This window comes from Hemiscyllium ocellatum, chromosome 43 (assembly GCF_020745735.1).
Source record: "Hemiscyllium ocellatum isolate sHemOce1 chromosome 43, sHemOce1.pat.X.cur, whole genome shotgun sequence".
Taxonomy (NCBI): Eukaryota; Metazoa; Chordata; class Chondrichthyes; order Orectolobiformes; family Hemiscylliidae; genus Hemiscyllium; species Hemiscyllium ocellatum.
The window spans coordinates 17,911,890-17,983,978 of record NC_083443.1 but is presented as its reverse complement, the minus strand read 5'-3'; the positions used below and the strand labels follow the sequence as shown (position 1 = coordinate 17,983,978).

The 72,089-nt window shown below is 41.7% G+C and overlaps 1 protein-coding gene across 1 annotated transcript; it reads left to right on the top strand.

Annotated features, from left to right (window-relative positions):
* The first annotated feature begins 42,483 nt into the window (after positions 1–42,483).
* Positions 42,484–50,546, top strand: LOC132834992 (stromal cell-derived factor 1-like). The gene is made up of 4 exons (XM_060854174.1): positions 42,484–42,594; positions 44,657–44,774; positions 45,936–46,010; positions 48,597–50,546. Exons 1-4 carry the CDS (start codon positions 42,528–42,530, stop codon positions 48,610–48,612), a joined length of 276 nt encoding a protein of 91 aa, XP_060710157.1. The 5' UTR covers positions 42,484–42,527; the 3' UTR covers positions 48,613–50,546.
* The last annotated feature ends 21,543 nt before the right edge of the window (positions 50,547–72,089 follow it).

The window sequence follows — 72,089 nt, the reverse complement described above, 5'->3', positions numbered from 1 at the left end:
GATATTTAGTAATTTTTCTTTCCTTTGTATAATAAACTTTTCTCTTTGTGTTAAAAGAACACAGGCAGCCTGATGTGAATATGTTGATGACTAACTACCACTGTAATCAACTGTAAAAATAAAAAAAAGTGATGATCTGGGAAGCTCTTTGTTAAGTATTACCACCTGACGGTGGTTCTTTCCATAATCCATCTGCAATATACAGTTTATTGTATTACAGCAAAGCATGAACTTCACCTATACTGTACCTTTAATATAGATAATGAGTGGAGAGTGTGGTGCTGGAAAAGCACAGGAGGTCAGGCAGCATCTGAGGAGCAGGAGAATTGATGTTTCAGGCACAAGCCCTTCATCCTGATGAAGGGCTTACGCCCAAAATGTTGACTCTCCTGCTCTTCAGATGCTGCCTGACCTGCTGTGCTTTTCCAGCACCACACTCCCGACTCTGATCTCCAGCATCTGCAGACCTAACTTTCTCCTATATAGTGTAATGAACCTTGAATTTTATAAGATCGCTGTAATTCAAGATAAAACAAAATATTTGGAGAGAGGGATCTGTCATCCGATAAATCCTCCTTGGAGTCAAGCCGAGGTAATCTGATAGTCATTGGGTCAGGAAGCCATTTAAAATTTAATGAATACTGGGACAAGTTCCACACAAAGGATGAGGCATCTGGTACTGCTCTGAGCTGGCTCACAGATTGAGAATCAGTTAGAAAGAGGGAGACTTGATAACTAAAAACCAGTCTGTGAATGCAAACAGAAGAAAGGGACGATTTTGTTGATAGACATCAAGTAGAATGTTGGTGAAGATGGTAGTCATGATTTGGAGATGCCAGTGTTGGACTGGGGTGTACAAAGCTAAAACTCACACAACACCAGGTTATAGTCCAACAGGTTTAATTGGAAGCACTAGCTTTTGGAGTGCTGCTCCTTCATCAGGTGGTTGTGAAAATGGATTCTTTGAAGAGGTGAAGCTTATGGAGTGCTAAAGACAAATGTGTTGCCAAAAGCCGATTTGTGACTGGAAATCCACATGATTATGCTCAAAAGAATTGAGTAAATGGACTTCCTTTCAAAGGACCCTGGAAGAAACTCTTGTGGGACAGGGAGAAGAGATTAAAACAGGAGGAACTTGGGACTTCAAATGCCAGCTTATGTTTCTGATGAAAGCTTTCCACAAAGCTTTTCACTGTGCCTCGGTACACGTGATAAGAAATTCAATTCAATTTAATTCAAAGTGCTGTGCATGTAATGAAGTTAAAGGCTAATACCTCTTCTGTGTGTTGGTGCTCAGCTATCTATTAAGAAATATATATGTAATAAAAGCAAGATACTGCAGACGATGAACATTTGAAATAAAAGCAGAAAGTCCTATAAATGTTCAACAGGAGTTGTGGAACATTTAATTTATGTTAGAGTGCATTTTTATTCTCCTATGGGATGTGAGCATTGATGGAAAATCCCACATTTGCTGTTAATTCCCAATTTCTCTTGATCTATTTGGCTCCAGAGGACATTCCAGAGGATAGTTAGGAATCAACTAACTTTCTGAATCACATGTAAGTCAGGTCAGGTAAGGATGGTAGATTTCATTCCATAAAATAAACCAGATGAGCTTTTGTGACAGTTAACTATGGTTAGGTGGTCACCATTGTACATGCATATTTTTGTAACTTCAAATTTAAAGAAGAAAATAAATCCACTTGTTGCCACATACAAATTTGTGTTTATATGTTTATACTGAGATCATTTTAAATGGTCCTATATAGATAGAAACAATGTTGATTTTTTTTCTTTTGTATTATAACTTTTCTTCTTGTGTTAAAAGAACACCAGCAGCCTCATGCTAATATCTTTAAAAAATGTTGGTGTCAAATGTCTACGCCTTTTTTATGTTTATATTGTCCTAAATACAGTAATATTGTTCCCGAAACATCAGCCGGGACTTGGGATTACCACCACTGCCCTCTCAGTTAATGTCCTAAAACATGAAACTTGTGGTGTTAATCCTTACATTGGTCACTGGGAAATCTGTATCTCTTTTTAAAAGGTTATTGGCCTTAATGAGGATGGTAATAATATTATAGAACTGTAGAATGCAACAGTGTGGAAACAGGCCACCAAGCCCAAAAGGACACTCCGAAGAGTAACTCACCCAGTCCTATTATCCTACATTTACCCCAGACTAATGCACATAACCTACACATTTCTGAACACTGTGGGCAATTTAGCATGACAATCCACCCTAACCTGCCCATCTTTGGATTGGGGAAGGAAACCCACGCAGACACAGGGAGAATGTATAAACTCTACACAGACAGATGCCAAAGGCTGGAATCGAACCTAGTCCCTGGTGCTCTGAGGCAGCAGTGCTAACCACTGAACCATCATGCCGCACATGTCTCAAGATATTTGACAGGTGCATTACCAAACAGATTTTGATACTAAATCACAAAGGAAAATTCGGAATAGAGGAGGAAAAGCTGGATAAAGAATTTCCTTGAAGAACTTCCTTCGGCTGGATAGAGAGAAATTTGAGGGAAGTCCAGAGCTTTGAATCTATGCAACTGAAGTAACAGTCACCAACTGATGTCAAGAATATAAGTTCTTCCTTATTGGACAATTTCAGAAGTTTTGGAAAGCTGTAAGTGGTTGTGGAAGTGGAGGATGGGATGAGATTATTAATGGTCTTTGTAACAACGTAAGAAACCTGTCTGGAAAGGAACAATATTTATTGTTGAACAGCAAAGTAGAGCCACTACTCGTGGTATACATAGGTTGGGCCCAGCCTGAGACAGCCAGTTCTGCAGCCCAATCCCTGGTTCTGCTTTATGAAGGGTTCAGGTCATGAGTTCCAGCTAGGCAAGGCATTGCCTGTTATCAAGGGAACTCATAGACAACAAATTCTACAAGGAGAGTAGTAGTGATTCCCCACGGACCTTGTAGGAGTTATCACAGTCTTGAAAACAAGGACAGTGAGGTCTTGCCAGACCAGGTGCTAATATAAGACAATAAGAATGGGGGACTACAAAGGAACATAGAGTCATACAGCACGAAGACTAACCCTTTGGTCTAACCAGTCCATGCCGACTATAATCCTAAACTAGTCCCAGCTGCCTCAATGTGGCCCATATCACTCCAAACATTTCCTATTCACATTCTTATTCAAATGTCTTTTAACTGTTCCCAGATCCACCAGTTTCTCTGGAACTTGTGTGTTCAGAGACAGACAGCAGAATTTTGAATGCGTTCATGTCAATGGAAGGTAGACCGACAGGGGACCTGCCAGAAAAGCATTGGTTGATGCATTCAATGGGAAATAATGCTTAAGCAGGGCAAATATGTGTAGGATTACAGATGTGGAAGTATGTGTGTACTTGGGACAGATAGGTAGTGGGAAACTCACCTTAGGGTCAAACCCAATATCAAAGTTTTAATTGCTTAGCTCAGCCTCAGATGGTTGGTGGGAAAATACCTTCAGGCCTATGCTGATCAATGGACATCAGAACTTGAGACCTGGATAAATTCCAATGTGAAGCCAAACATGACTCTTTCAGGGAGTTTCGAAATTCTTTGTTCCTGTGTCAGGCTCTGATTTTGCAATGAGATTTCCTTTGAAGATAGCATCACGGAAAAGCAACATTATTAAACACTGACAAAATAATAAGCATTCATTACCATACTTTCATTTAATATACAATCTCAAGGGCAACAAGAGATTGGCAATAATTGCTGATCCAGCCATCAATGTCCACATCCCACACGTGAATTAAAAAAAAAGAATAATTAACATTACAATTTCGCCATTACAAATTTGGCTGGAATGGGGCAGGCTTGAATTCGAAGTCAGCTTAACACCAAACCTAATTTTAGAACAGAGAACGTAGAACATAGAAAAATACAGTGCAGTACAGGCCCTTTGGCCCTCGATGTTGCACTGATCTAAGCCCACCTAACCTACACTAGCCCACTATCCTCCATATGCCTATCCAATGCCCGTTTAAATGCCCATAAAGAGGGAGAGTCCACCACTGTTACTGGCAGGGCATTCCATGAACTCACGATTCGCTGAATAAAGAATCTACCCCTAACATCTGTCCTATACCTACCACCCCTTAATTTAAAGCTATGCCCCTCGTAATATCTGACTCCATACATGGAAAAAGGTTCTCATGGTCAACCCTATCTAAACCTCTAATCATCTTGTACACCTCTATCAAGTCACCCCTAAACCTTCTTTTCTTCAATGAAAATAGCCCCAAGTGCCTCAGCCTTTCCTCATACGATCTTCCTACTATACTAGGCAACATCCTGGTAAACCTCTTCTGCACCCGTTCCAGTGCCTACACATCCTTCCTATAGAATGGCGACCAAAACTGCACACAATACTCCAGATGCGGCCGCACCAGAGTCTTGTACAACTGCAACATGACCTCAGGACTCCGGAACTCAATTCCTCTACTAATAAAAGCCAGTACACCATATGCCTTCTTCACAGCACTATTTACCTGGGTGGCAACTTTCAGCAATCTGTGTACATGGTCACCAAGATCCCTCTGCTCATCCACACTACCAAGTATCCGACCATTAGCCCAGTACCCCATCTTCTTGTTACTCTTATTATGAGCCATTGACATCAATAGAGTTAGTGTGTAAACATATGCCCTATTGGAGCTATCACACTCCCTGTGACTCTGTTGGGTTTACATTGGGGCTACGGTGTGAATACATCTTGAAAGTCTTAAAAATAGCCCATCTCGACTCTTCCATCAAATCACCTACAAACTATGACTGTCTCATTTCTGTAATATTTTCCTGGCTTGCTGACAACGAGATTAATTCTGGACTTAACAGCTTCTCCCTCTGCCACAGACCCTGTCCTGTTGTCACACATTCTAATTGTTAATATTCTCACAGCTGTGCAGGTCATAGAGTCAGAGTCCAAATGCACGGAGACAGGCTCTTTGGCCCAAACTGATCCATGCCGACCAAAATGTCCATCCACGCTAACCCCATTTCCCTGCACTTGGCCCATATCCTTCTAAACCTTCCCTATCCATGTACTTGTACAAATGCCTTTCAAATATTGTGAATGTACCTACCTCAACCACTTCCGCTGGCATCTCATTCCATATGCATACCACCCTTTGTGTAAAAACATTGACCTTCAGGTTCCCTTTTATTCTTTCTCCACTAACCTGAAACTCATGCCCTCTAGTCCTCAATTTCCTCTGGGAAAAAGACTGAGTGCAGTTTGGACTACTATCAGGCCCAGACATTGTGCTTATCAATACTTATCTCACAGCAAAGTGATCTCATCTAATTTGTTTTTCCCAAATTTCAGTATATAGCTAAGTGTACTATCACTCAAATCTTTTAATGCTCTGAACCGTTAGCTTTCATCTTCAATTTTTAATCTTTCTTGCTTTCTCTTCATTAAACTTTCCTCAGAGTCAGAATTTAGTAATTTTCTTGTGTCCACACCATTTGCTTTATCGTTTATAAAATGACTTGACAGAGGGCTGTTTGTTATTTTGGACCATGTTTAACTTATTAGCCACACAGCTGGATTCTGTGTTTCTCTTAACTTGAAGGCATACATGTTCCTGTAACCTTTCACTCAAAAATATCTCCAAAGCCACCTCTGTGCTTTTCTTCTCTGGCAAAGATTCCGAAGTGTTTCTTGTTTAATTGACCACTTCCCATTTTGCCACTTTTGCTCCAAAATGTGATTGATTATTTCATGAGTAATGGGCTAAGGCCACTTGACCGTAAGTGTCCATTTCTGCCTTGGCTAACCGCTACATTTTCTGGCCTCCAAGTTACCATCATACAAGGTTTGGAAGTCTATCCAAAGCCCAATAACATTAGGAAAGCTGATACAGGTTTCAAAACAACTCCGAAAATATTAAGTCCTAGGGCAAGAAACGAGCCTGGAAAAGGGATGTGTGTAATCCATTTAAAGCAAACAGTTTAATGCCTCCATTCACATAATGGTGAGGGGATGTAATATGAACATATTAGGAAATTGTCTATTTCTACTCTGTATTGCTCTTTTGACCCTGTCAAGAACAGTTTATTTTGTTAGCTGGGAAATAAAGCTGCAGACTTTGAAGAAAACAACTAAAATGAATGAAATCAGTGACTGTAAAACAGGTGTGGTGTCGGATATTTTGCTTTCTGGTGGATCTGACCGCCCATTCTTTGACATGTATTACCCTCTTATCAACCATTATTGATATATCTGACATCTCCCTGTGGATGTTCATCACTCCAGTTGAGCTATCTTAAACTATTGCCCATTCCTTTAGTGACATCAAAGAGACCTCCACCTCAAGTGTGCAAGGAAACTCAAAACAGCTCAGTCAAAAGTATATTGCACGCATCAAATCACGCACAAATAGATAATGGTTCACAACATAATAGAACATTAAGTTAAACATCAAAATATGGGAAGAATAATTAGTAAAATAAAATCCAGCCACCATTATTATAGCCCTATTTTCTATTTATATTTGGTAGGATAGAATCCCTACAGTGTGGAAACAGGCCATTAGGCCCAACAAGTCTACACTGGCCCTCTGAAGACCCATTCTCCCTACCCTATATTTACTCCTGACTAATGCACGTAACTTACACATCCCAGGAGACTATAGGCAATTTAGCATGACCAATTCACCTAATCTCCACAACTTTGGAAAGAAAACAGAGCACCTGGAGGAAACCCACGCAGACATGGGAAGAATGTGCAAACTCCACACAGTCGCCAGAGGCTGGAATTGAACACAGGCCCTGGTGCTGTGAGGCAGCAGCACTAACTGCTGAGCCGCCATAGAACTGGACTGTTGCTGAAAACAGAAGCAATTGTTGAATCTTTCTCGCAGCGAAGAGGATAAATCACAAGAATACCAATTAAAGGGAACATCTACATTTATCGTGCTTGAGGAGAGGGAATGCCGATAGGTAGAACACAGTGGTTTTCTGCTGTTTGACAGTTAACTGCCAGGCCTTGTTTAAATTTTAAACCAGGCAGATTGACCCTGATTAACAGAGCATTGATTGCAAAATGAACCAGCAAATAACTTTCACCTTTATTGCCGAGTTGAAACAGGTACACTTGGTACTTCAGCCTGCAAAGACACTGTCTATTCGTGTAAGAACAGAGAAAATAAATGTTGAGTATAAATGAGCAGGTAATATCAAAATTGACAGGAACAATATCTTTAAATACTCTTTGAGAACAAGGTTGGAGAAATAAAAATGGGGAACCAGCAAATAGCAGAGAGATTGATTAAGTACTTTGCATCAGTCTTCATTTGGAAGACACTTATCACATTCCAAAAATGTTGAATAAGCAAGATGCATAAGAGGGAGAAGAAGTGAATATAATGACTATACTAGAGAAAGTATACTGGGAAACTCATGGGGCAAAAGACCAAAATATCCCCTAGACCTGACAAGATGCATCCCAGCATAGTAAAAGTAGGAGTCAGGAGTGTGATGGAGTATACTCCACTTGCCTGAATGAGTGCAGCTCCAAAAACACTCAAGAAGCTGGACACCATCCAGGACAAAGCAGCCTGCTTGATTGGCACCACATCCACTAATATCTACTTCCTCCACATCCGATACTCAGTAATAGCAGTGTGCACCACCTATAAGATGCACTGCAGAAATTCACCAAAAATCCTAAGACAGCACCTTCCAAACCCACAACCACTTCCATCTAGAAGGACAAGGGCAGTAGATATATAGAAACATCACTACCTTCAATTTTCTCTCCAAGCCATTCGCCATCTTAACTTGGAAATATACTGCTGTTCCCTCATTGTTGCTTGGTAAAAATCCTGGAATTTCCTCCTGAATGGAATTGTGGTCAACCCACAGCAGGTGGACTGCGGCAGTTCAAGAAGGCAGCTCACCATCACCTTCTCAAGGGCAGCTGGGGATGGGCAGTAAATGCTGGCCCAGTGAGTGACTCCCACAAACCATAAATGAATTAATAAAAATTAAAATAAAAGCTACAGGGACTATGGATGCACTCATAGTAATTTTCCAAGAATTCTTAGATTCTGGAAAAGGTATAGTGGATTGGAAAACTGCCGATGCAAGATCTTTATTTGTAAAGGGGAGGAAGCAGAAAACAGGTAACTATGGGCCAGTTAGCTTAATATCTGCTGTTGGAAATATGTTACAGTCTCTGACAAAAGCAAAATATTTAGATGTACATAATATGATTAAACAGATTGCAAAGGAGAAATTGTGCCTAAAAATGTGTTAGAATTTTTTGAGGAGGTAACAAGCAAAATGGACAGAGGAGAATCAGTGGGTGTAATGATCTTTGATTTCCAGAAGGCATTTGACGAGGGACCACTTGTTAGGCTACTTTGTAAGGTAACAGCCCATGAAGGTAGTGTATTAGCAAGGCTACTGCATTGGCTAGCTAATAGAAGACAGGGAGTTGTGGTCAGGTGACATTTTTGGATTGGCAATCTGTAACTAGTGGTGTCCCACAGGGATCAGTCCTGGGAGTACAATTATTTGCAATGCATATTAATGAACTTGGATGAGGAAAGTGAATGTATTTTGGCCAAGTTTGCTGATGACGCAAAAATAAATGAGAAGACAGGGGCTGAGGATGACAAAAAGTGTCTGCAGAGGGATGCATACAGGCACAGCAAGTGGTCTACAACTCAGCAGATGGAAAATAAATGTGAGATTATACAATATTGCAGGAAGAATAAAGAAGGTGAAGGTCATGGCCAAAATATGGTCAAGTTCAATACGGGTTACATGGTGGTGGCTCAGAGGTTAAAGCTGCTGCCTCACAGCACCAGGGACCTAGCTTCGAATCCAACCTTGGGTGACTGTCTGTGTGGAGTTTGCACATTCTCCCTGTGTCTGTGCGTGTTTCCTCCAGGTGCTCCGGTTTCCTCCCACAATCCAAAGATGTGCAGGTTAGGTGGATTGGCCACACTAAGTTGCCTATAGTATCTCAGGATGTGCACACTAGGTGGGCTAGCCACGGGAAATGCAGGGGTAGGGGGCTGAGTATGGGTGGGATGCTCCCCTGAGGTCAGTATAGACTCGATAGGCCAAATGGTCTGTTTCCACACTGTAGGAATTTTATAATTCTTACCTTTTAAAATCTATTATGTACTGCACAAAAGCATTTTCAAAACAAGTTTGACATGTGAATATTTGACATATTCTGACATGTGGCCAAAATCTTGTCAAAGAGATGAGTTTAATGTCTTCAAGGAAGAAAGAGGGTGGCAAGATATAGAGTAAAAAATGAGGTCTGCAGATGCTGGAGATCACAGCTGCAAATGTGTTGCTGGTCAAAGCACAGCAGGTTAGAGATGCTGCCTAACCTGCTGTGCTTTGACCAGCAACACATTTGCAGGCAAGATATAGAGGACTAGAAACAAAATGTTCGGGACCTTAGAAACCAATCACAACCAATATAGTACAACGTTGAAAATACTGATTGTAACAGAGGCCAGAATAGCAGAAGTGCAAAGATATTTGAGGGTAGGGGATAGCAAAGGGAAACATCCATGGAGAGTTTTGGAGTCCTTGTTTAACACCTCTTTAAAAGACGGCAGCTCTGACAGAGCATGGATGGAGAGATAAGGAAGGGCTGAGGCTAGAAGGACAAATTCTAATTTTAACCGAATATGATGTAAGGCAAACATTAATTTTGCTTTCAAGCTTCTTATATCAAAACGATCATACTGACAACATGAATAAATAGTCCGTAGGGAAATTAAGGTCCAGTTAGAAAGCCAACTGGAAACAGTGCATCAGTGACATGGCTTCAGATTAATGAAGTAGAGGCAAACTAAGTATTCAACCAAGTACCAATTTGGGTAATTTAATACCTGAAGTCATAGACTGGGAAATGTGAATCTAAAAATATTTCAGCTTTGAGCAATGGTCTGGGGCCCCGGCTTCAATGGAGCTAAAACATTTGCTATAATGTTTTTGAAACAGTCCATTGGCGGCCTTGTAAAAAGATATGTGCACCAAGAGACGAATATGAAGGGAGGTCAGTGACAGGGATTGTATGTATTAGATTGGCAGTGGTAGAGTGCCTGTGAAATCTGAGGTACAGAAATAATAACCATAAACAGGAGGAGTAAATTTAACAAGGGAAGGAAAGGAACAGGGGGAGGAAAGATTCAGGAGTGTGAGCAGACTCGTTGCAAGGGGGCAAGGCATTTTCTGAAGGATTCAGCCAAAGAAGCTGAAATGTTGAGAAAGGAAAGGGGATTGTATGCATTTCCCCTGCACATTTTATGATCCGGCTTCAATTATATCTCTTTAGTGCTTCTGGTGCAATCGTAAACTTCAGAATGCATTTTAACGTTGGTGAGAAACAGCTTTCAGAAGTTACCTTTATTAAAATATGTAAGATATTACCTGTAGCCGCCTGATTTTTTTTTAAAGCAGTGTATTTTAAAATATAGGATGCATTATTCTTTGCAGTGCTCTTGATACAGCAATTTGTTTCCTGAGAAATGTGTCAGGAATTTGAGAGTGTACCCCTTTCTGATTAACGTTGGTTGAAATCGATAGAATGAAATTGACATCAGAATGTCCCAGAGCATGTTATTGGCATCACCGCTGTTCTTCACAGAAGCACCATTGCATGTTTTGAACTCACCAGAGAGGATAGAAGGGGCTTCAGTTTAGCACATCCTGTGAAAGGTGGCACTTCTAACAAAGTCACACTCCATCAGCAGTGCACTGAACTGTCAGCCTAGATTATATACTGATGTCTCAGGAGTGAAACCATGACTTTCTGACTCAGAGGCAAGAGTGTTAACAACCAAGTTATGCTGACACCTTTGGTGAAGGGGAATGTCACATTTCCAAACATCCAGTGTTGGTTTTCACCGAAGCCTGTAGACCAGTGAGATTTATCTCATAGGATTACAATGTTATTGTAAGGAGAATCTCAATTTGCGAGCATAATGTTGCACAGAATTGACTGAATAACTAATGGCGACCAAAGATGATTTAATAATTCATACCAGTTTTTATTGGAACACATCTGGGCCAGTATTGACAGTTAAGAAGAACTCTACAATAATACAATATAAAAAAATGCTTGGAGGCTTTTGCGTTTTCTTAACAGAACATGAAAGCAAATAAATAGTCACAACAACAATGTTAGTTTAAGACTTGGCTTGATGTAAAGGGCATGGTATATGCATGCTTCAAACGGGTTTTTGTTTAAATCTGATATTGCAACACTTATGCTCTCTCCTGTAACAAAAGACACTATATGTAGATGTCAGAGTATTGAATAAGCCAATATTGTTTATTTGTTTGATTTATTGTTGTCACATGTACTGAGATACAGTGAAAAGTATTGTTTTGTGTGCCATACAGGCATAGCGTACCACATTACAATAACTATTCTGTACAAATGATTTGGAGATGCCAGTGTTGGACTGGGGTGTCACTGCAAATTTTTGCTATAAGTTCTGTGTTACGATCGAGCCCTCCACAATCACCTGATGAAGGAGCGTCACTCCGAAAGCTAGTGTGCTTCCAATTAAACCTGTTGGACTATCACCTGGTGTTGTGTGATTTTTAATTCTGTACAAACAATACTTTCCTCAGGCAAATAAGTGTCTGGGCTTATATTAAGCTACTATGTTAGAATAGAAGAGCATGTTTCCAACAGAATGTCATGCTTCAGGTGACCTGAGTAAATTGGAGTACGAGACCTTCATGCCATCAGGTTACAATGTCACAATGCAATGATGATACAATGAGTGTATCTCTTAAAGTCATACTGACTGAGACACGATACATCCTTTGTTTTAAAGATAAAAATGATTATCTTTAAGTGAGTGGACCAAGGTCTGGCAGATGGAATACAATGTTAGTAAATGTGATGTCATCCATTTTGTTAGGATTAACAGTAAAAAGGATTATTACTTAAATGATAAAAAGTTGCAGCATGCTGCTATGCAGAGGGACCTGGGTGTTCTTGTGCATGAATCACCGCGAGTTGGTCTGCAGATACAACAGGTAATTAGGAAGGCAAATGGAATTTTGTCCTTCATTGTTGAAGGGATCGAGCTTAAAAGCAGGGAGGTTATGTTGCAGCTGTACAAGGTGCTGGTGAGGCCACACCTGGAGTCCTGTGTGCAACTTTGGCTCCTTACTTGTGAAAGGATGTACTGGCACTGGAGGAGGTGCTGAAGAGGTTAACTAGGTTGATTACAGAGTTGAGAGGTTTGGCTTAAGGACAGACAGAGTAGGCTGGGATTATATTCATTGGAATTTAAAAGAATGAGGGGGATCTTACAGAAACATATAAAGTTATGAAGGGAATAGATAAGATAGAAGTAGAGAGGAGGTTTCCCCTTGCAGGTGAAACCAGGGCTAGAGGGCATAGCCTCAAAATTAGGGGGAGCAGGTTCAGGAATGAGTTGAGAAGGAGCTTCTTCACCCAGAGGGTTGTGAATCTATGGAATTCCTTGCCCAATTAAGTAGTTGATGCTACTTCAGTAACAGTTTTTAAGCCAAGATAGATTTTGTTTTGAAAAATAAAGGAATTAAAGGAGATGGTGAGGGTAAGTGGATCTGAAAGCATGTAAAGATCAGCCATGACCTCATTGAATGGTGGAGCAGGCTCAGAGAGCCAGACGGCCTATTCCTGCTCCTAGCCCTTATGTTCTTATTATCCCAATGACATAAATAGGCACATATTGTTGATTCACTAATTGTACAGTAAGTAAAACAGAGTTTACAAGACCAGCATCTTAAACTTCAACATAATGTTTCAGAGGTTGGCAACTTATCCTGATCGAGTGATCATCGACCTTTCTGGAGAGTTATGCATTGTTCTTTATTGCATTTGTTTGACAACTTGATTGTCTTGTTGCTAATTGCTATCACTCAACATCCCCACACAATTTGATTGGGCCATTCTTCTTCACTCTCTTTGTGCATGACTAGCATGCTGTACATTGGTCTGAGTTACCTTCTGTTCCTTCATAATGTAGTGCATCTGGAATGAATCTGTCTGATCAGAATTGACTGCACACTTTGGAAGCATTTGCTGGTATTCAAATATATGCATTTATATTTCTAGCTCAGTCTCTGGCCATGCACAGTTTTGGTAGCTCTCTATATGCTTGCTTATTCTGTTTGCCTTCCATTCCCTGCTCTCTCTGAAAAATAACACCATGTCTCAGAATGGTTAGACAGTTGGTTGCTGGGTAAAGTTGTTCACACTTGCTTTCTGAACGTGAATGTAATGGGGATGGCGATCATCTCTCCATTGGTCTAGCATGGGAATACAGCAATGCAATGTGAAAATTTTGCTTTGTTACTTCAAGACAGTTGAATTAATAACATATATTCTGCTAGTCAACATTTTGGGCATTAGCCCTTCATCATCAGGATGGTGTGGTATGGATCATCCTCCACTTAGTAGTTTGCCAGTGCACTGCAGTCTGTTTTCAGATGCTGCCTAATCTGGGACATCAAATAATCGGAAAAGAATTCAAGTTGTCAGCAGTGGTGTACTCATTGTGTTGCTTAGATGTCTAACAATGGAAATTTTATAGATGCAACCCATCACAAGAATATAAACTGAATACTGTGGATTGCTCTGTTTATACTTCCATCCGAACAGTGAAAGGAACATTGTCTGAACGTAGAGACTCCCTCTGATGCGAAGGTTGACATTTTGACATGCCTCACATGTATTCCCCAGCCAGTAAATGTGCTAACCATGTGTTCAATACTCATAGAAACCTAATGTAAGATGTACACGATGACTTGGCAAAATATTTTTGGCTTGTAACTTGTTTGCCGTTGAAAATGACTCATCACAATTGTAATGTCAGACCATTCCTGAATCACCATCTTCTGCCCATCTCATAAAGCTTATTTTTGCAAGGTTTGTGAAGGTTTATAGCTCAGTTTGAGGTGTAGGGTGTAGGTTTGCTCGCTGAGCTGTAGGTTTGATATCCAGACATTTCATTACCTAACATCGTCAGTGGTAACCTCCAAGTGAAGCAAAGCTGTTGTCTCCTGCTTTCTATTTATATATTTGTCCTGGATGGTGTTCCTGGGGTTTGTGGTGATATTATTTCCTGTTCGTTTTCTGAGGGGTTGATAGATGGTATCTAGATCTATGTGTTTGTTTATGGCATTGTGGTTGGAGTGCCAGGCCTCTAGGAATTCTCTGGCATGTCTTTGCTTAGCCTGTCCAGGATAGATGTATTGTCCCAGTCGAAATGGGGGTTTTTTTTTCATCCGTGTGTAGGGCTACGAGGGAGAGAGGGTTGTGTCTTTTTGTGGCTAGCTGGTGTTCGTGTATCCTGGTGGCTAACTTTCTTCCTGTTTGTCCTACATAGTGTTTGTCGCAGTCCTTGCATGGAATTTTGTAGATGACATTGGTTTTGTCCATGGATTGTACTGGGTCTTTTAAGTTTGTTAGTTTTTGTTTGAGAGTGTTGGTGGGTTTTGTGTGCTACTAGGATTCCGAGGGGTCTCAGTAGTCTGGCTGTGTCATTTCTGAAACTTCTTTAATGTATGGTAAGGTGGTTAGGGTTTCTGGCTGTGTTTGCTTATTTTCAGCAGTTATTGACTGTAATCGTTCACACGTCCTTATTCAGGATCTTAACTGATGTAGAGGAGACAACTAACTCAATGAATCTCTGTGACAGCTCCTTTCTGGAAAATTCACATGTTGCTGCAGCAAATTCCATCAAATTGGTCAATAGATGCTGGAGGTTGCTGTCTATCTGATATGAGTTGGAGTCTGTTACCCTGCAGTCAATCCTGAAGTTAATTCTTACTTTGAGCTGTCCTTCAATAAATTTCCAGATTTTTTTTCCTGAGTGTGTCTGATTGTCAACATGCAGGTTGAGTGCATTAATTCTGAGAGGTACCTCCTTGTGATAGCACGCAAGATTTTGAAAGCTTTTTTCTTGCAATCATCTGAAGTAAAGAGACTTGGGAGTTCTAGACCAGGATTCTCTCAAGGTAAGCTTGCAGGTTAGGAAGGTAAATACAATGATGGCACTTGTTTTGAGAGGACTTGAATATAAAACCATGGATGTACTCCTGAGGCTCTATAAAGCCCTGGTCAGATCACATTTGAAGTATGGCGCACAGTTTTGGACTCTATATCGTAGGAAGGATGTACTGGCCCTGGAATATGTTCAGAGGAGATTCATTAGAATTGTCCCGGGAATGAAAAGCTTAACATATAAGGAATGTTTGAGGGGTTAGAAGGATAAGAAGGGATCTAAATGAAACTTATAGACTACTGAATGGCCTGGACAGAAGTGGATGCTGGAAAGATGTTTCCATTGGTAGGAGAGACTAGGTCCTGAGGGCATAACCTTTTAGAGTGGAGATAAGAAAAAACCTCTTCAACCAGAGAGTGGTGAATCGATGGAATTCATTGCCATGGAAGGCTGTGGAGGCCAGATCATTGAGTATATTGAAGACTGAGATAGATAGTTTCTTGATTGTAAAGGATTATGGGGAGAAGGCAGGAGAACAGGGATGAGAAACTTACCAACCATGATTGAATGACGGAGCTGAGTGGCCTAATTCCTGCTCCTAAGTCTTATGGTCTTTTCTGTCACTTGACCAGAAAATAGAATGGTGTGTGTTACTCAAGCAAACATAGCTCAGTATGGGTGGGAACGTACAGCTATTCCCAAGCTTCTGCTGCATTTACCCTTCTCAGTTATTGAGCTCACATATTTGGAAGATGCTGTTGAAGGAGTCTTGGTGATTGCTGAAGTGCAACTGATAAATTATGTCAACATTTACCACTGTCTGTTGGTGGAGGAGTTGGGGTGTTTGTCACCACGACCAGTATGTGGTACTGGGAGAGGGTGGTTGAGATAGTTTATTGCCTCAAATCCTCTTTTGCCTGCCCAGTGTTCAGGGCCTATCGATATAATTTCTTTGAAGTTTGCATCACAGGTAGACAGGTCAGTCTACTTGCTTCCATTGTTTAGACCTTTGAGTCTAGGAGTTGGAATGTCATGTTCAGGTTGTACAGAACATTGGTGAGGCTTCTTCTGGAATCCAGCTCTGGTCATAGGAAGGATATTAATAAGCTTGAGAAGATTCAGAAAAGATTGACCAGGATGTTGCCAGGAATAGAATGTGAGAGGTTTCAGGAGAGGGTGGATAGAGTGGGACTTTTTACAACTGTGTAGAGGAGGATGAGGGGGTAACTAATATAGGTTTTTAAAATCATGATGAGTATAGATAAGATGAATGGCAGGTGTCTTTTCCCTTGGGTTGAGGATTTCAAGGGTTGGGAGAATATTTTTAAGGTGAGAGGAGAAAGCTTTAAAGGGGCAACTTTTATTTTTACACAGAGTGGTTCTTGTGTATATGAATGAACTACCAGAGGAAGTGGTGGATGTAGGGGCAGTTACAATGTTTAAAAGACACTTGGATAAGTATATGAATAAGAAATGTTTGGAGGAATATGGGCCAAGAGCAGGCAGGTGGGATTGTGATCAGATGAAAGGGTCTGTTTCTGTGTTGTATGATTCAGACTAGAGATTAGATTACCTATAGTGTGGAAACAGGCCCTTCAGCCCAACCAGTCCACACCAACCCTCCGAAGAGTAACCCACACAGACCCATTTCCCCTCTGACTAATGCACCTAACAATATGGGCAATTTAGCATGGTCAGTTCACCTGGCCTGCACATCTTTGGACTGTGGGAGGAAACCCATACCGACACCGACACAGGGAGAATGTGCAAACTCCACATAGACAGTCACCCAAGGCTGGAATTGAACCCAGATGCTGTGAGGCAGCAGTGCTAACCACTGAGCCACCGTGCTGCCCTAATCAAGGATAGACCACTGGTAAGTCTAATCAGAAGAGACACTTGCCTTAGTTTACCAGGTGGTTTACTGCAGTCCACATGACGACTCAGGCATAATTACTAAGGACTCTCAACAATCAGAATGTATCTGATTCCGATGAAGACAAGTGCCAAGTCTGGGAGTTGGTAAGCTCAGTTGGTGGAGTACCTTGTAACGTAGAGCTAACCCCAACAGCACTGGTTCAATTCCTGCACTGGTAAGGTCACCAAGAAGGACTCTCCATTATTGAAGATGGGATGGCCCTGTGATTGACATTAACTGTTGCAGAACTACTACTTTATTCACCAGGAATGAATGTTTAACGTGGTGATCCGGTGTGCCGTATTGCTTTGGATGGTGCAAAGCTTGTGGAATGATGTTAGAGCTTCACCCATTATTCCAATATTCCATTACTTCTGTCTTATGCCTTATAAATGGCACATGAGCTTTGATATCAGAAAGTGAGAACCACCCTACAGATGGGCTTTGGTATGAAGCATTTGTTCAGTGGTTAGCACAGCTGCCTCATGGTGCTAGGGACCTGGCTTCAATTCCAGCCTTTGGTGACTGTGTGGAGTTTGTCTGTGTGGGTTCCCTTTGAGTGTTCTGGTTTTATCCCACAGTCCAAAGATGTGCAAGTTAGGTAAATTGGCCATGCTAAATTGCTCAGTGTTCAAGGTGCATTAGTCAGGGGTAAAATGTAGTGAATGGACCTGGGTGGGTTACTCTTTAGAGGGTCAGTGTGGACTTGTTGGGCCTAAGGGCTTGTTTCCACACTGTAGGGAATCTATGATTCTATATGTCTCACAGTCACAGAACATAATCATTGCCTGCACTGAAAAAGCTTACATTTCTTTGCAAATGGGTACAGAAACCTCAAATGCTTGGAAGAGTTTTTGTTTATTCTTGCACAATACACAAAACTCACTGGATGATTTTTGGACAAAGCGGGGGGTCATGCTAAAAACGGTTTGATTCCTGTTTTGCCATTTTTTTGTCTCCTTATGTTTTCCGACTCAATATTAATTCTTCATTGAATAGTTGCCATAAAGCAGTTCTCTTACATTGCTTCCTGCCCATTTTGAAGTAATTGAAGAACTCAATTCCCAGGTTAAATTTATCGTTTTCAGCTGTTTAATACATAACTGGTAACTGATGGAAAAACCTAGCTGCCAGAAAAGTAGCTGGCACTTGAGGCAGAGAGACAAAGGTCCTTGGAGTATTTTTCAGATGTGAAACAAAATGAGAGGCATTCCTCCCTCATGAATACAAGCAAATTGACAGATGGGGAGAAGAGCAACTGGGCTCCTTCTTGTACTGTCATAGTGCAGGCTCTGGGAGAAGGCAGAGACACCCAGAAAAATACCCAAGGCAGATTTAAGAAATAAAGTCAGGGTAATTCCTCTCTGATCTCCTGCAAAGCTTTTATATGAGTCAGGATGTAGAAGGTCCTTCACTAAACTTATCTGGCAACCCCATGGCTTATTTGTCTTAAGTGCAATTTTAAATGCTGACATTTGCTAACTAACAGCACAAAAATAGCACAAACATGATGGATAAAGTCACCTAAAAACTCCATTGGCCTCTCAGATGGCAGAGCTGGCAAGGTAGCTAGCGTCTGGGTTCCTCAGCACATCTGCTCCAGGCCAGTCTCATCTTTCTTTCTCTTTTCTTTTCATCCTCTTTCTTTATCATCTTCCTGTTGACGGCAGAGAATGTGTCATCGCAGAGAAGACCAGAGCGGGACTCTGAGTGAATCAGAGGCTGCAGCTTTGTTTGCGTGGTTGGTCCGGATTGGGGACTCCTAACGACATCGGACTCGGATCGGGGACTCCTAGCGATATCGGGCCTGGATCGGAGATTCCTAGTGATGTCGGGCCTGGATCAGGGATTCCTAGTGATGTCGGGCCAGGATCGGGGATTCCGAGTGAAGTTGGACCCGGATCGGGGATTCTTAGTTAAGTCAGGCCTGGATTGGGTATTCCTATCAATGTTGGGCCCAGGTCGGTAACTCCTAGTAACTTTGGGCCTGGACTGGGGATTCCTAGTGACGTCGGGCCTGGATCGGGGATTCCTAGTGATGTCGGGCCTGGATCGGGGATTTCTAATGATGTTGGACCGGGATTGAGGCTCCAAGTCATGTCTGGTCTGGATCGGGGACTCCTCGTGATGTCGGGCCCGGATCGGGGATTCCTAATGACGTTGAGCCTGGATCGGGAATTCCTAGTCATGTCAGGCCTGGATCAGGGATTCCTGGCAATGTTGGCGAGGTGACGGTAGTGGTGACTGAGGCTCCTGGGGCATCATAACTGGGTCTCATTGTGGCCCAGAGCACCTTACAGAAACCGTGGAGACCTTGAGAAAACCCGGAGCTGTGCTTGACAAGAACGAATGTGACATTGAACATTGTTTTTTATTTTTTTGCCTTCATATTTTTCTGTCATTTAAAAAAAAATGAGGAAGCTCTCTAAGTAAATTCTCTTTATTCATCGTAATTCAAACTGACACCAGATTGTGGCAACAACACACTTTCCACTGTATTTCCCCAAACACATGCGACAATAAAATCATTAATTAATTAATTCAATTATATCAAACTGACATTCCTCTTTCAAACTGCGCAGTTTTGTAGCAAAACTTGCTAATCACCAGATTTTATTTTGCTCTGTTGTCCTCAGTTTTGGTGCCTGATGTGTGGTACCTTGGTCTTTCACCTCGACCTCCCAATGTAGTGTCACTGATTCTAGACTCAAGTTGTCATTTGCACAACACAAGTTTGGAAAGAACAGCTATTGGCAGTGAGAGCTATGCAGGAATTTTTTAGAAGACTGGAAATACCATTTCTCCTTTTAAGCCTTTATACTTGGGTGTAGTCCCAGTCTCAACTACGCTCACCAAATCCTACAACCCTCTTTTCGGCAGCAACAAGTTGCCTTCTGAACCTGTTCCTCCTAATTTAGTTCTGCTACCTTCTGTTCTGCACAATGTGCCTGAGCAAAATAGTAGGAGAAAGTGAGGACTGCAGATGCTGGAGATCAGAGCTGAAAAATGTGTTGCTGGAAAAGCGCAGCAGGTCAGGCAGCATCCAAAGAGCAGGAGAATCAACGTTTTGGGCATGAGCCCTTCTTCAGGAATGAGGAGGGTGTGCCAAGCAGGTTAAGATAAAAGGTAGGGAGGAGGGACTTGGGAGAGGGGCGTTGGGAATGCGATAGGTGGAAGGAGGTTAAGGTGAGGGTGATAGGCCTGAGAGGGGGTGGGGGCGGAGAGGTCGAGAAGAAGATTGCAGGTCAAGAATGTGGTTGATGATGCTCTCCACCACATCTCCTCCACTTCCTGCTCCTCCGCCCTTGAACCCTGCCCCTCCAATCACCAACAGGACAGAGCCCCACTGGTTCTCACCTACCACCCCACCAACCTCCAGATACATCGTATCATCCTTCGTCATTTCCGCCACCTCTAAACAGACCCCACCACCAAAGATATATTTCCCTCCCCTCCTCTATCAGCATTCCGGAAAGACCACTCCCTCCACGACTCCCTCGTCAGGTCCATACCCCCCACCAACCCAACCTCCACTCCTGGCACCTTCCTCTGCAACAGCAAGAAATGCAAAACTTGCGCCCACACCTCCCCCCTCACTTCCCTCCAAGGCCCCAAGGGATCCTTCCATATCAGTCACAAATTCACCTGCACCTCCACACACATCATTTACTGCATCCGCTACACCTGATGTGGCCTCCTCTACATTGGGGATACAGGCCACCTACTTGCAGAACGTTTCAGAGAACACCTCTGGGACACCCGCACCAACCAACCCAACCGCCCTGTGGCTGAACACTTTAACTTCCCCTCCCACTCCGCCAAGGACATGCAGGTCCTTGGCCTCCTCCATCGCCAGACCATGGCAACACAACGCCTGGAGGAAGAGCGCCTCATCTTCCGCCTAGGAACCCTCCAACCACAAGGGATGAATGCAGATTTCTCCAGCTTCCTCATTTCCCCTCCCTCCACCTTATCTCAGTCCCAAGCCTTGGACTCAGCACTGACTTCTTGAGCTGCAAGCTTCTTCCCGACCTCTCCGCCCCCACCCCCTCTCCAGCCTATCACCCTCACCTTAACCTCCTTCCACCTACCTCATTCCCAACACCCCTCCCCCAACTCCCTCCTCCCTACCTTTTATCTTAGCCTGCTCGGCACACCTTCCTCATTCCTGAAGAAGGACTTATGTCCGAAACGTCGATTCTCCTGCTCCTTGGATGCCGCCTGACCTGCTGCGCTTTTCCAGCAACACATTTTTCAGCTCTGAGGAAAACAGTAGCATGGTGGCTAGATTCAGGCCCTTCGGGCCAACCAGTCCGCACCGACCCTCTGAAGAGTAACCCACCCAGACCCATTTCTCTCTGACTAACGCACCTAACACTACGGGCAATTTAGCATGGCCAATTCACCTGACCTGCACATCTTTGGACTGTGGGAAGAAACCCACGCAGACACAAGGAGAATGTGTAAACTCCACTCAAACAGTCACCCGAGGCTGGAATTGAACCTGGGATTCTGGTGCTGTGAGGCAGCAGTGCTAACCACTGAGCCACTGTGCCACCCCACTGCTGCCTCATAGTGCCAGGGACCTGTGTTCAATCCCAACCTCATGTGACTGTGTGGTGTTCTTACATTCTCTGTAGATTTCCTTCCACAATCCAAGGATATGCAGTTTAAGTGAATTGTCCTTAGTTTCCAGGGATGTGTAGGTTAGGTGTATTAGTCAAGGGTAAATGTAAAGTAATAGAGTAGGTGAATGGGACTGGGTGGGATACTCTTTGGAGGGTTGGTGAGGACTTGTTGGGCCTAATGGCCTGCTTTCATGCTGATGGGATTCTATGAAAAACCACAGATGATGTTTCTTATTGGGATTGTGCTTTGTTTAACAGTTTAGCCCTTGTTATCATAAGGAATAATGATTTCTTGAAAGAAACCTACAGATTTAATAATGTGAGAATAAGCAGTGAATATGTAAAGGAAATGTTTTTATAATTGATTCTGAGCAGTCAATGAACCAGAGGTTTAACTTAAATGCTAAATAAAAACTGAAAGAACAGCGGATACTGTAAATCAGAAACAAAACCAGGAGTTGCTGGATAAGCAGCTCTGGCAGTGTATGTGAAGAGAAATCTGAGTTAACGCTTCAGGTCTGCTGCTGAGGAAGGGTTACTGGACCCGAAATGTTAACTTTGATTTCTCTTCACATAGACTGCCAGACCTGCTGAGCTGATCCAGCAACTTCTGTTTTTGTTTCAAAAGATTTAACTTCTTTGATGTCTGATTTTAACAAAAATTCACAGTAAATTCCTGAGCGCATTAATTTAGTTAAATCCTTCACAAAGTTAAGAAGTTAGCGTTATTAAAATAGTTCACAACGGAGTTTGTTTTTAAAATCTCAGCTGTTTCAAGCTAAAACTTCCCCAGAAAATCAAAAAAGCCAATAATACACTTATTTCATGACTAGCAAACACAGTGCATAAATATTTGAAGCTTGTATAGATCATAGTAATCTGACGTGTCAGAATAGAGTTGTCTCAATGCTCCACTATGTGACAATTGTTTAGATTTTAACTCACTCAGAATTTAAAGAATAAAATTAATGTCTGGATATATCAATCTCTTGTTTTTATAAGAACCTATAGTTAACAATGCCCGATGTCCATCTTGTACTGTATTAAATTTAATGATGTTTCAAAGCATTGATATGCTTCCTACAATTTCTTTGCGTCATGCCAGATCTGAAAATTTTTGCAGTTATAAATGCTGAAATGCCACACATCAAACATTTCAATGTCACTCTAAGCCGTTGTTACTTCTCTAAATCAGTAACTCATGACCATGAGTAGTATAACTGTACCTTTTACTTTGATCACTGTCTACTTCCCTTTACTCTCTAAAGCACTGCAAGGCAGGCTTATTTATAGAGGCAACTGGTTTGCTTCCACTTTTTAGAATGGTGAATTGGAATTATTTCAACCAATTTCCTCTTACTCATGCTAAGATATCCCTGGTGGTGAGCAAAGCAGCAATGGATGCAAGTATTGTCCATGAACAGTGTAGAATTGACCATTAATACAGGGAGAGGTCCACATGCATTTTTCTGCTCACAAATCAAATCTCGGATGCTTTGAAATCACAGTGTGTGCTGTTCCATTACCTGACTAAGAACAATACACCTCAGCTAGTCAGCCCTTCACTGAAGTGTTAAAGATCATAACCCGGGGGGAGGGGGGAGGGGGTCATCTGAACAGCTATGGTACACATTGATTACAGAAGCAAGGGCTCTGCACAAGACTGTCATTGATTTGGCCTCAGTTGGGAAGAGGTGTCTAATTCTGGGCAACGTGCTTTACAATAAAACAACAAACTGTTGAGGCTAGAAATCAGAAACAAAATCAGCAATTGCTGGAGAAACTCTGCAGGTCTGGTAGCTTCTGTGGAGAGAAAGCAGAGCTAACGTTTCAGGTCCAGTGACCCTTCACCATACACGATAGCAGCTGGGAAGAGGTGGTGTTTATGTTGGAGACAGGGGTGGGGTGGTGGGAGGGGCGGGTGGGGTTGGTGCTGAGAGTAAAGGAGTGTGAAGGTAAGTGGAGATGGTGCCCAGAGGGAGAGAAATATGGTTAGGCAAACAAAGAGATGGATAATGGTAAGCTGGGGAAGGAAAAAAAGCTGATAATGGGAGGTATTAGTAGGTGAAAACGGATTGGCTATATTGAAAGCGGCCCATGTGAAAACGGCCTGAGGTGTGGAGGTGGTAAAGGACATGGAAGGTGTTCAGGATGTCAAGCTATTGAACTCGATATTGAGTCCTGAAGGTTGCAGGACCCCCAAGTGGAAAACGAGGTGCTGTTCTTCCAGAGTGCACTGTCACTGGAACACTGCAGCAAGCCTGAGACACAGATGTTGGCCAGGGAACAGGGCAGTGTGCTGAAGTGGCAGGCAACTGGAAGCTCAGGGTCACTTTTACAGACAGATGTAAGAGTTCCACACAGCAGTCGGCCAGTCTGCGTTTTGTCTCCTCAGTGTAGAGACCACTTTGTGAGCAGTGAATACAGTAGACTAGATTGAGTGAAGATCAGGTAAAGTGCTGCTTCACCTGGAAGGTGTGTCTGGGGCCTTGGATGGTGAGGAAGGAGGAAGTAAACAGGCAGGTATTACATCTTCTGCGATTACAGGGGAAGATGCCCGTGGAGGGGTGGGGAGGTGTTGGGAATGGAGGAGAAGTGAACCAGGATAGAAACCCTACAATATGGGAGCAGGCCATTCAGTCCATTGAATCCACACTGACCCTCCAAAGAACATCCCACCAGACCCATTTCGTCTCCCTATCCCTGCATTTCCCATAGCTAATCTACCTAGCCTGCATATGACTGGACACTATGGACAATTTAGCATGGTCAACCCATCTAACCTGCACATCTTTGGACTGTGGGAGGAAACCGGAGCACCCAGAGGAAACCCACGCAGACACGGGGAGAACAAATTCCGCACAGATAACGTTTGCCCGAAGGTGGAATTGGCACTGTGAGGCAGCACTGCTAACTGCTGAGCCACTGTGCCATCCCTCCAGACATCCTGAAGGAAACAGTCCCTGTGGAATGCTGACAAGGGAGGGGAAGGGAATATGTGTCTAGTGATGGCAGCCCTCTGTAGGTGGTAGAAATAGCAGCTTCTGACCCTTTCGATGCAGATGCTGATGGGGGACCCTATTGCTGGCTCAGGAAAAACATTGGACTTTTCAGACATCCGTATGCAGAAGGTGGCATCATCAGAACAGACGGAGACAGAGAAACTGGGAGAAAACTTCGGGGACTGGGGCTATGTTTGTAGTTTTACAGATGAAGAACCTTATTTCCAGACTGTGGGCAGGCTTGATATAAGAGAAAGGTGGACTCTTTGGAAATGTCCACTCAGCATGGAGGGGTGCTTCTGTAGGATCTTAGTAACAGAACAGCTACTTACAGTTGGGTCACTGCTCCATCTGTAACCATGTGAGTTGGAGAATAACCTGAACAGACGTGGGAAGACTTTGGCAAATCACCACCGCACTGTCACAGTGATCTTTGGTCTGCCTGTGTCCTAACTCATCCCCTTAAAAATACAGCCCTTAACATCAAATCATAGAATCCCTACACAGTGTGGAAGCCCTTCGGCCCAACAAGTCCACACCAACCCTCCAAAGAGTATCCCTCCCCTACCCTGTTACTCTACCTTTACCCCTGACTAATGCATCTAACCCACACATCCCTGAACACTATGGACAATTTAGCATGGTCAATTCACATCTTTGGATTGTGGGAGGAAACCGGAGTACCTGGAAGAAACCCATGCAGACACAGGGAGAATGTACAATCTCCACAAAGACTGTCGCCCGAGGCTGGAATCCAGGTCCGTGGTGCTGTGCCGCAGCAATGTTAACCACTGAACTGCTTGCCGCCCCACTGTGCCCACCCCCACTCATGTCTCCAACACATTGTGTGTTGAAAGTTGCATTTTACCAAACGGTTACACAATACTCAGGATATCGTGCTGCAGGAAGAAAAACCAATATGAATTACTTTCAACATATGTGAATGTGTGTTAAATATGGGGAGTTCTGTGTCCTCGTTTTGCTCCGTGCTTGTGGAAAAAGAACAAGGGAGAGCAGGAGATGGCCATTCAGTGGCTAGCTGAATTGTGATCAAGGAGCATTCTGCTGCGTTGATATAGAGGCAGAAACTATTGAACGATTTGCTGACAAGGCAGACCTGATCTTTCAAATGCTAATTTCTCGATTTGTGAAGGTTTGTAGCTCATTTGAGGTTTAGGGTGTAGGTTTGCTCGCTGAGCTGTAGGTTTGATATCCAGATGACATCATCAGTGGCGACCTCCAAGTGAAGTGAAGCTGTTGTCTCCTGCTTTCTATTTATATATTTCTCCTGGGTGGGGTTCCTTGGGTTTGTGGTGGTGTCATTTCCTGTTCGTTTTCTGAGGGATTGATAGATAGATCTAGATGCCATCTATCAACCCCTCAGAAAACGAACAGGAAATGACATCACCACAAACCCCAGGAACCCCACCCAGGAGAAATATATAAATAGAAAGCAGGAGACAACAGCTTCGCTTCACTTGGAGGTCGCCACTGATGATGTTACCGAGCCAGGTAATGAAACATCTGGATATCAAACCTACAGCTCAGCGAGCAAACCTACACTCTAAATTTCTCGATGTACCTGAACTAAAAATAAATTGATTATTTGGCTGTTATCACATTGCTGTTTCCAGGGGCTTGCGTTCTGCGAATTGGTTTCTGTGTTTGCTCTAACAGAACAGTGAATGCATTTTAATCAAGAAGGATAATCAGCTGCAATGCCATTTGGGATTCCCAAAGGTTGTGGAAGGTGCCATATAATTACAAATTATTGTTTCAAATCTTAATGAATCTAATAGCTTTTTCCACATTCTCAATTGATTACATTTTGCTTTTGTTCTTTTAGATTGCAGTTAATAGGACACTTACACGACACGGTATAGGGATATGGACAACATTATTTTGCTGAAAAGTGAGTCAGGATATAACTTGGAATTGCTTTCCACTGATAGGTACTTTACTGTATTTATAAGTCCACAAAGATACAAACCCTGCCAGCACACCAACTCCCTCACATCCATCCAGGGCCCCAAATTATCCTTCCAGGTGAGACAGAGGACCTGCGTCTCCACCAACCTTCTCTACACCAGGGAGACCAAAGGTAAACTCAGAGCACAGTTCTCTGAGCATCTCAGTCAGGCCCTCAGAGGCTAACCTGACCTCCCAGTCACCACCCATTTTAATTCTTCTTCCTACTCCCTTCAGATATGACCATCCTCGGCCTCCTCCATTGCCACAAAAAACCACACCGCAAATTGGAGGAACACCACCTCATCTTCCACCTGGGCAACCTCCAGCTCGGAGGACTCAACATTGAGTTCTCCAATTTTAAATAACCTCCTTTTCCATCCCCCAACTTCCTTCCCAGCCCGTCCTTTTCCCATCCACTCCTCTCACCTTCCTTCCAGCTACCAACCGGATTCATTCCTCCCATTGTCTAACCAGGTCGCATCCTCTAACTGTGTTCACCTATCCCCATCTCACCACTCTGCTTCACGCCCTCCACCCCCTTTACTTGCAGCCCTGCTTACCTCCACCCCCAGCCCTGAAGAAAGGTTACACCCGAAATGTTGACTTCTCTACCTCCTGATGCTGTCTGGCTTGCTGTGTTCTTCCAACGTCCTGCTTGTCCACCTTGGATTCCAGCATCTGTAGTTGTTTTTGTTTCTTATAAAGATGGTAGCAGATTGGAATTCCATTCTGTTTGATGCAAAACATCCTGACGTTAGCTGCCAGTAACATGCTTAAAGTAATTTCTTTTAGTTGGATTTCTGGAATTAAAGGCCCTGTCGAGGCTCATATGACAAGAAATTAAACCTCCTTAACGCGAACACAATTACATTTTCTCTGCCCCACCGAACATAGGGTTGAAATGATGCCAACATTTCTCAAGCCCCATCTTTGCCTAAATCTAAATGTCTGGAATTTGAAGAGGCAAATTTAGAGTTGCTGATTACTTGCAAATGGAGGCCTTGCATTAAGGTTCATATTACTGTATTTGTTAGTACAGATCATGGATGAATTGCACCAATTGCTTCATGGTAATTAGAGGCCAATGGAGTTAAGGTCGAATATAATGAAATCAAATCGCACACGAAGAAAATAAAAGTAAGCTTGCAGAATGTAATGAGAGTCTGTTTAGTCGGCAAACTCAGCTTTAGCTGTTTGAGAGACATGCTTGAAAAAGGCAAACAGAAAAATGTGAACAAAGGATGGAAAGGACAGTTTCTTCTGTCTTGTAACTTGAACAGAAGTGATAATAATTACCTCAAATGCACTGAAACAAGGAATTAGATAGATCTGGTGGCCATAATGCTTTAGGGAGAAGTTAGAGTGCAATAGTTAAATCAGCCGGAGCCTCATATGCAATCCTTTTATTACTATAGATTGAAATTTAGATTTTATTTTGTAATACATGAAAAGCTTATCAAGTTCTTTTTCTCAGTGGGATAATGGAGCTTAAAGATTGTGTCTTAAAAGGTGCCTTTTACTTAGGATGAGGGATATTTTTAAGGTGAGAGGAAAAAGCTTTTAAAAATGACATCAGGGATAATTGTTGTACACAGAGTGGTTCACATGTGGAATGAACATTCAGAGGAAGTGATGGATGAGGGTACAGTTGGAATATTGAAGAGATATTTAGGTAAGTACATGAATGGGAAAGATTTGGAGGGATATGGGCCAAGCGCAGGCAAGTGGGACTGGTTTAGTTTGGCAGCATGGTCAGCATGGACGGATTGGACTGAAGGATCTGTTTCTATGCTGTCCGACTCTGTAATTAAAGTCATACCGCAGAAGAAAGGATATTATTGTTCTTATTATCATGGGCCTGAAGATAATTTTGATGAGGTATTTGCATTATTGTCACATTGTTTCCTTTTGAATGACAGAAATAAATCATCATGCATCTCTCAGACCCTCCACATCAGAATCATAAAATCCCGACAGTGCCATTTGGCCCAACAAGCCTGTACTGCATACCACAAACATTTCATCAGAGTCTTTTATTCTTCAGCTTTGTCAGGGATTATTTGTCAATAACGCTCATTATTTTCCATTATTTGATTGAATTCTGAAGAATTTCCATGTTCCAGCTGTATGGAGATTCTTGATTTTCTTTTTCATTAAATATTTCATTTATTGCCCAACGCAATCATGACTAGCAGAGGGAACCCCACTTTTATTCACAGGAACATAAGAAATAGATGAGGAGTAGGCCATTTGGCCCATCAAACCTACTCCACCATTCAACTCTATCATAGCTCATCTTATACTGCAATGGCAAGAGAGACTGGTGATGTAATAGCATTAGTATTCAGAGACCCAAACTTACACAATGGGGACATGGGATAGAATCCCATCACGGCAATTTTTTTATTCATTCATGGGAGTGGGTCTCTCTCACTAGGCCAGCATTTATTGCCCACCCCTAATTACCCAGAGGGCGGTTAAGAGTAAATCACATTGTTGTGGGTCTGAAGTCATATGTAGGCCAGACCAAGTAAGGATGGCAGATTTCGTTTCCTAATGGACATTAGTGAATCAGATGGGTTTTTCAGACAATCGACAGTGGTTTCATGGTCATCATTAGGGCCTTGATTCCAGATTCTTCATTGAAATCAAATTCCACCGCATGTCGTGGTGGGATTTCAATCTGGGTCCCCAGAACATTAGCTGGGTTTCTGGATCAACAATCCAGTGATAATGCCACTCGCCCCCCCCCCTCCTCATAATAACATGTGAATTTGATTAATAAAATCTGGAGTTAAAAGCCCATCTAATGGTGGCCATAAAACAAGTGCTGAACCAACCCTTGTTCACTAATGTTCTTTAGGGAAGGGAAATCAGCTGACCTTAATTGGTCTGGGCTTGCTGTGACTCCTGAGCCACTGCCTTGTAGTTACCTCCTAACTGCTCTGTGGAATGGCCTATCAAACCACCCAGTTCAAGGGTAATTAGTTAAATATAAGATAGATAACTTTTTGTTTTGCAAAGGTACGGTCACAGGTATGTAACATGGAGTTTGGTCACAGATTTGCAGTGATCTCATTGGTTGGTGTCAGAACAGGTTTAATGGACTGAATGGCCTACTCCAGGCCAAGAAAATTATGGCTACAGTATTACTCACATTCCTGAAACAATTTTAAATATTGCTGCACTACCCCCATATCCCTTGACAGCTTTAATATCCATTGATCTCTACCTTGAACATATTCAATGGCTGAGCCTCTACCCGCGGCTGTCGAGGTAAAGAATTCCAAAGACGAAACATTGGTAGACTATTCTCGCCACAGTCTTAAATTCCCTAGCTCTTATTTTGGGACTGTGTCCCCCTGGCTCTAGAGCCCAGCTGAGGAAACATCCTTCCAATACTCCCAGGTGGTAACTAATCTCTGAAGCCAGCTTTTGCACTGCTGGACAAGCTTATGAGCTACTTAAGAAAAACAAGCAGAATTTTTTTACTTTTGTCAGATTTTTGTATCAGGATGCATTTTTTTTTGTCTGTCTTTGGAAATCTGATATATTTTTATTTTCCAATCGACCTTGATGAGGGAATCAATTTTCTCATTAATTGTCCTGTTCAATATTTATGCTCAGCACTGAAAAAAAAGAACAGATTAGTCCATCATTACAATAAACACAAAGAACAGTGGCTGCTGGAAATCTGAAATGACAACAGGAGGTGGTGGAGAAACTCAGCAGGTTCGTCAAATATCTGAGGAGAGAAAAACAGAGTGAATGTTTTGAATCTAGAACTCCTTCATTCGAACATCAAATATTCCCCACTGCAGCTTTATCCTACATTACAGCCGTGCAGACAATTCAGGGGAGGTGCTTCCATTAGCTACAAAGTATTTTGAGACTATCTGGCATTGTGGAAGACACAACTTAAAAGCTAGTCTTGTGTTCATTGTATTTTGACAATCATTTTTTTTGTTTTATATTCATTCATAGGATGAGGGTGTCACTGGCTAGGCCAGCATTTATTGCTCATCCCACAGTTAAGAGTCAACCACGTTGCTGTGGGTCTGGAGTCACATATGAGCCAGACCAGGTAAGAATGTCATTTTTCTTCCCTAAAGGACATTAGTGAATTGTCAAGGGTTTTCCTTGACAATTGACAATGGATTCATGGTCATCATTAGACTTCTAATTCCAGGTTTCTCTTGAATTTAAATTCCAATGTCTGCCATGACAGGATTCAAACCTGGGTCTATAGATTGGCGGTCCAGCGATTATACAACTGGGCCGTCACCTCCCCAGTGAGGGAATTTGGGGAAATAAATTGTGGTGCCTTGAAGAGTGCCCACATTACCAGGTAAGGATGGCAGATTTCCTTTCCTAATGGACGTTAGTGAATCAGATGGGTTTTTTCCGACAATCGACAGTGGTTTCATGGTCATCATTAGGGTCTTGATTCCCCAGGACCTGTTGAAGTGTATCCCAGGAATTTGTGGTAAGCTAGGAAGGAAATTCCAGGGCCCCTAGCAGAGATATTTGCATCGATGACAGCCACGGGTAAAACGCCCGAAGACTGGAGGGGAGCTTATGTGGCACCATTATTTAAGAAAGGCTTCTGGGAAGTGCCTGCAAACCACAGACTTAATGTCTGTGGTGGGTAAATTGTCAGAGGGGATTCTGACAGACCCTATTTACAGGCATTTGGAGGGGCAAGGACTGTATGGGATAGTCAGCATGGCTTTGTGTACAAGAAATGTGTCTCAAGAATTTGATTGGGTTTTTTAAAGGGATGACCAACAAAGTAGATCAGGGCCATGCAGTAGACGTTGCCTACATAAGGCCTTTGATGGGTTATTGAGTAAGGTTATATCTCACAGGATCCAGGGAGAGTTAGATACAGAATTGGCATGAATGTAGAAGACAGAGGGTGGTGGTAGAAGGTTGTTTTTCAAACCAGAAACCTGTGGCCAGAGGTGTGCCACAGGGATCGGTGCTAAGTCCACTGTTATTCATCATTTATATCACTGATTTGGATGAGAATTTATGAGGTATGGTTAGTAAGTTTGTAGATGACACCAAGATTGAAGGCAAAATGGACAGTGAAAGTCATTTGGGAATTCAGCGAGATCTTGATCAGCTGGACCAGTGGGCCGAGGAATGACAAATGGAGTTTTATTTAGGTAAATGAAGGTGTGTAATTTGGTGGGCTAAACTAGGACAGGACATACACAGTACTGAAAACAATAAATGCTGGAGGTCACAGCGGGTCAGACAGCATCCATAGACAGAAAGAAACGTCATGTTTCAGAGTTGGGATGACACTTCATCAAAACCTGAAGGAGTCATCTAGACTCAAAACATTAGCTTGCTGGCTCTCCATGGATGCGGTCTGATCTGCTGTGATCTCCAGCATTTATTGTTTTCAGTATAGATTCCAACTGTGATGATGCGGCTTCTTTAAAAAGGTTATGCTGTCCTTGGACTTTTTTCGTAAAACATCGATTCCAAAAAGTCAAGGTTTGAAGGGCTTTAGGACCAATTTGATTATAGCTAACAGGCACTGCCTCAGGAAAAAGGCTTTCAAGTGTTTTTTTAAAAAAAAACATACTTGTACAACGAAAAGGGAGTGGTCAGTTCTTCCAGCTCAGCTTTGGTTTGGTTTGGTTTGGTTTTAACAATCTGGCTGTTCACTAAAAGCAGACAGTTAGTTTGAAAAGCTGCTGATTCACAAAACAGCAACACAAAAGGTGTTTCATGCTGAGTCTCTCTGCCATCTCTCTCTCTCTCTCTCTCTCCTGTAAGACCCTGTGTTTAGTATTTCCTTTTTTTTTGTCAAGGAGTGTTTCTAGGGATTGTTGCAGGAATTCGGTACAGCATAATTAAGGTGGGAAAGTCTGCTGCGTTTTTGGACAGGTTAAGTTATTCTCTGTTCTCTTTTCATTTATGTTTCATTTGGTAACATTGCAAATAAATTCTGTTTTGTTTAGAACGGAGTGCTTGGGCCAACTGCATCTCTCCTAAATACCTGCTTAAAGCAACGAACAAAGTTAGGGTCCAGGCTACATTCTTAAAATGTTTAGAGGGGCTTTGGCCTGGTCCACAACACAATGTCTGCAGTAAATTGCACCTATAGGACATACATAGTCAATGGGTAGGGCTTTGGGGAGTGTTATCGAACAAAGAGATCGAGGAGTACAGGTTTGTAGTCCCTTGAAAGAGGAGTCACAGGTAGACAGAGTGGTGAAGGCAGCTTTCATTAGTCAGACCACTGAGTACAGGAGTTGGGATATTTTAATGAAGACATTGGTGAGGCCACATTTGGTGTACCGCATGCAGTTTTGATCACCCTACTATAGAAAGGATATTATTAAACTAGAAAGAGTGCAGAAAAGTTTTACTAGGATAGGACCGGGTCTGAAAGGTTTGAGTTATAAGGAGAAGCTGGATAGGCTGGGGCTTTTTTTCCCTGGAGCATAGGAGATGGAGCAATGATCTTATAAAAGTTCATAAAATCATGAGGGGCGCAGATAAGGTGGATAGCCAATGGCTTTTCCCCATGTTAGGAGAATCTAAACAAGAAGGCACAGGTTTAAGGTGAGAAGGGAGAGATACAAAAGGATCCAAAAGGGGCCATTTTTCACACAGTGGGGCATGAATGTCTGGAGCAGGCTGCCAGAGGTAGTAGTGGAGGGGAGTACAATTTTGTCATTTAAGAAACATTTGGACAGGTACATGGATGGGATAGGTACAGAGGAATACAGATCAAATGCAGGCAAATGGGATTAGATTAATTATGAAAACTGGACAGCACCGCTAAGTTGGGCCACAGGGCCTGTTTCCATGCTATAAACCTCTATCACTCTACAGGATGCTATTCATTATTTAATAAGCAGTATTAACAGAACCCAAGAGTGGTGAAATGCTTGAAGAAGCTTTAGAGATGAAGCAACCAGAAGAAAATCATATATCTGACATTTGTTTATGATATGTGCAGAGAATTCTAGTGTTGAAACATTTTTAGGCTTGAATGGAAGTGATCCAGAAATTAATATTTTTGTTGGTGATAATGCATGGGATTGCGAAGCAGTGATAGGTCCCACACTTGTGACATGCATGCACATTCCTGTGATAAAAGCCGATGGAATGATCCAGCTGGGAAACTATGAACACTTTTACTTATTCGTTCAGGGGAAGTGGTTATCGCTGACTGGGTCAGTATTTATTGCCCATCTCTAGCTGCTACCTGAGCCTTGTTGGTGGAAGGAGTGAATGTGTGTTGTGGATGTGGTGCTGGAGCTGAGATGGCTAATCTTCAGTAATCATCTTTGTTTTCTAGCTGGTCTTAAAGTTACATCAACAACTTCTTGAAGAAATTATGAGTTCCCTTCTCCAGATGATCTCGGTTTTTTGTTGACTTTCACCAATGCCACGATTTAACTTGGGTTCAAGATATACTGGTCAAGAAGAAAGAAAATGAAGAACTGTCTCCAGGCTTATACTCCAAAGTGATACTATTTTTTGTCTGTTAATACTAAATACTGCTACGCAAGGTAGTTGTAGATACACTGAGTTATGATCTTATTGTTGTATCAGTGACCCAGGGATCCTGCTGCTGTTCTGGGGACCCAGGTTCAAATCCTGTCATGGTAGATGGTGAAATTTGAATTCAATAAAAATCTGGAATTAAGAGTCCAGATGATGACAATGATTGCATTGTCAATTGTCAAAAAAAAACCCACCTGGTTCACTAATGTTCTTCAGGGAAGGAAACCTTCCTGGCCTGGCCTATAACTGACTCTAGACCCACAGCAATGTGGTTGACTCTTAACTGCCCTCTGGACAATTCAGGATCGGTAATAAATGCTGGGCCTCGCCAGTGATGCTGTCATCTTGTGAATGAATTTAAAAAAAAGATAAGGACTAACCTATCTTCTTTATGTACTCACATCCACGTGCTCTTAAAATTCTCATTCTAACATTCTCAATCCTATCCAATTTAGAGTCATAGCATCATAGAGCTGTACAGCACAGAAACAGATCCTTCGGTCCAACTCGTCTGTGCTGACCAGATATTCTAAACTTAATCTAGTCCCATTTGCCAGCATTTGGTCTGTATCCCTCTCAACCCTTCTTCTTCATATAACCATCCAGATGCCTTAAAAAATGTTGGAATTGTTCCAGCCTCCACCATTTCCTTTGGCAGCTCATTCCATATGTGTACCACCCTCTGTGTGAAAAAGTTGCCCCCTAGGTCCTTTGAAATCTTTGCCCTGTCACCTTGAGCCTGTGCCCTCTAGTTTTGGACTCCTCTATCCTGGGAAAAAGACCTTGTCTGTTCACCCTGTCCATGCCCCTCATGATTTTACAAACCTCTGTTAGGTCACCCTTTAGCCTCCGTTGCTCCAGGGAAAACAGCCCCTGGAGCTAATGGAAGAGGCTGAATATTCAGCCTCTTCCAATAGCTCATCTACATTCATGCTGTGCAGCTCTATGACATCATTGCAATACTGCTCCAGGATCTTCTAGCCCCTTGCTGCCACATGGTCAATGCCAAGCATCTGCCATCTTCGGCTAGGTTCTCCTTTGGAAGAACCTTCTTATTTCAGGTCATCTGTAATATTCAAATTCAGGTACTAAACTGCAGACCTTTAGAAGCAAGAACAGCTGCCAATTGATGTTTGTCTGTTCCGAAGTGGTGATGGCAGTGATACTGAAATAAGTATCACCAAATTAGGGAGGGGATATCAACTAGCATTCTAGTTTCTGATTTCCATTTAGCCACTTCTGCCAAATATATCGCCACTACATAATATATAGGTTAAAATATAAAGAATGGTTATTTGGATTAGGGAAGAGAATACAATAGCTGATGGAATTGTTCTAGGGGAAAAAAAATGAGGCAACATCTGCTTATTTCCATCCATTTTAAAATTACAGTTTCACCCTTGTTTAATCAGAGGGACAATTTAAAAGCTGGATAATTCGATCTAATACATAGTATCAAGTGGAAAGCACTTGCTGCTTAGTTATAAAAGATGGCGTCCCTTGTGCATTCTCAACAATATTTTCTGTTATAAATTGTAGATACACTTTTCGATGTCAGGCTGTATCATTCCATTACAATGCCAATTAATGCTGAATTATTGCCAGTTCTGTATAGTCAGAGTGACTCTATTGGGAATGGAATCTATAAGGTCAAAACTATTTCCATTTGAGTTCCCATTAGCAACAAATCCTCGAAGACATATCATGACATTAATAGTTTGCAGCTTTTTGAGGGCATGGGCTTTTATCCTGTTTTTCTGAACTTACGCTTACTGGCATCATTTATGTTATTGCACCCACTAGGGTCTCCGAACAGAGATTTGGCGATTTACGCAGTAGAATTCCTCAATATCCAACATCCATTTCCTCTCACAAAGACAGTCTAAATCCAAAATTCCAGGTTCTCAAACATCATAAATTACAAAGCCCGAACAGAAACAGAAATTGCTGGAAAAACTCAGCAGGTCTGGCACCATCTGTGGAGAGAAATCAGTGTTAACATTTTGCGCCCAGTGACCCTTCCTCAGAACTGATGGCAGTGAGGAAAGGGTTGATATTTATGCAGAAGATAGGTTGGAGGTAGGGAAGGAATAAACGATAGGTGGAGATTGAGCCCAAAGAGAGAGAATAACAGTTGGACAGACAAAGGAGTGTGTAAAGGTCAGGCTGGGGGAATGAATAGCTGTTAATGGGGGCTATATGTAGCTGATAGTGGGTTGCATGTGGTAGCAGACTATGTGATGACAATGTCTGGTGTGCAGGCGTTGGGGTAAGGACGTGGGAGAAAGTGTTCAAGTCCTAAAATTGTTGAAGTCAACATTGAGTCCAGAAGCTGTAGAATTCCCGAGTGGAAAATGAGATGCTGTTCTTCCAGCTTGCAGTTTTATTTCTTACAAAGCCTGAATTTTATCCATTACCCCTTCATTCACTGCTTAATTTGAGAAGAGTGTAATTACCCTTCATGTCTTCAGTATCGATAATCAAAGTTATAAAGGAAACTGATGCCAAATGAGTAACCTCCATGGATATCTCAGGTCACATGTAGGTGTGACCAATTCGAAGAACGATAGATAAATGATGAATAAAAGAAAGCAGCCAATTGGGATCAAACCAAAATTGTTGCAGCTGCATACTGTAAATTATAAACAAATAAATCATGTGAATTTGAATTTATTGAAATTGAGTCCTTCATTGACCTATTTAACAGAGAATTAATTCAAATCAACCCTACAGCCATCCTGAATTCAGAATGGCCCACAGAAATGTAATTTTAACTGTGAAGATAAAACAATAAATTCCCGTTAACAGAAGTCACTTTGCTTTTGGTAAATTAAATTTTAACTTCTATTCAAACTGACAAAACTTATTTGCTCAGGATTAGAGTGGTGCTGGAAAAGCACAGCAGGTCAGGCAGCATCTGAGGAGCAGGAAAAATCGACGTTTTGGGCAAAAAACCTTCATCAGGAATTCCAGCATCTGCAGTCCTCACTTTCACCTAAAATGTATTTGCTGTTTTATTATTAAGAGAGTAATTATTCCTCTTCTTTTTAGACTCCCGACAGTGCAGATAGAAGCCATTTAAGCTGCAGTGACTCTTTGAAGAGCATCCCACCCTATTCTTGTAGCCCCACATTTACCATTACTAATCCACACTATTTAGCATGGCTAATTCATCCAACCTACACATCACTTAACTGTGGGAGGAAACCACACAGACACAGGGAGAAAGTGCAAACTTCACACAGACAGTGAAGACTGGAACAGACACAGATGGTTAGAATCAAACCTGGGTCCCTGGGGCTGAGACGCACCTATGCCAATTACTGTGCCACCAAGCCGTCCAATATACTGTCTCCAATCTTAGGATTTCAAGGGAGGTGTATCTTTAGAACTCTGTAACTCAGAATTGTGAATTTTCCATAATTGTGTTAAGGTAGACAATGTTTTGATCTTCCTGAGAATGGATGGTGAAGTGGAATTGGGACTAAAGATCAGCTGTGATTGTATTGAATGATGTAGTAGGCAATCTAGGTTGAAGCTTCAGTGTGGTACTACTGGAGTGTTACGCTGTAGGAGGTGTGGTGTGTCAGATGAGATACTAATCTCAGTCTGCCCTCTTATGGATGTAAAATACACAATGACAATCTCAAACATGAGTAAAGGAGATTTTCCCAGTTTCCTAGTCAACGTTGTATTTGTAAACCAGCATTGCATTTTATCGGGTCACTATGCCATTGCAGTTTGTGGTCTGTGCTAATTGGCTGCCACTGTTACAGTATTACAAGTAATTAATGTATCATGGGCAGAAAGGTATCCTGTGAGCATAAGGTGCTATAAAGTGTAAATTCTTTCTTTAAAGAAGGGCTGATTTTGCAAAGAATCTGCTAAAGAAACGCAAGACATGAGATGTAAAACTTAATTTCTAAACTTCAACATCGCTTTATAATGGACAAGTCTTGATTTCTCAAATATACAGTGACACTTGCAGGAGTATTTTTTTTGGCCTTCTACTCCACTGGTATATTGCCTAAATCAGCATTGTTTTACTGTCAGAAACACAATAGGAAATATATCGTGACTCTGTTGTTTCACTTTCCTGGTAACAGAAATAGAACTGAAAGGAATGTGATAATAAGAATGTAAGAAGGGAAATCAGGAGCACTGTGTCGTGCTTACCAACATTCTACTGAAAACCTACAAAAGTTTTTTTTTAAATCCACATGCTGATACCTTACTCATTGATCATGTCTCTCCAGTTAACTCTGTGAACACTCATAGCCCTTTCCAACAGGAACTTCAGAATATATTTAAATTAGCTTTCTGAAATTATACACATTTTTAAAAGAAAATAATATGGGCCAGGGAAATGCACTGATAAGCATTGTTATTGTATGCTTTGAATAAACACATTTTTCAAAGTAATTGTAAAGCAAAGAAAGTCCAATGCTGTGCAGGTCAGGCGAATTGGCCATGCTAAATTGCCCATAGTGTTAGGTTCATTAGCCAGAGGGAGGCGAGTCTGGGTGAGTTACTCTCGGAGGGTCGGTGTGGACTGGTTGGGCCGAAGGGCCTGCTTCCACACTGTAGGGAATCTAATCTAATCTAATTGCCGATGCTGGAGATTTGAAATTCCTGATGTAGAGTCACTGGACTCAAAAGATTAATTCTGCTTTCTTCCCAAAAGATGTTGCTGGACCTACTGAGTTTCTCCAGCAATTTCCGTTTTTTTGCAAAGCAAAAGATTCGATTCCAGTTCAGAATTTTGATCTGAAATTCTTCAAAAGAATTGTCAGAGAGTCATAGAGTCATTCAGCATGAAAGATATTCTTGGGTCTAACTAGTCCATGCCGAACATAATCCCAAATTAAACTAGTCCCACCTGCCTGCTCCTAGCCCATATGTCTCCAAACGTTTCCTATTCAGGTTTTTATCGAAGTGTCTTTTCAATTTTGTAACTGTACCCACATCACCAGTTCCTCAGGAAGTTCTTTCCACATGCGAAACACCTTCTGGGTAAAATAAAAACACCTCTCATGTCTTTTATAAATCTCTCTTCTCACATGAAAAATATGCCCCATCAGGAAGATGACAAACCATAGAATTCCTACAGTGTGGAAACAGACCCTTTGGCCCACACCAACCCTCCAAGGGGTAACCCACACAGACCCATTCCCCTATATTTACCCGTGACTAATACACCTAACCTACACATCCCTCAGCACTATGGGGAACTTAGCATGGCCAATTCACCTAACCTGCACATCTTTATGGATTATGGGAGGAAACTGGAGCACTTGGAGGAACCCCATGCAGATACGAGGAGGATGTGCAAACTCCAAGCAGACAGATCCCCAAGGCTGGAATTGAACCCAGGTCCCTGGTGCTAAGAAGCAGCAGTGCTAATTACTGAGCCACAGTGCCAAATGCTTGCTTGTCACTTCACTTGAATTAACGGATCATTACTGATCAGAATTACTAGGTTTTAGAAACTTGTATCAAACTTCCCAGCACCATTTATTATATAATGCACTTACTTGGAACTGGACACAGTGATTAAACATATTGTGCTATTTTGGTTCCACACCTTCACTTTAGGCAAAGATATATTCCATTCAAGTGTGTAACATTCCCACTTTGAAGCAATAATAGTTGTTCATGTTACTTGTTTTTACATGATCATGACTCATTGATATACCATACCCCATCCTAAACGTTAAACGTAAAATCTATTCCACTGTTCAATATTCCACAGAAGCAACCTTTCTACCATTACAATCTGTTTTCTCAGATGCAGATGGACGAAGGTAAAGTTAAGAAAATGTGTCACATATGTGAGGCTCTATTGAATTAAATCCAAATTTAGCTCAGCATGAATGACTGCCAATTGCACTCAAAGTTACCTTTGAAAGTGACTATTTACTCAATTTGCATTAATAAGTTGTGCTGTGGCAATTCTCAATAGATGTAATACATTGTGCAATGTTTGCCAGTCCGAGCAATTTAAAAATTTTTTTTGAAGGAAATTTGCAGTTATGGAAAGTAATTATCGGTCATATACAGACATCCTATGGGATGAAGTCTTGTCAACTGATAGTGCAAAGTAGTGACATCAGACCATCTCAGCAGATCTGGCAGCATTTGCGGAGAAATATCAGCGTTAACGTTTCGGGTCAGATTTCTCCGATTTCTCTCCAAAGATGCTGCCAGACCTGCTGAGCCTTCCCAGCAATTTCTGTTTATGTTTCTGATTCACAGCACCCACAGTCCTTTTGGTTTTTAAGTCAGATCATTGCCCTATTTTTACAAATGAATGATAACTCAGTTCCACTTAAAATATTTTACAAACTCACGACCTTACAAATTTATCTGAGTAATGAGATTACTTAGAATAACCAGAACTTTTCTATCGCCCTCCCTTTGCTACTTTCCACTGAAAGTATTGCATCACACTAGATGCGACATTGAGACAAGTGGTAGTTATTCAGAATTAACTCCAAGTGTCCACTCTCGAAGAGAAGTCTCTGGCTGATGTAAGATGATCATGAATTGATATACTTGATGTTTGTCTTAATTTTACTTCCGTGATTTTCTATTTGGCGATCTGTGAATTTTATTTTATTTTATTTTTGTGTATGGGGAAAGGAGTCATTATGTAATAAAAAAAGACTGGCATGTTTTGAATTAGATTAGATTACTTACAGTGTGGAAACAGGCCCTTCGGCCCAACAAGTCCACACCGACCCACCAAAGCGCAACCCACCCATACCCGTACATTTACTCCTTACCTAACACTACAGGCAATTTTGCATGGCTAATTCACCTGACCCACACATCTTTGGACTGTGGGAGGAAACTGGAGCATCCTGGGGAAACCCACACAGACACGGGGAGAACGTGCAAACGCCACACAGTCAGTCACCTGAGGTGGGAATTGAACCCGGGTCTCTGGTGCTGTGAGGCAGCAGTGCTAACCACTGTGCCACCGTGCCGCCCACAAATTGTATTTGTGACTTGATGATGAAACTGTCATTGCCTGCAGAGGATGTGTCAACTATTATAAAGATGATCATTGAGATTTGATAATACAGGGTCATAAAGTCCAGGTCCAGAACACCTCCAAAAGATGTGAAACGGCAAAAAGTGAATTTTGCAAGGTTTCTGTGCAGCTGGAGTGAGCAGTGCAGTGATGTTAGTTGTGAAAAATGATTAGGGTCTACTAGACCCATATGGTCAAAGAAAAGATGTATGCAGAAGTGGGAAATACTGATAAATGGCACAGAGCTGGAAGACAGTCGAAAGAAGACTGTCGTTCAAATTGAAAACTGGATGGAGATGAATTCTAGGAAAAAGTGAGGACTGCAGATGCTGGAGATCAGAGCTGAAAATGTGTTGCTGGAAAAGTGCAGCAGATCAGGCAGCATTCAAGGAGCAGGAGAATCGACGTTTCGGGCATGAGCCCTTCTTCCTGAAGAAGGGCTCATGCCCGAAACGTCGATTCTCCTGCTCCTTGGATGCTGCCTGACCTGCTGCGCTTTTCCAGCAACACATTTTCAGCTGGAGATTAATTCTGTCCATTTAACAAATTAATGAGAATGAAAGATGAAAGCAGAGAGAAAAAGGGAAGGAAATGTTCCTCTTTCCCATAATAGATTCATAAATGCTCTGTTTGCAACTAGAAATTGCCACCTAAACTGTTAAATTTCAATTCTGTTACCGTTAAAAAAAAGGATTTACCGCAATCAATTTGTGTCAGATCTGAGTCAACAGCAAAGTCTTGTTCTGTTTAGCTTTACTGAGCTGATTGGCATTTGCAAGTCCGAGTGAAGCCCTGATCATATTCTGCTGCTGGATGACATCTAGTGCCAAAAAAACCAAACAAATAAACATTCTCCCAATCCTCCCATCCCCAGTAAATGTGCACCCCATTGTCACATGTTGAATTAGCACAAATTAGGAAACAAGTCTTGAAATTCTCTGACTCTTAACTTACTTGGTGCATGTATCTACTGAGCTGTTCTAAAAGGATTCAGAGTTCTATTAGAAGGTTTAAAAATTGAGCTACCTCTATAGTTATCGATACTTCTAAAAAGTATTAGTACATTTCTTGAAGCTCAAGAGCATCTCAGTAAGGAAACAATTTTTTTTTATTTAAAGAAACCGTGGATTGTTGAACATTTATATCCTTGTCGATATATTATTCTGGCCCCTATTAAACACTTATAGGACACCAGCTGGATACTATTGTATGAAAGGTATGTATATTTTAGAAACTGAAAAGTCCCAAAGGATTATAAAGGAAGGAATCACTGCATCCTGGAGGCTTTTAGATAATCCCTCTGGCCCAATCAGAACCAGAGAGGAGTGGCTTCGGTTAATATAAATGTTGCCAAAGACATGCTGTTTTTGAGACAGATTCAGGCTGAGGTTCTTCTCCTGTGTGAACGCCACTAAACAACGAGCCATGATTGTGAAAACGTGTGCAGTGTTACTCCTGCTCCTTGGCACTCTGTGCATGAACCTGACCCAGGGTAAGTGACTGCTGCAGGGCTCAGTGTGGGCAAAGATTGCTGTTCTCAGGAGACAGCAAGAATTCTGTTATTAACCTGAACCTTTCTCTCGGTTTGAAATGGCTAAGAGGAAAACATACAATGGGCTGGAAAGCTGAAAGGCAGGCTTTTAAATGTTAAAGTGCTTTCAGACTAAACATTCATCTTATCTATGTACTTGACTAGGAGAATATTTGTTTGGGGACCATGCTTTGTCATTTTTGAACAATATATCATCCAACTTGTATTGAAATCTCTCCGTACAGCTCATGCCTTTTCTTCCTAAAAGTTCTGTTGGCAGAGCAGAGTATATTTTAATACAATACACAATAGTTGCTATGGAGTTGTATTAGACTAGATACAAACTGCCAAAAGGTCCCCTTAAGTAATGTGTAAATATTGTCTGGGAATGATTTTGAATTAATACCAAAAACTGTCAGTGATACAATTTTAGTGGATTAGGAAATAAGTTTCAATATGCATACTGCTTAAAAATGCAATAGCTTGTTTTTGTAGAGCCATCTGTAAGATGTGTCCAACTTACTGCTCCTGACCATAAATAAAACTGAGAGCAGTCATCAGGTATTTGTGAAATGATGACTGGAAGTGAAGCTGAGGGCTTAGTATCCAGTACAGCTCCATGTTGTACAATTTCTAACGGGGTTGTTCTACATTCTTCAGTTGCAGTTGGTTGAACTGAATTCTGAGTCACCAGCTGTTCTGGATTAAACTGCATTGTGTAGGTGGTGAGATTTCACTCACTTGATTCCAGTTGTGGATCCAATTCATGCTGCTCTATCTAAACAAGCACTGGCTCAAAATGATTTTAATCTGGGTTGTGCATGTTTCTTCCATTAACTGGCTTTCGGCCCCAGAGTTCATTATTACGTATGAGGTAAAGGAACACAGAATTGATGGACTTTAAACGTGTGATATTAAAAGAGCTAGTTAATTGCTGCTACACGTAGAAAGCTGGGCAAAGGGGGACAGTTTGTCAAATTGACATTTTAATGGAATAAGATGTCTATCTCAGATAAGAATGTTGTTTTGTGGGTGGCACGGTGGCAGTGGTTAACACTGCTGCCTCACAGCGCCAGAGACCTGGGTTCAAATCCCGACTCAGGCGACTGACTGTGTGAAGTTTGCACGTTCTCCTGGTGTCTGCGTGGGTTTCCTCCGGGTGCTCCGGTTTCCTCCCACAGTCCGAAGATGTGCAGGTCAGGTGGATTGGCTATGCTAAATTGCCTGTAGTGTTAGGTAAAGGGGTAAATGTAGGAGAATGAATGGGTAGCGCTTCGGTGGGTCGGTGTGGACTTGTTGGGCTGAAGGACCTGTTTCCACACTCTAAGCAATCTAATCCCTTTCATATATTGCTGTGGGAGCCAGTGTCAAAGTAACAGACTAAGTTAGATTAAATCAGAATGAAATCCAGTCTGTAAGTAAGTGGATGTATGATTTAACTAGTGAAAAATCTTTCATTGTGAAGTTTGTCCAATGTTGACTGAAAGAAAATTCCAATTTCAATCCTTCACTTAATAACTAACAGTAGAAGGGTAGACACACCTGCAATGGCACAAAATAACCACTTTTTTCTTAGAATTATTGACTTCTTCACCTTTTGTTCCTCCTGCTGTAAAGGACTCTACAAATTTAGAGGCCAATACAATGGCATAAATATGTTTAACCGACGGCTTAGAGTTTGAATGAAAGTCTCAGAGGATTTTGTCCCTAAATCAAAAGATCTATGATTTGGAGATGCTGGTGTTGGACCGGGGTGTACAAAGTTAAAAATCACACAACACCAGGTTATAGTCCAACAGGACTAGCCGTGTGCTTCCAATTAAACCTGTTGGACTATAACCTGGTGTTGTGATTTTTAACTCAAAAGATCTAGGTTTGGACACTGACAACAAAATAGCATAGTGTTATTTTACATCCTCAGGATGTGAAATGTTCAGAGTACTGGTCCAAGTTAACTGCATCAGATTGCCTACATTGAAGTGAGGAATAAAATCTCTCAAATTTTTTTTTTCTCTCTCCATAGGGAAGCCAACGGCAGTTCTGAACAGGTGCATGTGCAGAGGTGGAGCAACACAGATCAATATGAGAAACATCAGGGGATTACAGGTTATCCCCATTCCAAACTGCCCTCTCCAACTCATGTGAGTGTGGGATACTTGCTAATATTCTGTACATTCCTGCTTATTGCCTGAACAGTGCTGCTAATTGAAAGCCATGTAACCTCATTAAACCTTTGCCCATTGGTAAGTGTCCCTCCATTCCCTGAGGTGCTTACCTTGTTAGATTGCCATACTTGAACTAAAATTGCTCAGAAACTTTATTGAGATGGCAATATGCTCAAAGAATGATTTCTCAGCCTTGTTCCCAGTCAGTGGTAGGTTAACAGGTAGTCAGAGGCACAGTAAATGAGACTATATGTGGGGAAGAATATCAGAAAACTAAAATGTGAAAGCAAATGAAATACACAGTCACTGAAAGTGTTGCCTTGTCCATTATAGATTTACAACACATCTATCTAAGATTAAAATCTGTATAAGTTATGGACAAAATGAATATCCATGTTTAATTTTCCCACAGACTTCTCCTTTGGTTTGCCTTCAATGTTTGTCTGTATTTTTGAAAGTTTGTCTTAAAAGTAACTGTTAAAATACACAGGATGCCTGCCAATGTCTGTATGCTGTTTAATAGACAAATATTTTGCACTTGTGCGGATCCCTTAGTAATACGTTTCATTTACAGACCAAGGGCATCCTTCATTTGAGCACCTTTGTAAAGAACATTGATTCTGTAAAGCTGTTCACTATTCCAATTCGATCAGTGTGACAGCAAGAAAGCTTAGTGTGAAATGTCAAACCATCAGTGAAGGAATGGCTATGTGAAGCCTGATTACTGTGCTTTCTTGACTCTCCCCCACCACCCCCCTCACGAGAATGTAGTTTAGCAGTAATTTACTCCATGTGTCAGCTTGGGAATGAGTCAGTGATGCTTGTAGAATTTTACGGATGTTGGCTGACTTTCTTGTGATGAATTGAACTAGCAGTGATTGATTTTAACTGAGCACTTAAACTTTCAAAAAAAGTTGAGATTCAACGATAAACCTTTTCTGTCAGATTGATGTTTTCAAATTGTTTCAATGAAGATGTTGATGATTTCCTTAAAATAATAAAGTCATACTTTTTGAGGAGAAAATGTTTGCTTCCAGCAGAATTGGGGGGACAAATGCAGACTTCTAAAGAAGAGCTCTGTTAGTGTGTGAGCAAGGGATTTATTATAAAATTATACACTTTTTGGTTGCATTACAGAGCCACGTTGAAGACTGGGAAGAGGATTTGCCTGCATCACAAATTTTTGTACCTATGGCAAAGGAAAATAAGCAGGTAAGAACAGAGCTTTTATTAATTTAAAATGATAAAGTAGGGTCCAGAGACACAGGCTCTGTTTAATATTAGCTGGGAGGGAAAGATTTTCATTTGTACAGTTGCCACTCAAAACCCCAATGCCCAAAAGCATTTTAGACCAGAAATGTTCTCGCTGTAATGCAGTCAACATGACAGCTGATTTGTGTATAGCAAGATCCCACAAACCCTCAATGAGAGAACAAGCAAATAATCCATTTTGGTTGAGGGATAAATGTGACCCAACATACTGGGAGAAACTTCCCACAACTCCCTTACTCAATCAAATTGTACTTTTGGATCTCTGTCCTCGTGAGAAGGAAGACAGAGCCTTTGTTTAATGACCTATCTGAAAGATGCCATCCCCTACAATGCCATACACCCTCGACACTGAACTGGAGTGTCAGACTCAATTTTGCATTTAAAGTAGGCAAATTACTACAGATGCTGGAATCTGTACTGAAAACAACAAATGCTGGACATGTCAGACAGCATCCATGGAGAGACCGCAAGCTAACATTGAGGCTAGATGCTCTGAAGTGTCATCTAAACCAGAAACTTTAGCTTGCTTTCTGTCCATAGATGCTCTCTGATCCACTGGGATTGCATTCATTTGTTATTTTCAAGTTAATTGCACTGAAATCTCCATTTGGGATTTGATCTTAATACTTTCTCCCTTGGAGGATTATTTGATTATCGGTGCATTATAATGCTGAGCTCATTGAAGAACAGGAGAGAAAAATAGGTAAATTCTTAGAGGAAACTTTTAGGGGGTATGGAAAAGGTGAGAAAAGGTTTTGGACCAAAGGGCTAGGATGTGGAGTTAGCACAGGCACAATGGGCCGAATGTCTTATTTTAAGGTTAAATGAACCTGAGAAGGTTTTAAATGTGATTGAACACTGAGCATTTTACAGCTGCAAGTTTCATTAAATTAGCATAGTCCTGTGGGAAGTATTTGTATTTACATAACTCTTCATGCAAAATGTATAGTCAGTGGTAGATACATTTGATGTCCCTGCATGACTATTGTACTCAATGCACATTTCCTTTATTTGACTAGAGTTTTGACAAGGCTGTCATTTAAAGAATATTCAGGCTGAAGAAATATTCCACATGCTAGATGGCTATAGATTTCTCTGCTGATGGATTCTCTCTTCCCCATCATTACTCCCTCAATCTAAATCAAACAGACCCAATATTTTGGGTGTTTGCACTTCAGTAAGCTGACAGCCTATAAATATCCTGATGGGGTTAAATTTGTGTTGAAATAGCATTATCTCAAAGCTACTGTGTGAGCTACTTAGAAATTGTGAGTTGACCATTCCTCTGATCACCCTTGCCACCAGTAGTGAACATGAGAAACTGAGCCAAAAACATTTCTCAACCAAAGTTTTCCTTTTAAACCTATTAATGGCTGGTTACAAAACTTCACTGCATTGATTGTAACATCTGTTATTAATAGTGAAATCCAGTCCAGAGTCTGGTATTTCCCTGTGATCGAGGCCAAGTCTTTAATCATTGGTAATTGGAAGAAAAGATTTTTCAGTTACCTCGACTTTCCTCTGCTTCATGTCCTGAATGGATCCCTTCCTCCCTCTTAAGGTATAGCCCTTGCCTCCGACCTCCCCACACAGCTTTTTAAAAAATTCATTCATGGGATGAGGATGTCACAGACTAGGCCAGCGTTTATTGCTTATCCCTAATTGCTCAGAGCAGTTAACAGCCAACCACATTGCTGTGGGTCTGGAGTCACATGTAGGCCAGACCAGGTAAGGATGGCAATTTCCTTCCCTGAAGGACTTGAGTGAACCAGATGGGTTTTCCAATTATCAGCAACGTATTAATGGTCATTAGACTCTTAATTGCAGACTCTTCATAAAATTAACATTCTACCATGTCAGGATTCAGACACAGGCACCCAGAACAGACCAGCAATAATAGCACAAGGCCATTGCCTCCCCTAAAGTTTAAAGTGGGAGATTTGTCAACGAGTCCTTGGGTCATTTGACTGCAGAAAGCATAACATTTTGGTTTAATCCTGGTTTCACCAGGCTTTCCCACTTCTTTTAGGTTGCTCTATTGGGAGTGGAATCCCTTTGTAATATTTTTTTTCTTCCATAAGCAAAGACATTTTATCCAATCATCATAACCCCAGCATGGCCTTAGCTGAGATCAGTGAACTGAGCACCAATTGGGGATTTGTACCTGCAAACTGTACACTCGATAGCTTACGGCTTCTCTTGGCCTTTGGGATAACTTAAGATTGTAACACTTGACCAACATTGGGTAGTTAATGGGAACTGGAGCTAACATGTAATCATCCACAATTACAACACTCTCTTGATAAATACCAGACATTGATCAAGTGCACATTATGGCTCGCTGGTTAATGAAGAAAATTCACAGGACACTTCTGCTATAATGTACCCTTGACTACAATCTGTTTTTATATGGCCCCCAAAGGGAAACTTTATTGACGGGTTATTTTATATTGATGTAGAACGTACTCCATTCTGAACAGAACTCAAAACTACTTTCTATTGAAAACACCAATATTTATTTTACAGAGAAGGCAAGAACTGAATGGAGGGAAGAGTGAAGCCAGCTGGTTGGCCCTGTCTTGATTCTGTGCATGAGTGCGTAATCACACTAAAGATGCTCTGTGCACATGTTAACTTACTGTTTCTTTGCCGTGCCTGCCTCGATTGCTTTGCTAGCTGCCACACCTCATTCTCAGTCTATTACAAGCCGAATCTAGTTAGCTGTAGTGTGGTGCGCACATGCGCTTTGTCAGCAGTGCTGTTAATGTTTTAATTTTAAAACTGAGCACCTTCAAGTATATTTTCAATGTTGTTTTCACTGCCAATGAATTCCAAGGCACGCTCCCAGGGTTAGAAAAAATTGTTACACAATGTGATGGAACGAAATGCAACTAGTGGGAAATATTATTTTCAGCAGTACCTTTTTTGTTTTTGAAGATTATTAATCAGTTAATTTTTTAAAAACTAGGTATTGTCATTTTTCTTGAGTTCCCTACCCCAATTAATCTCCTGAAGCAGAAATGTGATTTTCAAGGATGCACTTTCATTTGGAGCTTGTAAGTCATTGAAGGTGGATGAGATTTTCAGATAGAAATCCAACTCCTGTGACCTATAATTCCTTGACAGTATCTAGTGGCAAGAGTAAATGCTATACTTGCTGACTGACCAGTACACTGACACACTGTCAGCTGTTAAGTCAGCAATCAAATAATATGATCTTGATGCTGTCCTCTTCCCACCATGCTTTAGATCTCAGCCGTCCCAAAGGATGTAAGGCGTTTTGATATAGGGTCTTGTACAGTGTAATCGTTTTGATTATCTGCTAGACTGGTGGTCCATTATCTCAGTTGGCTAGAGGTATGCATTGCAGAACACCACCAGCAGTGTGGGTCCAATTCTCCTGCCAGCCAACGCTACAATGAAGATCACACCCCTTCAAAGTCCTCCTTTACCTGAGGCTCACTTACCTCGGGGTAAAACTCCATCAACTTGTCCCTTGATTGAGAGAGCAGGGCTGTGGCAACTTTACTTTTTCAGTATGTCTGTGAGGATAGCCCAGTGTGATTAGCTTCCTAGTTCTCTGAACAAGTTTCTGAATTTTCCAGAACTGTCTCCCCTGCTGGCACAAGATTCCTTGATTTTAGGAACTCACCAGAAAAAGTGGGAATCTTTTAGCTTCCACTCCATAACATGGGTTAGATTTTAATAACTCCAGAGCAAATTATCCTGGATCAGCCTTACCTATCCAACCAGCAGCAACCAGGATCGATTTTCCTGCTCCTCGGATGCTGCCTGACACTCTCAATTCCAAACTCTAGTCCATCCCTCTAGCCGCAGAATTTACTGGACTGGAAAGGGTCTCTCAAAGCTATTATGTCCCCAACACTTACACAATACTAATGTGCCGCTGCTGATGAAATATCTTCATGAAGCATTAAGGCTGGTAGATGGAAGCTATTGTTTGAATTAATGAATGGTGTTTGAAGCTGCCATTGGAGCTAATTAATTGCTTGTTTTGTACATATTGGAATTTACTAATCATTGCTTGTTTTGTGAGAGCAATTTGACATTATCTAGCGGAAATCCAACTTTTAACTTCTGATTTTCTGAAACGAGGTGCTATAAGGAAGAATTAGTGTCTGTGTTGGCAAGTGCCTTTTGTTGCAATGTCCCTGGAAATGTGAAAATTCAACAAGGTGCTTCCTTCAAGGAAACACACATACACTCAAAATATTATTGTTGGAAAGGCAGCAAAATACACCAAATATTTGCCCCAGTGATTTTGAGCACGTGATGTGCAGCAACTGATGCATGTCACTTCACTGTATATTTGTAGATGAGATGTTTTTACCATATTTTTAAAAAACATTGTAATTCAAACTAAGTTTGACATGTTGGAAGACACTATTGACTACTCTGTTTTATACTGTTTCTTTGTAACATTAAGAGGCTTTTTTACAGAATAAACTTTTAAAATTACAAAAAGCTTCCTTGTTGTTTTTAGCACGAGTGACAATTTTTTTTAAACAATTCATTCACTGGTGGGTGGTGGCTTTGGCTAGGCTAGCATTTCCACAAGTCAGCCACATTGCTGTAGCTCTAGGCCAGACCAGGTAAGGATGGCAGTTTTCTTTCCCAAAAGGCATTCTTATTTTCTCATCAACTAGGAAATTTCCATGTTTTGCCTTTTTTAGAACACAATAGGAGCAGGGATAGGCCATTGGCTACCCCATCATTGAACAAAATCATGGTTGATTTGCCATAGGCATCATCTCCTTCTCATTGTCCTCCACTCTCCAATCTGTTAAAAATCTATCTCCATCATCTAGCCTCTCAACTCTCTGGAGTAGAGAATACTAGGGACCCATTACCTCCTGGAAAAACAAATTCCCTTGCAATTATTTTTGAGTGCCTGTTTACTCCTTAACCATGTACACTAGTTTGAGCTTTCCCCCACTAGAGTAAATATCTTAACACCTACTCTGCCAATCCCCCTGAGAATCTTGTATGTTACAATAAGACCATCCATCATTCTCCTGAACTCGAATGAATGGCAAACCTGTTTAGCCAATCTTGAGAAGTCAACCCCTTCATCCTATAACTTAGCCTTGATTTCTCAGCTGTGTAGGGTCACTTGACATAGTCTCACTGACAAAATATGAAAAATCTGGTTAAGATGTAGAACACGTTGAGTTGCTGTTTCAATTTAACTAATTTCAATTGATTTTTTTTTAAGACCCGACTTGTATAGAGAATTCTTTAATTTTGACTATTTTTGTACTCATCAAATTTCTGTGATATTGGACGTAGTGAAGTAAATAATATGGTCTCCATGTGACAAGCGTTTAAAGTCAACATCAGAATGCACAGACATAATCAGACATCACTTCAAAGGGTTAAATTCTTATCTTTTATGTGACTGTTATGTTATTTAAACAACAAAACCAGCAACAATGCTGGAACAACAAAGATGCTCGAGACATAAGCTATTCTCTGTAATACAGTGCTAAGGAGCTGAAAGTTGCAAGACCAAAGGCAACAGTGTCAATCCTGAAAGTATTTTTTTTAAATCAGTCACTGGATATGAACGTCACTGGCAAGGCTTGCACTCGTTGTCATTTGGTAAATCACCTTGAGAAAGGGCCACCATTCTCTTGAGCACACTGCCATTCAAACGTCATGGTGATGTCCAACTGCACTTGAATGTCTTGGTACAACTGAATCGCCATTTCAGCGAACAGCTAAGCACTTGCCTCATTGTTGTGGGCCTCAGGTTACACATAAAGCAGATGGCATAAGGGCAGTAGGTTTGCTTGTATGAAGGACATAGTGAGGAAGAGTGATCTTAATGCAAGAAGCCAGTGACTACATGGTCATCATCGTTAAGACTAACTTCATTCTTAACTTATTTATAAATTAAAATAAACACCGATCATGGTAGAGAAACAACATGTCTAGCAGCACCTGGTGAGAGTGCAACAAGAGTTAACATTCACGTCGAATAAGTCTCCCCTCCAAAGCAATGCTGCCAGACATGCTATCATAGAATCCTTAGTGTGGAAACAGGCCATTTAGCCCAAGTCCACACCGACCTTCTGAAGAGTATCCCACCAGACCCATTCCCCTACCCAATTACTTAACATTTCCCCTGACTGATGCACCTAACCTACGCATCCCTGAACACTATGGGCAATTTAGCATGACCAATTTACCTACTCTGTACATCTTTGGATTGTTGGAGGAAACCCATGTAAACACAGAGAATATGCAAACTCTGCACACACAATTGCCCGAGGCTGGAATCAAACCTAGGTCCCTGGCACTGTGAGGCAGCAGTGCTAACCACTGGGCCACCATGTCGCCAATAAATACTTCAGTGCTTTGTGCTTATTTCTGATTCCCATCATCCAGTAACCTAACCGCTATGGCGCAATGGACAACATATCAAGGTTATGTAGGCTGCTATCATTATAAATGCCTATGTCCACCTTTTTAATGATACAAGTTTACACAGAATATGAGTAGAGGAATTTGGTTCTTCAATATATCTTAGATAACATTGTGTTCTTGCATTGACCAGTTGCATAAAACTAAAAGAACCATGGAATCCCTACAGCAAGGAAGCAGGCTATTCGACCCATTGAGTCCGCACTGACCCTCTGAAGGGCATCTCATCAAGACCCACCCTGCTACCCATCCCTGTAACTATGCGTTTTCCATGGCCAATCCACCTAACCTACTATAAGAAAGATGTATTAAACTTCAAAGGGTTCAGAAAAGATTTACAAGGATGTGGCCAGGGTTGGAGGTTTTGAGCTATCGGGAGAGGTTGACATATACTAGAACTATTTTCCCTGGAGCATCAGAGGCTAAGGGGTGACCTTTATAAAATCTGAGGGGCATGGATAGGGTGAATAGACTAGGTCTTTTCCAGAGTGAGGGAGTCCAAAACTAGAGTGCATATGTTTCAGCTGAGAGTGAAAGTATTTTAAAAGGACATAAGGGGCAACGTTTTCATGCAGAGGGTGTATGGAATAAGCTGCCAGAGGAAGTGGAGGAAGCTGATACAATTGCAACATTTAAAAGGCATCTGGATGGGTATATGAATGGAAGGGTTTAGAGGGATATGGGCCAAATGCTGGCAAATGGGGCTAGATGAATTTAGGATATCTGGTTGGTATGGATGAGTTAGACTGAAGATCTGTTTCCATGTTGTACAGCTCTATGACTCTATAACTTGCATACCTTTGGATTGTGGGAGGAACCTGGAGCACCCAGAGGAAATCCACACAGACATGGGGAGAACACACAAACTCCACACAGACAGACAGTTGCCTGAGGGAGGTCTCGAGAGCTGTGAGGCAGCAGTGCTAACCAAGAAGCCACTGGAAAAAGAATGTGAGAAATCAATTCTCACCAAGCAATAGAAGAAAACATTGCAACAAAAGATTTATTTTTATTGCAATTAAGATAGTTCAGCTTGAATGATTGCTTGATTTGTATGATTGAGGTGAAATTGGATTGTTGTCCTTGACTCTTTCTGGTGCTAGTTTGTGCTGTGATTAAATCTCCAGCCCTTTAAGAAAAGAATATAACTTTACACAACCAAATTCCAGTTACAACAAACTAATGCAGCACTATGATATTCCATATTCATATTATGTTTCTGTTTTGAAGTCTTCAGAGGTTCACTGTTGATTGTTATCACAATCAAAGCTCTGAACTTCAGAAGGGAATTGCTCTGTTGGGATCAAACGGCCAAATGTCTCAAAACTGGCTTGTGCCTCAAGAGTTCATTGTTTAAAGCCCAGAATCTGAAAACTAGATGTGTATAAAATGTTGGAATTTCACTCCAGCTGTAAGTGATATAAATCTATCTGCAATGGTGAATAGATGAGTGAAACTTAAAAGTGCATCACAATGGGCTGGAGCAGGGATTTACTCACAATAAAATTGTTCCAGTTTGTAAAGGAACTTACTTTGGTGAAGCCACATGTTAGAGAGATCTTATGTTATGAGGAAGCATGTATACGTATGCACACACACCACTTAGCAGCAAGACCAGGTCAAACAGTCCCTTGACCCTGCTCCACGATTTGATAAGATCATGGTTACTCAGACTGCGACCTCTACCTTCCTGTCTAAACCCCTGCACCTTTTGACTCCCTCGTCAATCAGAAATCTATCAAACACTTCCTTAAAAGATATTCAATACCTTGTCTCTATTTCCCTTTTTTGGTTAGAATTAGAATTGGGTTTATTGTCACGTGTACTCAAGTACAGGAGTACAGTGAATTGTTTACAATGTCGCCAATACATAATGCCATCCTAGATACAAAATAGAGAAAAAAAGAGAAAAAAAGTTTACATTACTTTTCAGTCATTTATAGTATAAGTAAGAAAAATAAAAAATGAAGTTAAAAAGATAAATGTTACAGTCTTTCTAACAAGGGCCTGCAGTGGTTCAGTGCTAGGGCTTCCATACATGGTCTGACTGGGCTCACGAGCTGCTGACCAGCTACACTGATTCCCAGTCCAACACCCATCTCCACACTGGGCATGCTGGTTGTCCCGCTCTGTTCTGGGCCTCCATTCGCTGGCCCTCCCATACTGCTTGGGCCTCGCCTCCAGCCCGCTGGCCTTTGCGCTCCATTCCAGTCCTTCGGCTCGCTGGCCACCCCACTCCATTCCAGGTCTCCAGCCTGCTGACCCTTCCATCCTGCTCGGGCCTCACCTCCAGCTCGCTGGCCTTCCCGCTCCGTTCCAGGTCTCCAGCCTGCTGACCCTTCCATCCTGCTCGGGCCTCACCTCCAGCTCGCTGGCCTTCCCGCTCCGTTCCAGGTCTCCAGCCCACTGGCCCTCCCATCCTACTCCACTCAGGCCTGCGGCTCACTGACCCTTACGAACCATTCCAGTCCTCCAGCCCACTCCGCTCCAGCCCTCAGCTGCTCTGGTGATATCACTGCCACTCCAAGATGATGTCTTTTTAAGAGATTTGAAGAAAGAGAGAAGAAGAAGAAGGAGCAAAGAAAAAAAAAATGAAAAAGCGGACAGAATGGATGCTGCCTATTCTGTGGCTGCCATCTTGTCATCACTACCTCCACTACTATCTGGAGAAGAGATTTCAGTATAGGCTATAGTATTCACCATTGTAATGTAGGAAATGCAATTACCAGTTTGTGTGCAGAAAGATTTAACAAACAGCAATGCGTTAATGACTGGATAATCTGGATTGTCATGTTGATGGAGGAATAAATATTGTCCAGAGCACACAGTGTAAAGCTTAAGACCACCATTCGTAAGGATGTGGTAGAAAATCTCTGAGAAGGACATGGCACATTGATGCAAGTTATTTAAAGACTAAATATATGTGCAGGAAATATCTAATAAATAAAATGCTAGATAAAACTTAAAAACAAAATATAATTTATGTAATAAAATATAAACGTAAATCTGTACTGATTGTACAAATATTTGAATATTTACACTTCTTACCAACATTCTTGCTAAATTTTGTGCCACTGGACCTATCCATGGTCAATGATTAGCACTGCTGCTTTACAATGCTGGGGACTTGGGTTTGATTCCACCCTCAGGTGACTGTGTGGAGTTTGCACGTTCTCCCTGCATCTGCTTGGGTTTCCTCCAGGTGCTCTGGGCCGCACATCAGTCCAAAGATGTGCAGATTATGTGGAATGGCCATGCTAAATTGCCTGTTGGGTGCAGGTTAAGTGGATTAGCTCCAAGGAAATATAGGGTCTGGATGGGACACTCTTCAATGTGTTAGTGTGGACTTGATGAACCGAATCGCCTTCTTCCACACTGTTGGGATTCTATGAGGTACGTGAGCAAAACTCCACAGAACAAGAGCTTGATCGCAATTTTCATGAAAACAACCAACCGGGTAAACTAGTCTAATTTAGATTTTCACAATTAATTTCTCTCACTGCAGATCTTCGAAGTTAAATGGAAAATTGATTTTGAGGCATTGTAGTTTTAAAAAGGCACTGTCTTTATAAAATGTGTTTGCAATCATTGATTTTGTTTTTTCAGAACGTACCTGGTATGACATAAATCCCATGTTGTATCACATGATGTAATGTAATTAATATATGGCATAATTAATATATTAAAAAAAAATTGCTAAGGATTTGTTCTAGATGGCTCTGTCATTTGAAATGTAAAGGAATGGTACAAGGTGTTGAATTTAAATATGAATTCCACTGTTGACCTTGATCCACTTGGTTCTTTTGAATCAACAAATTGTCACAAGGACCTTTATAATTTCTGAGTGATTAATTAGAGCTGACAGGTTTGGGAAAAAAAAAACTCCACATCTACCAGCAATGCACAGCAATCTTAAATTGTCAAAATTTTGCTGTTCTCCTCTGTTTCCCAATGAGGTGCCTTCATGATGAAATATTTTGACTGAGAAGATGTCCATTTGTGTTGGAGATCTGTGTGTGGTTTTCATGAACTGCCTGGTGTGATAGTTCCTCTCGCACATGGATGTCATTTAATGCTAAGTTGTTGCTGCTACACTCCTACTGCACAGTTTTACATCTCCCACTTCCCCAATCTGCACTGCAGAGAAAAGTGTATTATTTTTAAGTTTGTGGGACTTGGGTGTCGTTGGCTGGGCCAGCCCGTGAGAAGTTAGTGATGAGTTGCCTTCCAGTGCACCAGTTGATCCACAATGCTGTTAGGGAGGGAATTCCAGGATTTTGACCTAGCAACCAGGAAGGACCAGTGATATAATTCCAAGTCAAGATGGTAAGAAGCTTGGAAGGGAGCTTGGAGGTGATGGCATTCCCATATCTCTGCTAACGCTGTCCTTCTAGATGTGGTATGGGTTTGAAAGTGCTGTCTAAGGAGCTTTAGTTTTGCCTCAAGCAGTTCTGCTCTCCTTCCCACATCGAAACTGGTTTTGTTGTTTAAGTATAAGTAAGTGTTGCATGAGAATGAATAATGTAACTCTTCAAAATGGAGACAGATGTAGATCAGCACATCCTGGCGCAGTTATTCTCAGGACATAAATCAATTGCATTGGATGTGATTATTATTCAACAGAATAGTCTTTTCTAACTTAGTTATTCAGATTAATTTTTTTAAAAAGAACTTGCCATGTTAAGTAACCTTTTGACAAACGAAATCAAAGATCACAAACACTTTTTATAAAGACACTGCCTTTTTAAAACTACAATGCCTCAAAATTAATTTTCTGTTTAACCTTGAAGATCTGCAGTAAGAGAAATTAATTGTGAAATTCTAAATTAGCACAGGATGCCATTCTTCATCTTTGGGGTGGGAAAGGGGCAAAGGTTCCATTGTTAAATATTGTGCTGTTACCGGTATTGGGTGCATTCGAAGATTCTAAGGAAACTGTGAGACATCCAGGACTGATACCATAAAGACTGATCAATACTGATTTCTTCAAATATAAATTAATGTAACTTCCAGTTCTCCATCCTGCACTGTAGAGAGAAATGTTTTTTTTATTCCGTGGGTGTTGCTGGCTGGGCCAGCATTTATTGCCCATCCTAGTTGCCCTTGAGACAGTGGTGATGAGTTGCATCTTGAACTGCTACAGTCTACCAGTTACTGAGTCAAAATTCTGGAATTCCCTTCCGAATAGCATTGCTTAACATATGAGGACCATTTGAGGACTCTGGGACTTTTCTCATTGGAGTTTAGAAGGATGAGGAGTGGGGGGGATCTGATTGAAACTTACAGAATACTGAATGGCCTGGACAGAGTGGTTATTGGGAAGATGTTTCCATTGGCAGGAGAGATAAGGACTCGAAGGCATGGCCTTAGAGTAAAGGGAAGACCCTTTAGAATGGGGAGAAGAAGAAAAGTCTTTAGCTAGAGAATGGTGAATCGGTGGAATTAATTGCCACAGAAGGCTGTGGAGGCCAGGTCATTGAGTATAATTAAAAGAAGGACAGATAAGTTATATATTGCCAAGGTGATCAAAATTACGGGGAGAAAGTGGGAAACGGGTTAAGAAACCTATCAGCCATGATTGAATAGTGGAGCAGACTCGATGGGCCAAATGGCCTAATTTCTGCTCCTCTCTGTTATGGTCTTGTCTAAATTGCTGTTACAGAATAACAAGAGCCATGACCTGTAAGGTTATGCAGCTAGTGCAGGAAGACAGGATAAGGCTGGCTCCCTGTTTACAGGCAGGCATGGAAATTATGGGCTGAATGTCCTCCTTTGTCATTAATATTCTATGGTTTCCAAGGTTTTGGAATGTATGCCTATTTTGATCATGAAAATGTCGCATGCTCAAGAGAAAAAGTAACTTTTATGTCCATGGTTCCTGCAGTTCTCCACCATCGGCAACTCTATTACCTCCTGTCTTGCTCTGTTACAGGCTAGTGGTACAAAGTTGCATGCTGGGATTAGTCAACAATTCTATTGTCATTGTGTCATGTAACTACAAATATTGGAGAAGGCAAATTCAACAGACCTTTGTCTTTTATGTCTGGTAATTCCTACTTCATTGATTGAAGTTTTAATTTCATTAATGTTAGGTTTTACAGTCACTTAAGTTTTACTAAATTGTTATAACCTCTGTCATCACACTCATTTCCATTTTCAGCCCTGGTGAAATATGAAAGCCAATCACAGAGGACAGTGCTTCTTCAGCCAAATCTAAATCTAACCCATCATTTCTTATGCATATGTAATGCTTCAGTTAATGCGAATCTGATATTTTGTGGTATTTACTCAAAGCCATACTGCTATATTAGAATACATGATTGAAACTGAAGCATGAAATTATAAGATCTTGAACAAATATGTAGGTAAATACTAAATGAAGGCAAACAAGATACCAGAACGAAAAAAAGAATGACCCTGAATTTAGTTCCATTTTTAAGAGTGACCTGTTTATGTTTTTACATCTTCGATGCCAATATATAAGGTTTTTAAACTCTATTGGGAAAGGTAGTTGAACATTCCTAGCACTTCGTACATTTCCTGAGGAAACACCGCACCATGATCATCAGCAGGCTCTGTTATTATGTCATTTTCTCAACACATAGTCCAGAAGTTCAAAAGCCTTGAACATTTCTTTCACTATTGTACTGGTAAATAACTTGCAAGAAATAATCGTACACAGAACACAATCAAATGAACAGCTCAAGCAAAGAAAAACAAAATTGACTGAAAAATGTGCTGCGAACTTTTACAGTTCAGCCCAGTCGACAACTATTTTTTAATCTTTATCTTGATTGAAGGGATCCCATCGAAGCTTATCTTTTATTTATCACAATTAACGTTTAACAAGCGAGCTGCCCAAATTCTCCTTTCACTTGAAGGCTTTTGATATAATTAATGAGCAATGAACCATATTTAATGGTGTTGAGAAAGTCCAAAGAAATTTGCTGAGACTTGGCTTGATCAGTTAAAAAGCACTCAAAGACTCACATTGCAGGAAATTGAAAACAGTATATAAAAGTTCCAGTTTCACTTTGTTACAATAAATTTGCAAATGAACATAAATGTGGAAAATATGCTTTGTAAGAGCCAGATGGTTTCCCAGTGCAGTTTTAAACCCTATACATCTCTGCAACTAAATTGTTCAGCAAGGGTTAGTTAATGCCCCTGTCTATAGGTAGGCAGCATATCAGAATGAAAATTTGCAGACAATTTTCACAATATTCAATGAGATTTGAGCTTCTTTTCTGGGATGAATTGTTAAGGAAATGGTGTCACTCATCCATTCAATCCAGAATGATTCCAGAATTAGTTCACTGTTGGTGCTGAGTTGACTGGCCTCACTTGGTATATGGATACGAGGGTGAAACATATAACATAGGGTGAAGCTTTTGTCTGCAGTCACAGTGAACATCTAAACACAAACATACATTAACCTTTCACAACAAACACATAGAAGGCTGGAGAAACTCAGAAGGTCTGGCAGCATCTGTGGAGGGACTTTACATTTCAAGTCCACTAACCCTTCTTCCAGTCAAGGATACACAGATGCACAAAGGTCAAAGAAAATTCAGTCAAATATGTCTTAGGATTTATGCAAGGTAAACAATGAAATCAGTACCACATTTGTTTTGACTAACTAGCTGGATGTAGATTGGATAAGTCTCTCGGGAGACAAGTGAAAACATTGAGACAAGCAAAACTGGCTCATAATCTTAGTTTCAAATGATCGCGGGTAGTACATTTAGTCTGGTTTCAGTGCAGTATTTCACCACACAGGCACTGTAATTTATAACACATGGCGATTGGACAAGCCGATTTTCTCCTGACACATTCATGCTCAACCAATCGCTGAAGGCAGTGGTGCTAAGGAGAAGGTCAAGAGTTAGGCGATTGCCCACTGCCCACTTGAGGATGAGGTTATTTTTCTTCCAAGGGCCACTCTGCTTGGCCAATCTCCCAGAGAGCTGCAGCAATTATATTGTCTTATCAGTATGATATTATAGTGCCCTGCTCTTTCATTTGTGACAAGTTCACACTTATGACAACCTCTGAGTGAAAACAGACATCAATAAAAGTCATCATTAGCATGGGATCACTTTTCAACAATTTATTTTCATAAGGCTCTTAACCATTGGCTGACAATGGGAGTATCTTAATAGGAACATTTCCTCGGAAGCAAAACATGTCTATTAATTGTATTTTATCAACTATTTATCCAACTTTAAAGAGGCCATCGATGGGAAGAGAAACCAAGAGAATAACTACATGTTATTTTATTAAGCCCATGAAAGATGAGATGCTCTCACATCATGTGGCTCTAAGTGGCATTGCACTTGACAAAATACTTCCACAGACTCTTATTTAGTATGGATTGTGTCCTTGAAAGATTACAGACAGATACTGGTTCTGGAGTGTCCAGAAACAATGGAGCAACTCACAGCCATGTACTAAAGAAACTGAGTGGATAACTGAATGCCTGGAGAGAATGGCAGGCCGGTGCAAAATGGGAAGATAACTGCAGTAATGAAACATGGAAAAGATGTGCAGCATCATCCAATAAACAAAATGCACATGGAAAATTAATTTTTCAAGGGAATCCAAACATTCGGACAATTTCTGGGACAACACCACATCTGTGTCTCACATGTGATGTCATTTCAGAATGTCCTAGTTTGAATGGTGCCAACTCATGACTGCTAGGCATTTCCAGGAGACTGGGGTTGCCTGAAGAACCAATGGCAATTGGGTTCAACCAATGATGGGGCCTGCCATTGCTTTGCAAAAGGCAGGGGGCAGCACCTTGGAGGGCCAGCTACCAGGTCATGCACAGTAAGGGGTTAGCCAGTCAAATGCGAGAAAATGCTCACAATCTATGATATTATGATCTTATAATCCATAGCATATGGGTGAAATCAATGAGCCTTAAATCACATTGGATCTTAAATGTCCAAATAGAGAACACTTAAGATCATGCAAGTTTTCATGGCTCATGAGATTTTATTTTAAGTTCATGATCAACATTTAACCTGAAATAATCTTTAGGAATGCGCAAACATACCCAGTAGCTGGATGGCTAGATTGTTTTGTTTTTTGTTTCTTTGTTTGCTGATCTGTTGATTGAAAATTGCCCTCCTGGACTGGTTAATAGCCTGTCAAACCTTTAATGAAAGATGAACAGATTCCTTCTTCCCTCCAAGCTGGAACTGCTTTGATGTTAGACTGCTTCCTACACCATGGCCACAGGATCTGAGTACACCTGGGAACCAGATCTATGTGCTGCACATCCACCTGTATTTGCTCCACAAGTCCATTTGAAAATCCGGCCAAGGAAGTTTCAAATGCACCAATGTGACACTCCAGGGACTAGGAAGAAACACATTTTTCCAGTGTTTGTTTCTGCTTTACTTTGAATAAATGCCAAGGCATTTAAAATATATTCCCATAACCAAAATGGTATTAAACAGTGAGCTGCCAAAAACATATAAATATTATGAACTTTTGAAAACTTGGAGTCATGTGTGATACGCAGTTGAACAAAGGAATTTGTGAAGTCACAATGAGCATCCAAGGTTTTACTCTTTGGTGAAAACCTAGCTGGCCCACATCTAAAGTGGTACGGTGGTTCACTGCTGCCTCCCAGCGCCAGGGACCCAGTTTCAATTCCAGCCTCGGGTAACCGTGTGGAGTTTCCACATTCTCCCTGTGTCTGCCTGGATTTCCTCCAAGTGCTCTGGTTTCCGCCCACAGTCCAAAGATTTGCAGGGTAGGTTGTTTGGCCATGCTAAATTGCCCATAGTGTCCAGGTAGATTTTCAGAGAGGTGGGTTAGCCATGGGAAATGCAGGGTTAGAGGGATGGAATGGGTTTGGGAGGAATGCTCTTCAGAGGGTCACTGTGGACTCAACAGGCTGAATGGTCTGCTTCCACACTGTAAGGATTCTATGAAAGGATTGCAATCAGTTGGCAGCTCCTGCAATCAATTTGGTTTTAGCATTTATTTCATTTAGGTCATTTACAGGAAAGTCCAAAAATGAATAATAGCTCTGAACTGTCCCAATAAATCAACAACTATCCAAGTAGTGGGCAGAAAGGAATTAATTGGAGTCTGAGCAGGTTCCCCATTTCAGTAACTATATTTTCTAACAGGGTGTACATGAATATGCGTGTGTGTTATAGTTCTCATGGTTATAACCTTCCATTCAACCGTCCCTAGATTTTCTGAGACATAATTTATACACTAATGAACCATGTTTATTATGCTTCTCTACTTTGTAATTTTAAATCCTGATGTTATGGTTAAGGAAACCATAAGACTTAGGAATCAAAGTAGGCCATTTAGCCCATTGAATCTGCTCTGCCATTCAGTGAGATCATTTCTTATCTTAAATCCTCAACTCCACTTTCCTGCTTTTCCTGCTTTTCCCCCTAACCCTTGATTGCCTTTCTGATTAGAAATCTGTCTACCTCTGCCTGAATCTACCAAATCTATCTTGTGGATGGTATACACAGTGCTGCTACTGAGTGTCAGTAGTGGAGGGAGTAAATATTTTTGGATTTGGTGCCATTTAAATGGATTTCTCCTGGATGATGTTAACCTGATTGAATGTTACCGAAGTTGCATTCATCCAGGCAAGTGGAGACACAGGACTTGTGCTTTATAGAGGTGGACGAATCCTGGGGTTCAGGAGTTGAATTACTCTCTGTGGGATTCCTAGTGTCTGACTTCCTCTTGTAGCCAGAAGTATTTATTGAACTAGTAAAGTTCAGTTTCAGGTCAAAGGTAACCCCAAGATGGGGTATTCAGTGATGGTGATGCAAATAGGTGTCAAGGAGTGATGGTTAGATTCTCTATTGTTGGAGATTGCCATTGCTGGCATTTGTCAGCCCAAGCCTGGATTGTAGAGATGTTGTCGCAACTGGGGATGTTATGAGGGAGGGGAGATCATTGATGAAGCAGTTGCAGATGGTTGGCCCTAGGACACTAGGCCCCCCCAGACATGATCGACGATGCCTTCCACCGCATCTCCTCCACTTCCCACTCCCCCGCCCCTCCAACTGCCACCAAGACAGAACCCCACTGGTTCTCACCTACCACCCCACCAACCTCCGTATACAGCGTATCATCCGCCGTCATTTCCGCCACCTCCAAACGGACCCCACCACCAGGGATATATTTCCCTCCCCTCCCCTATCAGTGTTCCGCAAAGACCACTCCCTTCGTGACTCCCTCGTCAGGTCCACACCCCCCACCAACCCAACCTCCACTCCCGGCACCTTCCCCTGCAACCGCAGGAAATGCAAAACTTGCGCCCACACCTCCCCCCTTACTTCTCTCCAAGGCCCCAAGGGATCCTTCCATATCTGCCACAAATTCACCTGCACCTCCACACACATCATCTATTGCATCCGCTGCACCCGATGTGGCCTTCTCTATATTGGGGAGACGGGCCGCCTACTTGCGGAACGCTTCAGGGAACACCTCTGGGACGCCCTGACCAACCAACCCAACCACCCCGTGGCTCAACACTTTAACTCTCCCTCCCACTCCACCGAGGACATGCAGGTCCTTGGACTCCTCCATCGGCAGAACATAACAACACGACGGTTGGAGGAAGAGCGCCTCATCTTCCGCCTGGGAACCCTCCAACCACAAGGGATGAACTCAGATTTCTCCAGTTTCTTCATTTCCCTTCCCTCGACCTTGTCTCAGTCGATTCCCTTGAACTCAGCACCGCCCTTCTAACCTGCAATCTTCTTCCTGACCTCTCCGCCCCCACCCCACTCCGGCCTATCACCCTCACCTTGACCTCCTTCCACCTATCACATCTCCATCGCCCCTTCCCCAAGTCCCTCCTCCCTACCTTTTATCTTAGCCTGCCTGGCACACTCTCCTCATTCCTGATGAAGGGCTCTGGCCCGAAACGTCGAATTTCCTGTTCCTTGGATGCTGCCTAACCTGCTGTGCTTTAACCAGCAACACATTTTCAGCTCTGATCTCCAGCATCTGCAGACCTCACTTTTTACCCTAGGACACTCCCCTGAGGAACTCCTGCAGAGATATCCTGGTACGGAGATGATTGGTTTCCAACATAACAATTGAGTTCCTTGTGCTGGGTATGAATCCACCTAGTGCAGAGTTTTCCCATGATTTGGATTGACTCCATTGCATTATGGGTAATGGGTTGAGTTTGCAACAGGAAATAATTAATTTGCACTTATAGTTCTAATCGTAATTTCCTTTTACAATGCCGCCATATTTCAAAACCTATTGAAGGGATTCCTCCCAACATTGGTTCATATTAGCTCATTTAATATATAGCTCTCAATCCACATGACTTGAGGTGAGCTTTGACAGCATTATGGAACATGGCAATATGCTGTGGCTGACAACATAAAGTAATCTATTTTACAACACCATCTATAGTCATTTCCAATGTTATAACCTGGCAGTCCTCATTTACTCTAACTGCTAAATTACTTGTGCTTGTTTTTGTTTCACCTGTCTGATTACTTGCTTGGGGCTATGCATAGCATTGGGCAATAAATGCATTTAGTGACAATCTTGTACTTATGTCACAATAAAAATTACATTGTTTGAATTATTTTAGATTAGATTAGATTAGATTTACAGTGTGGAAACAGGCCCTTCGGCCCAACAAGTCCACACCGACCCGCCGAAGCGAAACCCACCCATACCCCTACATTTACCCCTTGCCTAACACTACTGGCAATTTAGCATGGCCAATTCACCTGACCCGCACATCTTTGGACTGTGGGAGGAAACCGGAGCACCCGGAGGAAACCCACGCAGACACGGGGAGAACGTGCAAACTCCACACAGTCAGTCGCCTGAGTCGGGAATTGAACCCGGGTCTCTGGCGCTGTGAGGCAGCAGTGCTAACCACTGTGCCACCGTGCCGCCCTGAACCGATCTGTTTGGAAAAATTGTATTTTATTACACTACTCCAATCTGCCTTTCCTCCATCTATCCAACTGGAATAGTGTAATCCATAACTGACTTGGTTGTGCTGTTAACTATGAATTTTTGTTCATAAAGAGCAAAAAAAACCCATATGAAGCTAAAATGAATCCACGGGGAAAGGTGATTAGGACAAGCCTTCCATCTCTTTTTATTTGAATTCAAATGGTTTTAAATTAGTCCATCACACCCCTTAAAATCACTTTTAACTCTTCATGAAATATACCCAGTTGTCACATCGGTTCATTTACGCTATTTGTTTCGATGGCTCTCTCTTTTTCAGTTTCTGCTCCACATCTTGTAACCTTGCTGCAAAAAGATCATATATCCTTCTTGAGTTCTCTGCCCCAAAACAGGCCCAACATTCAAAACCATTGGTTCAGATAATGATGCAAGTCCCAAAGATAATCTGATCGGGAATGGAGATCAAATCCTGTGCTGCTGACACTCGCCTGATTCACACCGACCACTGATCCCACAAGAAGTCTGTGAGTTACTGTGTCCACACACACTTTCACACACATGTAATTACCTGGATCAATAGATGTTGGTGGTTGAGACTCTGAACTTTCTTTTCAGTACATGGCGACCAGGAGTCTCTCCTGCTCTGAGTGATGAATCCCAATAGAAGGATTTACAAGCTTTTCCCTGTTGGGCTGCAGTATGGACACAACTTTTCTTGGCCACCAAGTCCTGGAGTACTACTTGCACTGGGGCTCTCTGCCTTAGAGGCAGGGACACAACCACCATGCTTTCTTACATGAACACTGCAATTTTAACACCCTCCCCCCCTTCCATTTATCAATCAGCCCCCTTGGCCCACAAGTCTCATTCCTGATGAAGGGCTTTTGCCCAAAGCATTGATTCTCCTGCTCCTCGGATGCTGCCTGGCCTGCTGCGCTTTTCCAGCGACACACTCTCAACTCTTATTTCCAGAATCTGCAGACCTCACTTTCTCGCAATTTTAATTTATGGTTTCTTTCCTTGAAAAATTCCCAGATGATTGAAAAGCAGTGCAGTGGTCAATCTAATTTAAGTTTTACATTTGAAACTGCTCACTGACTCTGCAACAGTGAAAGACCCTGGCCTCTCTCTACATTTCAGAGATCTGTATCCGTACAAGCATATTTAACAATCCAATAAGGGTAGTTTTGATTAAGATGGTACTGTGAAAGAATTCAGACACAATTGGGGTGGAAATTCATTATCGTCCATTGGTGACTCAGAGAGATGGATAGCATACAGAGTGGCTAGTACCTACTGAGGCCTAGAGGTCCTCACCTATATTTCAGCAGCTGGAGTTCAGGCCATTTACTGCACCAGCTATAATCCTCAGGTCAATCCAGGTCAGGGTGGAAGTATGAACAAGAGGAGTCGATCACCCAATTTTGGACGTTGAGGATTTTGTAGATGAGGAATCCATTAATCTGTCTGTTATTGTTAGATAACATCCTTTCCTGAGAAACTCCTATAGTAGGCACAAAGCACACTTCTATTCAGGGCAGTCCTTATGAAATTTTTAATCATTAAATTGTTTTTTTTAATGGAGTCTGAGCATCGCTGGCAATGTTAACATATTTTTCCTGTCCTTAACAGCCCTTGGAAAGTTAGTGTTGAGCCAACTTCTTAAACCGCTGCTGGCCATCAGTTATAGGTATTATATAAGATAATGGTTCAGAAAGTGATAATGTTGGAGATTACATTAGGTCTCAACCAATCTGATGTACCTCAGAGTTGGGTGGAGATTCAAGGGATTAGAGTCAAATGTGTCATTCCTGGCTGTGGTTAGCTTTAGTTACTGTATCTAACTATCCAATGTAACTTGTATCTTTTGCTATTATGCAATAAGATGCATTGTGGTGTTAAGACAAGTGCCCCTTGCCATCAAGACTCACTGGTGATTCATCTTCTACCAATGTACAGAACAAGCCCTTACACCCATTATAGAAAAGACGATTCTGTTTAGAAGAGATGGACTGAGGCGTATCATCATCCTGGAGAATATTACTTTAGATTAGATTCCCTACAGTGTGGAAGCAGGCCCTTCAGCCCAACCAGTCCACACCGACCCTCGGGAGTGTAACCCACCCAGACTCATTTCCCTCTTTAGCATGACCAATTCACCTGACCTGCATATCTTTGGACTATGGGAGGAAACCAGAGCACCTAGGGGAAACCCAAGCAGACGCGGGGAGAATGTGCAAACTCCACACAGGCAATTGCCCGAGGCAGGAATTGAACTCAGGCCCCTGGCACGTAAGGCGACAGTGCTAACCACTGAGCCACTGTACCACCCCTTTCTTTAGTCTAATAAAAGTTCAACAGAAACTTATAATTATTATCTGTTAACCATTTGATTATAATTTTATTATAGTGCCCTTCTAGGGGCTGTCTCCCCATTTGAGGATTTGTTGGATAAAAAAATAGGAAAAAAGGAGTGGATCTTGGGATTCAATGGTAGCATTTCTATTTTTGGACCAGGAGAGCTAGATTCACGTCACAACTTTCTCCAGAAGTGTGTAAAACCATCTCTGAACTGGTTAAGTAGAAAACAAAAAAATACTGGTTCGCTCACAGAAGCAGACACTTGATTGCCATTGTTTCTGTAAGTTGGGGTACAAAGAGGTGGCACGCTGCCTCACAGTGGCAGAGATTTGAGTTCAATTCTTGCCTGAGGTGACTGTCTGTGTGGAGTTTACACATTCTCCCAGTGTCTGCATGGGTTTCCTCCGGGTGCTCTGGTTTCCTCCCACAGTCCAAAGATGTGCAGGTTAGATGGATTGGCCATGCTAAATTGCCCATAGTGTTCAAGGATGTGTAGATTAGGTGCATTAGTCAGGGGTAAATGTAGAGTAATAGGGTAGGGGGAATGGGTTTGGGTGGGTTACTCTTTGGAGGGTCGGTGTGGACTTATTGGGTTGAAGGGCCTGTCTCCACACTGTAGGGAATCTTAAAACAAAAATTGGTAAGTAAGAACCCAGTGAAAAAGAATGAGAGAGGTTGGAGATGGGGTAGTTATATGAAAGAGTGGAGTTTCTTTAAAGCAATAATTTGAAAGATTGAAAAGAGGTTTGGTGACTGCACAAGCAGAACAAATGTTGCCTCTTAAAAATAAAGAACAAAACAAATCCGATGTTTAATTTAAAAATCAGACAGATAAAGTAACTGAAAAGAGCACAAATATTTAGATTTCAATGTTGTATTAAGTACGATCATTTATGTTACTGAAACAAAGTGCAGATTGAAGTGGCAAATAAAGGTTTTATTGAAACACTCATGGATTCCTTGGACACTCAACCCTAATATTTCACTCAATGATTGATGGAAGTTTTTAATTAGTCCATCAAAAGACTGTTTTGACATTGAAGACTATGCGCTAACATTGTATTCTGAAATGAAAAAAAGCACAAACATGCATTGCTTCAAGTTAAAGCCAATTGAACTAAGGAAATGGGAAAAACATTAAATTGAAACATATGTTCAGCTATTTGCTTTTTGTGAGGAATTGACACAAATCTGCCACTTCTCAATGTCAGAGGAAGCCGCCATTTATTTTCTCAGCTCATCAGTTTTGTTTTTCAGACCAGCAGTCTCTGCTAACTCACTTTGGACTGAAAAGTTAAGCAGCTTCTCAAACTGGTAATAGATACATTATATCTAAAGGTTTCCAGAAATAAATTACTAAAGGAATGAAATGAATGTATGGCGACAATATTACATATAATTGTAGAAAATATAATCACTCAGGGAGAGGTCATTCTGCCCACTATGCTGTACTTGTGAATAGCCATTTTGGGGTCATAGAACGAGAGCTAATAAAGCTGAGGTGTGGAGGTGCCAGTCTGGGTGGAACAAAGTTAAAAATCACACAACACCAGGTTATAGTCCAATAGGTTTATTTGGAATCACTCGCTTTCAGAGTGCTGCTCCTTCATCAGGTAACTAGTGGTGCAGGATCATAAGACATAGAATCTATAGTAAAAGATCTAAGTGTCATGCAACTGATACAATGTATTGAACAAACCTAGATTGTTGTTAAGTCTTTAATCATGTAGAATGGGTTGCAGGCTTTAATTCATTAATACGTAAATCCCACAACTTCTTTCAAGTCACATTTCCGAGATAACTTAAGGTTTTAGCCAGTATGGCGACTCAATGTTAGCACTGCTGCCTCACAGCACCAGGGACACAGGTTTGATTCAAGCCTCGTGTGACTCTCTGTGGAGTTTGCACGTTCTCCCCGTGTCTGCGTGGGCTTCCTCCAGGTGCTCTGGTTTCCTCCCACAATCCAAAAATGTGCAGCTTAGGTGAATTGGCCATGTTAAATTGCCCATAGTGTTCAGGTGTGTGTAGGTTATTTGTATTAGTATAGGAAATGTGGAGTAATAGGGTAAGGGAATGGCTCAGGGTGGGATGCTCTTCAGAAGGTCAGTGTGGACCTAGTGAGCCAAATGACCTGTTTCTATTCTCCAAGGATTCTAAGATTTATTTGCCAGTATTGCAGATAAATGACCATAAGCCAACATGCAAATTGTAAATCTGGTCAAAAATAGATTAATTGAGAAAATTGAAGGTTTGCAAGCCAAACTAAAAAAAAACCACGAGCAAATTGACTTGTTTTAGTTGATGCAGTGTGCTGTTAAAGTGAAAGCATCTGGTAAAGCACATCATTAAGATTGTTGAAGCACTAAATCCATCATTATTACAAAGAAGGTATTCACAGACTGCTTCAATACAGAATGCAGATCAGAAAGATGAGCTAATGCATTATGTTGAGGGCTCTTTTGGATTAAAAGGAAAATAGCTTTCTTCATAATTGTTAGGAGCTTGTAAGTATTCTGCAAAAGTACACTCTATACTCATTTCTACTTCATTCTGATGCAGGGTCCTGGGTTTCTGAATGCAATATTAATTCCATATATTTCAACTGGAAAACTAAAATTTGTTTGTTTAGTTTGGGACATTATTCCCACAATCTGCTGTAGACAGTGCAGCTTTGTTCTCAGGTCTACAGTATTTATCTAGAGGGCATAAATGAAGAGGTTCAGAGCACTAAATGAACTGCTTATCTGAATCAAGACCAGCCGTGTGAGACAGTCTGGTCATTACAGTTAACTTCATAGAAGTGAGCTTGCTATTGGTCGAGTTGTGTTGTTATTTGTTTGGTTTTCCTTTGCTGTTTTGGACTTCAACAGTTTCCTTATTTCCCCTTCCCCCACCTCACCCTAGTTCCAAACGTCCAGCTCAGCACTGTCCCCATGACTTGTCTGGACTTGTCCTACCTGCCTATCTTCTTTTCCACCTATCCACTCCACCCTCTCCTCCCTGTCTTATCACCTTCATCCCCTTCCCCACACACCTATTGTACTCTATGCTACTTTCTCCCCACCTCACCCTCCTCTAGCTTATCTCTCCACGCTTCAGGCTCACTGCCTTTATTCTGATGAAGGGCTTTTGCCCGAAACGTCGATTTCGCTGCACTTTGGATGCTGCCTGAACTGCTGTGCTCTTCCAGCACCACTAATCCAGAATCTGGTTTCCAGCATCTGCAGTTATTGTTTTCACCTATGTTCTCTGCGTGCTTACTTTTCTAAGCTTTTTCCTGCTGAGTCTTATTTTAACACTGAAGGCAAAATTATTGTCATCCCTTAGTGAATACTGGCTGCAGGGTGGGGTGGGGTGGAGAAGGCAGGAGTGTAGTGATGATAGCATGGTAAGCCAGGTAGGCCTCATACAATATGAGATCCTAGTTTGGGACTGTTAACCTGGACCAATCAGGGAGCCTTGGTTGACTGATAATAACAGGAGTGTCGGCCACCCGGGTGATTTCCTATTTTCCTGGTGGTGGAAATTGAATAAGGATTCGTGCACTTTGTTTTTAAAAAAATAACAGAAGTGTCACCCGGTACGGAGGGGGGAGGGCAGGTCTGAAGACCCCCTCGTGGGTCTGCTCCTGGGCCTGGTCAAACTGGCCATACACAGGTCCAGGCAGCAGGTCATGGAGGGGGTCATTAGGGCCAATTGCCTGCCCCTCTTCCGCAGTTACATTAGAACCCGGCTATCTCTGGAGAAGGAGCATGCGGTGTCCACCAACACCTTTGAGCTGTTCAGGGAGAGCTGGGCGCTGCAGGAATTGGAGTGCATTATTTCTCCCTCCAACTCTATTTTGATTTAATCCCTGCCCTCCCCCTCATGGTTTGATCACGCAGCATTGGCCTCTGATGTGAAGAGCACTGCTTGTCACTGGCCACTTGGGTATTTCTTTTCTTCCTGGTGGTGGAAATTGAATAAAAATTTGTGCACCTTGTGTCTTTCACTGTGTCTCACACACACAACATGGGTGCGGGGGAAAAACAATAAGTACTACCGCAGTTAGGCGGTAGTGTGGGGGTAATTTTCAAAACAAGGAAGAAAAAAAACAGGAGTGTCAGAGATCATGGCTCTGACGGAGCTGGATCAGTGTGAAGGACTCCTTATGTGGAAATAAAGGGTGACTTGTTGATGCGATACCGACTTCTGTGGAATTATTTCAAGGAGGAGAGAATGGACCTGTAGGAGAAATTGGAGAGAGAGCTTCAAGAATTCAGGGTA

Excerpts from the sequence above, each read along its gene's own strand:
- LOC132834992 (XM_060854174.1), top strand. The coding sequence starts at position 42,528 with ATGATTGTGAAAACGTGTGCAGTGTTACTCCTGCTCCTTGGCACTCTG. Across the intron at positions 42,595-44,656 it reads GTGCATGAACCTGACCCAGG|GGAAGCCAACGGCAGTTCTG; the intron begins GTAAGTGACTGC and ends CTCTCTCCATAG. Across the intron at positions 44,775-45,935 it reads AACTGCCCTCTCCAACTCAT|AGCCACGTTGAAGACTGGGA; the intron begins GTGAGTGTGGGA and ends GTTGCATTACAG.